This window comes from Heterodontus francisci, chromosome 6, assembly GCF_036365525.1.
Source record: "Heterodontus francisci isolate sHetFra1 chromosome 6, sHetFra1.hap1, whole genome shotgun sequence".
NCBI lineage: Eukaryota > Metazoa > Chordata > Chondrichthyes > Heterodontiformes > Heterodontidae > Heterodontus > Heterodontus francisci.
This window is the reverse complement of record NC_090376.1, coordinates 41596052-41668140: the sequence shown is the minus strand read 5'-3', so window position 1 is coordinate 41668140 and position 72089 is coordinate 41596052. Positions and strand designations below refer to the sequence as shown.

Genomic DNA, 72089 nt, shown 5'->3' with positions numbered 1-72089 from the left:
GTCTTTTATAGACCTCCGAATAGTTCCAGAGATGTAGAGGAAAGGATAGCGAAGATGATTCTCGACAGGGGCGAGAGTAACAGGGTAGTTGTTATGGGGGACTTTAACTTTCCAAATATCGACTGGAAATACTATAGTTCGAGTACTTTAGATGGGTCAGTTTTTGTCCAGTGTGTGCAGGAGGGTTTTCTGACACAGTATGTAGACAGGCCAACCAGGGGCGATGCCACATTGGATTTGGTACTGGGAAATGAACCCGGCCAGGTGTTAGATTTAGATGCAGGTGAGCACTTTGGTGATAGTGATCACAATTCGGTTAGGTTTACCTTAGCGATGGGCAGGGACAGGTATATACCGCAGGGCAAGAATTATAACTGGGGGAAAGGAAATTATGATGCGATTAGGCAAGATTTAGGATGCGTAGGATGGGGAAGGAAACTGCAGGGGATGGGAACAATCGAAATGTGGAGCTTATTCAAGGAGCAGCTACTGTGTGTCCTTGATAAGTATGTACCTGTGAGGCAGGGAGGAAGTTGTCGTGCGAGGGAGCCGTGGTTTACTAAAGAAGTTGAAGCGCTTGTCAAGAGGAAGAAGAAGGCTTATGTTAGGATGAGACGTGAAGGCTCAGTTAGGGCGCTTGAGAGCTACAAGCTAGCCAGGAAGGATCTAAAGGGAGAGCTAAGAAGAGCAAGGAGAGGACACGAGAAGTCATTGGTGGATCGGATCAGGGAAAACCCTAAGGCTTTCTATAGGTATATCAGGAATAAAAGAATGACTAGAGTTAGATTAGGGCCAATCAAGGATAGTAGTGGGAAGTTGTGTGTGGAATCAGAGGAGATAGGGGAAGTGTTAAATGAATATTTTGCGTCAGTATTTACAGTAGAGAAAGAAAATGTTGTTGAGAATACTGAGATTCAGGCTACGAGGCTAGATGGGATTAAGGTTCACAAGGAGGAGGTGTTAGCAATTTTGGAAAGTGTGAAAATAGATAAGTCCCCTGGGCCAGATGGGATTTATCCTAGGATTCTCTGGGAAGCTAGGGAGGAGATTGCAGAGCCTTTGTCCTTGATCTTTATATCGTCATTGTCGACAGGAATAGTGCCGGAAGACTGGAGGATAGCAAATGTTGTCCCCTTGTTTAAGAAGGGGAGTAGAGACAGCCCTGGTAATTAGAGACCTGTGAGCCTTACTTCGGTTGTGGGTAAAATGTTGGAAAAGGTTATAAGAGATAGGATTTATAATCATCTTGAAAAGAATAAGCTCATTAGAGATAGTCAGCACGGTTTTGTGACGGGTAGGTCGTGCCTCACAAACCTTATTGAGTTTTTCGAGAAGGTGACCAAACAGGTGGATGAGGGTAAAGCAGTGGATGTGGTGTATATGGATTTCAGTAAGGCGTTTGATAAGGTTCCCCACGGTAGGCTATTGCAGAAAATACGGAAGTATGGGGTTGAAGGTGATTTAGAGCTTTGGATCAGAAATTGGCTAGCTGAAAGAAGACAGAGGGTGGTGGTTGATGGCAAATGTTCATCCTGGAGTTTAGTTACTAGTGGTGTACCGCAAGGATCTGTCTTGGGGCCACTGCTGTTTGTCATTTTTATAAATGACCTGGAAGAGGGTGTAGAAGGGTGGGTTAGTAAATTTGCAGATGACACTAAGGTCGGTGGAGTTGTGGATAGTGCCGAAGGATGTTGTAGGTTACAGAGGGACATAGATAGGCTGCAGAGCTGGGCTGAGAGATGGCAAATGGAGTTTAATGCGGAAAAGTGTGAGGTGATTCACTTTGGAAGGAGTAACAGGAATGCAGAGTATTGGGCTAATGGGAAAATTCTTGGTAGTGTAGATGAACAGAGAGATCTTGGTGTCCAGGTGCATAAATCCCTGAAGGTTGCTAACCAGTTTAATAGGGCTGTTAAGAAGGCATATGGTGTGTTAGCTTTTATTAGTAGGGGGGTCGAGTTTCGGAGCCACGAGGTCATGCTGCAGCTGTACAAAACTCTGGTGAGACCGCACCTGGAGTATTGCGTGCAGTTCTGGTCACCGCATTATAGGAAGGATGTGGAAGCTATGGAAAGGGTGCAGAGGAGATTTACTAGGATGTTGCCTGGTATGGAGGGAAGGTCTTACGAGGAAAGGCTGAGGGACTTGAGGTTGTTTTCGTTGGAGAGAAGGAGGAGGAGAGGTGACTTAATAGAGACATATAAGATAATCAGAGGGTTAGATAGGGTGGATAGTGAGCGTCTTTTTCCTCGGATGGTGATGGCAAACACGAGGGGACATAGCTTCAAGTTGAGGGGTGATAGATATAGGACAGATGTGAGAGGTAGTTTCTTTACTCAGAGAGTAGTAAGGGCGTGGAACGCCCTGCCTGCAGCAGTAGTAGATTCGCCAACTTTAAGGGCATTTAAGTGGTCATTGGATAGACATATGGATGAAAATGGAATAGTGTAGGTCAGATGGTTTCACAGGTCGGTGCAACATCGAGGGCCGAAGGGCCTGTACTGCGCTGTAATGTTCTAATTCTAATTCTAATTCTTATCTGCATTAAATTGTATTTGCCATTTCACTGAGTCTATCTGTGCCCTCTTGAAAGTCTACTATAATATTTCTCACTATTTACCACATTGCCAAGTTTTGTATTATCTGCAAGCTTCAAAATTGTACTACCTATACCCAAGTCCAGATCATTTACAAATACCAAGAAAAGCAATAGCCCAAATACTGAGCCCAGGAGAATCCTACTGCATACTTCTCTAGTGTCAGAAAAATATCCACTCTTCGCTGCCTCCTATCCCTTAGCTAATTATGCACTCACATGGCCACCATCTCTAAATATCATTTTCTCCTATTTTCTGAATAAGTCCGTTAAGTAGCAATTTATCAAATGTTTTTTGAAAGTCCATACATACAGTATCTACTGCAGGACCATCATCAACCCTCTCTGTTACTTCATCAAAGAACTCAATCAGGCTAATCAGACATGATTTTAACAAATCCGTGCTAGCTGTCCTTCATTAACCCATGTTTCTCCGAGTGAGAATTAACTGTGTCCTTGACAATGGTCTCCAAAAGTCTTCACACCATTAGACTGATTGGCCTGTAGTTACCAGGTTTATTCTTCTCTTTTTTGAACAGGTGTGTAAGACTTACAATCATCGAGCTATATTCCCATAACTATATGCTCCTTTTTCTGTTTTATTTTAAGCTCTATTTCCTTTACCATCCATCAATCTCTAGCTTTGGAATGCCCCATCTTTCCTCCTAATGGGAATATGCTTGGTTTGTACCTGAACTAGGTCTACCTTAAAGACTTGTCGTTGTTCATTTACTGTTTTCCTGGACACTCTTTATCCCCAGTCCACCTGCGCTAGATTTTGTATTGCAAGGGGAATGGAATATAGAAGTAGTGAAATTTTACTGCAGCTGTACAGGGACTTGGTGAGACTGCATCTGGAGTACTGTGTACAGTTTTTCTCTCCTTACTTAAAAAAGATTTTAATCAACTCATTCCTAGGATGAAGGACTTATCTTATGAAGGAAGGTTGAACAGACTGGGCCTTTACCCATTGGAGTTTAGAATGATCAGAGATAATCTTAATGAAACATATAAGATCCTGAGGGGATAATAAAAGCAAAATACTGCAGATGCTGGAAATCTGAAATAAAAACAAGAAATGCTGGATATACTCAGCAGGTCTAGCTGCATCTGTGGAGAGAGAAGCAGAGTTAACGTTTTAAGTAAGTAAAGCGGGGGTGGGGCAAGAGGTAACAAAAGGGAAGGTGTTGATGGGACAAGGTCATAGAGAATAACTGACCAGAAGATCATGGAGCAAAGGCAAATGGTATGCTAATGGCATGGTGAAAGACAAAGTGTTAGTACAGAGAATGTGTTAATTGACAGAAAAATGAACAGCCCTGTCCCCAAGCACAAGCATGAAAAACAAAACAACAACAAAAAAACAGTGGGTAGGCACAGTGGAAACAAACTAAACATACTAAAATAAAATAAACAAATAAAAAAGAAAAAAATAACTAAAAATAAAAATAAAAAGTGGGGCCCGTGACGTTAACTCTGCTTCTCTCTCCACAGATGCTGCCAGACCTGCTGAAGATCCTGAGGGGACTTGATAGGATGGATGTTTCCTCTTGTGGAGGAGACTAGAACTAGGGGACACAATTTAAAAATAAAAAGTATTCCTTTTAAGACAGAGATGAGGAGATATTTTGTCTCTCAGAAGGTCATTAGTCTGTGTAATTCTCTTCCCCAGAAAACAGTGGAGGCTGGGTCATTGAATTTATTCAAGACTGAGTTAGATAGATTTTTGTTAGACAGGGAGTCAAGGGTTATGAGCGGGAGACAGAAAAGTGGAGTTGAGACAACAATCAGATCAGCCATGACCTTATCAAATGGCGGAGCAGGCTGGAAGGGCCAAATGGCCTACTCCTGTTCCTATATTCCTACGTTCCTGTCTCAAATACTAAAATTAGCTCTCTACCAGTTGGGTATTTTTACCTTTGATTCTTCTTCAGCACTTACCATAACTACTTCACACCTAATAATATTATGATCACTATTATCCAGGTGTTCTCCAACTGAAACACATTCCACTTGCTCTATTTCATTCTCCAGAACGAGATCCAGTACAGCTTCCTCCCCCATTGGGCGAGAAATATACTGATTAAGAAAGTTTTCCAGTACATATTTTAGGAATTCTTCACCCTCCTTTACTCTGTTTCCCCCTGCCCCACCTCTCATCCACTCCAATTCATGCTAGGGTAATTCAAGTCCCCTACTGTTACTGCTCTCTTACTTTTACATTTCTCTAAAATTTACCGACAAATTTGCACATCTATCTCCTATCTGCTTCTCACTATTTGGGAGTCTATAGTCAACACCCAGCTTCTTTTCTGCTCTTTAATCAAATAGATTCAGTCTGTCACCCCTCAGTATCTTGCCCCTTTGTAGAACTATAATATTGGGCTGGATTTTAAGGAGCCCTCGACATCACGATCCGTGGCAGGGAGAGGTGGGGAGGGTCCTGAAGATGGCCCCGGTTGAGGCCCGCCACGAACCTCGATGCTGGCAGGGCCCGGCCCAATCCTCCCGGCAGCGGCAAGGCACCATGGTGGCCTTTCTGTCACTGGCTGACGGGACCACAATATTTAAATCAATCAAATTAATTAATTTAAATATACTTAAGCCTCCTCTTGATGGCCCGCCGAAATCTTCAGCCTGGCAGCTGGCACTCATGCGCCTTTGGATCCCCGTCCAGGCAAACGAGGTGCAACACTGGTGGGGAGGGGAGAGGAGGTAAGTTTATCAGTGCAGGAGGGATGGGAAACGGGGTCAAATTAATGTCACGGGTATAGGGGATGGTGGGAAGGGTTGTAGTTTAAAGTTTGTGCAGTTTTGGAGGCGAAGGTCAGATGGTAAAGGTAAATGTTTTGGCAGGGAAAGGGCAAATAATTAATTTTATTGTTATGGGGGGGGGGTCAGAGAGGGGAAAAAGACATGTATTCATCTAATTTAACCTATCTTTAAATATTAAAATAAGCTGGTAAGGCTACAGACCTTTAAAAATGGTGTCAGCACCTGCGCACAGGCAGCTGACGCCATTGCTGGGGATGGGCAGCCCACCCCCTCCATGTGATTGGGGGGGGTGCGGCCTGCCCCGGCTATTTAAATGAGCTGCCGTGCTTGAGATCGCGACGGCCCTTTGGTGTGCGGCCTGAGTGGGCAGGGCTGCCATTTTTGAAGCTCGCCGCCGATCCAGCCCATTATCCTTGATCAATACTGCTAACCCCCAACCCTCCATCCCTATCCCCTGTCTTTCTTCCTTCCCTATCCCTCCTGAATACATTGTAACCAGGAATGTTTAGTTCCCACTCCTGCCTGTGTTCAAGACAGGTCTCCGTTATAGCCTCTATATCATAACCGCATCTGGCAATTTGCACCTGTAGCTTGTCAACCTTATTTGTAACACTCCATGTATTAACATACATGCATCCCATGTATTAACATACATGCTAGTCTGCTTTGCTTTTCCTGCTCCATCGAATTCCTGTTCCTTCCATACTATTCCTTGTTCTGTTGCTATTTGTCCCTCCTAGTTTTCTATGCACATTGTCTCTCCTCTCAACCATTGGTGGCCATGCCTATTAATCTGTTAATTGTGTATCAATTGTTTGATTATATGCAGGTGGAGGGTGTTAATTGGGTTCTTGCTTGAGCACTGAAAAGCAGACACTTACTGAGACTAGTGAAGGGTTTTGGGCGAAGAGCTATATGTTTGTAATCCTTTTTACTCTGTAGGATAACTGAAACTGAGTAAAGATAGGCTCCAGCATTATCCTTCCACAACAAGTTTTCTGGAGTTTAACAATGCCTTCAGCTGCCTAGGCCCTAAATTCTGGAATTCCCTCCCTAAGACTCTCTGCCTCTCTTCCCTCCTTTAAGATACTTCTTAAAATCTGCCTGTTTGACCAAGTTTCTGCCCTAATATCTCCTAATGTGGTATAATGTCAAACTTTGTTTGATAACACTTCTGTGACGTGCCTAGTGGCATTTTACTATGTTAAAGGTGCAAAGTTGTTGTTGCTGCTTTTGTGTTCTGGTGACTCTCCCACTGTCAAATTAGTTTAACCCCTCCCCCACAGCAATAGTTAAACTCACCACAAAGACATTGGTCCAACATTGTTGCAGACTTTCTTTTTTAGAAAGGACTGGATCACGTCAAGCTAACACAGGAAATGAGAGCATCACAAAGCATCTGTAATAATTAAGTGCATATTTGGGGGATGTTTGAATTCTGAATACATTGATCGTCTTCACTTGTACCACTTTCATAGGCAGTGAGTTCCAGGATATTACCACTCCCTGTGTAAAAAGGTTCTTCACATTCCCCCTGCACCTTTTGCCCAAAACCTTAAATTTGTGTCCACTCATCCTTGTACAATCAATTCATGGGAACAGCCTTTCTTTGTCTACCTTATCTAAACCTGTCATAATCTTGTGCACCTCTATCATTTCTCCCCTCAATCTCCTTTGCTCCAGGGATAACAACCCCAACTTCTCCAACCTAACCTTGTAGCTAAAATCCCTCATCCCTGGAACCATTCTTGTAAATCTCCTCTGCACCTCTCAATAAAGCCTGGCTACCCAACCCGAACCCAACTAGACCCGACTACATGTGTTGGGTTCGGATCGAGTCTGGTCGAAATTCCAAGTCCAGCGCTCGGGTCGGGTCGGGTCGGGTCGGGCTGGATGGTGCTGCTTCCGGGAAATCATGGGATCAGGTTTACCCATGATCCTCCACAACTCCAGCTGCAGGAATAGCCTGCTGCCAGAATGGATGAAGGATATTCATGTTGGGTCGGGTCGGGCGTGAAAAAAAATTAAAGGACTCGGGCTCAGGTCGGGTTTGGGTTGGCTGTGGTCGGCTCGGGTTTTAATTTTATACTCAAGCCAGGCTTTACCTCTCAAGGACCCTCACATGCTTTCTAAAGTGTGGTGAACAGAACTGGACACAATACTCTAATTGTGGCCTAACCAGAGCTTTAGAAAGGTTCAGCTTAACGTCCCTGCTTTTATACTCAATGTCTTTATTTATGGAGCCCAAGATCCCATATGCTTTGCTAATTACTCTCTCAACATGTTCTGCCACTTTCAAAGATCTATGCACATGAACTCGCAGGTCCCTCTATCACACTCTTTAGAACTGTGTCATTAAGTCTATGTTTCCTCTCCCTATCCCTGCTGCTAAAATGCATCACCTCACACTTCTCTGTATTAAATTCCATCTGCCACTTGTCTGTCCATTCTGCTCGACTATTTACGTCCTGTTGCAGTGAATTGGTATCATCCTCACTGTTTGCCACACCTCCAAGTTTGGTATCATCGGCAAATTTTTACATTTTACTCTGTATTTCAATATCCTAGTCACTTATATATATTAAAAAAGCAATGTTCCTAGTAGTGACCCTTGGGGAACATCACTGTCTACCATCCTCCAGTCTGCAAATCAACCATTTCCAACGACTCACTGCTTTTTCAACCAAGCTGACACTGACCCTCCTATTCCATGAGCCTCAATTTTGTTAACCAGCCTTTTATGTGGTACTTTGTCAAACGCTTTCTTAAAATCCATATCGACGACATCCATTGAATTCCCTTCATCAACCGTCTCTGTTACTTCATCAAAAAATTCAATTAGATTAGTCAAACATGATCTGCCTTTTACAAATCTGTGCTGGCTCGCCTTAATTAACTCAAATCTTTCCAAGTGCATGTTGATTTTTCTTTCGTGATTATTGTTACTAAAACCTTACCCACCACTGATGTTAAACTGACTGGCCTATAGTTACTAAGGCCGGGATTTCTTTCTCCTCCCAACATCGGGCTCTGGGGTGGGGGGGGGGGGGGGGCTGGTGGGGGCCAGAAGATCAGAGCGGCAGTGGCCCACCACGGAACCCATGCCAGGATTGCTGGGCTCGAACTTCCCGGCGGCGGGGAAGCTCTGTGGCAGCCCCTTTGCCGCTCTGCGACAGGACCCGACTTTACATATTTAAATTACCTGTTAAAAGGAAAACTGGAGCAATCTTACCTGCAGTTCTGTATCTTCAGCGCGACGGGCGGCTCTCACGCGCCTTCACTTTCCCGTCTAGGGAAAGCTGGCACCACCGAGGTGGGGAAGGGGGGAACTCTGCATTTGTAGTATAGTGGGGGGGGGGAGGTGGGGGGAAGGGGTCAACTCTGCACTTGGTGCAGTGAGGAAAAAAGGGTGAACTCTGCATTTGTAGCGCAGTTGGTGGGGGTATGGGGACAACTCTGCAGTTTCTTCGCAGGGCTTCCAGCCCTTTAAAAATGGCGCAAACGCTTGTGCAGAAACAGTTGACGCCGTTCACAGCATCGCCGAGGCCACTCCACCACGTGATTGTGGGGGGTGGGGGGGGGGGGGTGCGGCCACCCTGCATATGATAATGAACTACCAGGCTCAAGATCACGGCGACATGGCGGCGCATGGCCTGTGCGAGCCGGCCGCCATTCTTTATACCTGCAGCCACTCACGGTGGCGGGACCACAAGATTCAGCCCTAGGAATGTCCATACACCCATTCTTGAATTAGCGTGTCATATTTGCTACTCTCCAATCCAACAGGGAAGATAGGAAGATTATAGCAAGACCTTCCATTATCTCCAACCCCACTTCCTTTAGCAACCTGGGATGAAATTGGATGCAATCAGGAATTCTGAGCTTGAGGGGCAGCTGGAGTCACTGTGGAGCATCAGGGAGACGGAGAGTTTCTTGTATCATATGCTCCAGGAGGTGGACATCCCACAGGCAGTAAGAGTTGAGGATAGTAGATAGGTGGCCTTCCTGAAGAGTAGAAAGAGGCAGCAAGTGCAGGATTCTTCGGGGTGTGTGCCACTCTCAAACCAGTACTCAGCATTGGAGACTGCTAGCCAGACCATGGCACCAATGGCTAAGGGACTGCACAGCAGGGAACAGCAAAGAGTAGAAATGCAGTGTTATTGGAGATTTCATTGTTAGAGAGACATTTCTATGACCACCATCATGTGTTCCATATGGATTGTTGCCTCCCTGGTGCCAGGGTAAAGGACATCATGGAAAAGATGCAGATATTCTACATTGAGAAGGGAGTGAGCCAGAAGTTGTGGTACACATCAGTACCAACAACGTAGAGACAGCAGGTATTAAGATTCTATGAGTTTCAGGAGCTAGGGAGGAAGTTAAAAAGTAGGACCATGAAGGTAATAATCTCTGGATTACTCACAGTACCGCATGCTAGTTACAGTAGAAATAGGGAGATAGGGAGGATCAATGCATGGCTTAAAGCATGGTGCAAGAGGGAGGTCTTCAGATTCTTGGGGCATTAGGACCAATTCTGAGACACCTATTCAAAAGGGACGGGTTGTACCTCAACAGGATTGGGACCAATGTCCTCACAGGGAGGTTCACTAGTGTGGTTGGGGAGGGTTTAAACTAAATTGGCAGGGGGATGGGCACCAGCATATAGAAGTAGAAAAGAGGACTAAGATGCACGAAGTGAGAGTGTTGGATGGTACTAGACAGTGAAGTAATAAGTTATTAGATGGGAACAGACTAAGAAGGACTACGAGGAATAAAAGGACAGGTTTGGAATGCATGTATGTAAACGCATAGTGTGGTCAATAAGTTTGGTGAACTACAAGCACAACTAGCTGTGTGGGAATATGATGTAGTGGCAAAAGCAGAAATGTGGCTTAAAAATTATAAGGACTGGGTGCTTAATATTCAAGGTTATAAAGTGTTCAGAAAAGATGGGGAAAGAAAAAAGGGAGATGGTGTGGCAGTACTGATTAAGGAAGAAATTGTAGTGTTGGAAAGGGGAGACGTCCTTGACGGGGCAAAGACAGAATCGATTTGGTTAGAGTTGGGAAGCAAGAAAGGTATGATCACCATACTGGGGGTATTCTATAGGCCTCCAATAGTGAGAAAAAGACAGAGAAGCAAATCTGCAGGGAAATCACAGAGATGTGCAAGAACTATAAAGTGGTAATATTGGGGGACTTTAATTACCCAAATATCAATTTAGATAATGTTAGAGTAAAGGAAAAGGAGGGGGAGGAATTTCTGAACTGCATTCAGGAGAACTTCCTTGACCAGTATGTGGTCCCCCAAGACTCACGAAGGTCGGAATTTTGTTCTTACTGTTGGAGTCCCGACGGCAGGCTGGAAAACCAGGGGCAACTCACCTCGGCTGTCTGCAGGACTTGGAACCACATTTTATGAGGGTCAGGCAACTAATTGGTTGCTGTCAGGGCTGCGGTCCCTTATAAGAATGACTGCCCACACCTCAGAAGCTGCTGACCAATCAGAGGGCCGGCAGCTCAGCAATCTCAGCAGCTACACAGGGATCGATGGCCACTGCTGGGACTGTACCTGGAAGAAGAGAATGCCATGGAAGGACGCCTCCCTCCAAAACAAGTAAATAGGGTCTGGGGGCACCGGGGCTAGTCAGATAGGCCCCAGTGAGGGCACGGTGGGGGTGTTGGTGAGGGCAGGCGATGCCATTGTTGTGGGCAGCCATTGCTACCAGGTGGCCCCTTGTGGGCCAATGAGTGCCTGATAGGAAGGTCCTTCCCCCCCACAGGCATGCTGGGACACCGCTGGGAATTACCTTGTGGTCTCCCCATGTGGCAGAGTGCTCACCCACAGCTGGTAAAATGCCAGTGATGGCAGGAAGAGGGCCTTAATTGGCTGCTTAAGTGGCTCAATTGGCCTCTGGGCAGGAGCGCTGTCTGGCACTTACCCCACCACTGGCAAGATGGCATGGCGGCAGGAAGATGATGGGCACTCCACTACCCCCCACCTCTCCCCACTCCACCACCCCATCCCCCTCCCCCCCCCCCCCCCCCCCCCCCCCACCTTCCCTCCTCATTTTATGGGCCCCCCTGCCTCCCATCCGGTCCCCAGAGGGTTGGTAAAATTCAGCCCAAAGTGTCCTGAAGTTGTCACATGGCCCAGGTCTCTGTTGTAGAGACCATCAAATGATAAGAGAATTTTTAACACAGAATGACTTAGAGGCACTGTTTCAAGGAGATTACTGAAAAGGTAATTTCTCACACAGGCACCTAGATTCATATTCAATAAAAAGGAAGGCTAGTGCCCAACATAGTATACTACAGTCATTTCTAGTCGTAAGTTAATTTGTTCAGCAGATGTTTATAATTACCTTTTGAGTGAGTATTGAGACACAGATCAGAATGATTATACAAGGAAAAAAACAATCCCAGCTATGCTTACATGTTTATATATGTTGCAGTGCACAGATCAGTAAGATGAGTTATCTAGCACTATCTAAAAAGAAGAAAATACTCCAGTATAATAAAAGAAAAATACTGCGGATGCTGGAAATCAGAAATAAAAACAAGAAATGCTGGAAATACTCAGCAGGTCTGGCAGCATCTGTGGAGAGAGAAGCAAAGTTAATGTTTCAGGTCAGCAACTCTTCTTCAGAACTGGCAAATATTAGAAATGTCAAAAGTTATAAGCAAGTAAAGCGGGGGTGGGGCAAGAGATAACAAAGGAGAAGATGTCGATTGGACAAAGTCACAGAATAGCTAACCAGAAGGTCATGGAGCAAAGGCAAACAATATGTTAATGGTGTGTTGAAAGACAAAGCATTAGTACAGATAAGGTGTTAACAGACTGAAAATTGAACAGCAGCAAGTACAAACATGAAAAAAGTGGGTATGCAAACTGAACAAATGAAGATGAAATAAAATAAACACACAAAAAATATATAAAAAATAAAAAATAACTAAAAATAAAAGTAAAATGGGGGGGGGGGCCCGTCATGCTCTGAAATTATCCAGTGCTGGGAACTGAGGAGCCTGAGCAGATTCGGTTAACTTTAGAGCGATAAAGGAAATGATGTGATAAGTTCATCTTATTCATGCTTAAATCACAGATATATGGTTGAGATAAGATATCTTTGCTTCTTACTCATGCTTAAATCACAGATAAGCGTTTGAGATAGGATACCTTTTGTAATTTCTGTATCTAAACCCCGAGTAAAATGTTAATCTGTGCAACATTTATAGCTAACTTCCATGCAGTTTGACTTTTATATCATTAGAAGCAGAAATTGCAAATGCCCATTCTCACAAAATATTTTTAACTTATGTTATGTTAAAAGAGGTCATCAGAAGATCCTTTGGACTTGGTTTGTAAACAACTCTTACTGGAAGTCACCTGTCTTCGGATAAGTACCCAATGGAGACTTTTTGACCTGGGAAAGATGACCTGGGCTCATTAACATATCCGTGACACACTGCCCCCCCCCCCACCCCCCCATGACATGGAGGGGGCGGGATTGATGCCGCTGTGATCGGTTTCTGGTCACATGAGGAGCAGGTGCTGGGGACCTATTTAAAGGGCAGCCAGCCTTGCATTAGTTTCAAATGCTGAGAAAAAAACCTTGCAGCTACAACTGAGAGTAGTTAGACTGTGGAGTAACCAGTGGAGTTAAAGAACCGCAGGAAAATGGCAGAGTGGTGCTCCAGGCTGGCCCCAGAATTCAGTGATGCCTTCCTGCTCATTCCCCTCCAGGCTGTGCGGGCAAAGCGGGAGGTCCTTTACCCCAGCGGTAGTAAGAAGAGGCCCTTCTGCCTGACCAAGGCAACCTGGCTGGAGGTGGCAGAGGAGGTTAGTCGCAGTGGGGCCATCCAGCGTGATTGGGTACAATATCACAAGAGGAAGAACAATCTGCTTCAATCTGCAAAAATAAGTGGCACTTTGTTTCATGGCTCCACTGAACCTGGGTGTCCCCACACAGAGTGGCATATGTGTGCCACTGCCATGCCAAAGGCAGGGAGGTTGGGCAGGGAGGAATGACGTGACATGAATGGATGATTGTATGAATGAACCCACCCTTGTCTGCTGCTCAGAGCATGATACCTACATGACAGGCTCACTCAGTAGTACAGATCGAGCCTTCTCCACCTTTAAGCCCAGCAGCCCTCTTGTGACATGTGTCGTGTTGTTACTTTGTCATGCTTAATATCTGCCCCCTTGCTCCTCCAGGCAAAGAGGGCCCACAATGCTCACGAGGTGAATAGGATTGGTGGAGGAGTGCCAGATCTCCAAACGCTGTCACAGGCTGAGGAGGCTGCCCTGGATCTCACAGCGATACATGTGGACCATTCAGTCGGTGACATTGAGTTCCCGGGTGTAAGATTTGATAAGATAAGGATGTTTTATACCCCCTTCTAAGGTGGGAACAGACTTGGCAGCACAAAGCTTGTTGTGAACGACTTTATTGAGATAAAGGTAAGGACAAGTTTGCTAAGTTTTCAGATAAATCATAGTCACAAACTCTGGCAGTAATTAACAGTCTAACACAGATACTACCCATATCAGAGACTGTACGGCAGAATGCATGACTCTTTCTCTTGCAGCTTTTGGTCTTCAAGTTTTTTGGTCGCTCTCCCTCTCTCTCTCATCTCTTGTTCAAAATTCTCTGCCGTACAGTGTCAAAGACAGGACTTCTTTTATCCTCGCGGCTTTCCAGTTAACCCTCCCCTCTCCCAATCAGTGATTGGTCTTGTATTAAAGGATGCCTTTCTTAACCAACCAAGGATTGTTTTGTGATGGTTGCTAACCTTTCGGATTTGTGCAAGTAGTACCCCTTTTTGTTGGCTACTTTATCTCAATGCTTTTACATTTCGAGGATGCCTTTCTCACTACGAGACAAATCCACGCAGAAGAAGGGCTCTAATAAAGCTAAATGTTAGATTATGATAATAAGTTAGTTGTTAGTTTATAATAGCTGGGTTTTAACAATTAGTACGCTGGTTAGTAACGTTTAGTAACCTAATAATCTTACACAGTCTTGGGTGAACATACAGCTATTTGATATACACAATGATCATTGTGAAAACTTTATTGTTTGAGACGATGCTGTAATAATTGTTACATGCACATGATAAAGAGTGACTGTGTGCTTTTCTCATTGTATCTTGCAGGTCAATGCTCTGACTCAAACCCGGTGGCCAGGACTCCTCCCACACCTCTGAGGAAGAGACATCCTCAGAGGACGCAGCATCCCATGACACAGCCACACCTTCCACCAGCGCAGATACACTCACCTTGGTGGGAATCTGATCAGCCTTAGAGTCTGCTTCACAATCTGGTAGGAGCACTGCACATGCACCTGAGCAGCTGAATGAAGCTGAGAAAGCTGAGGCCTCTGACAGTTGGAGAGCTGTGGGTGTCCAGGCCCATGCTAACCCCCAGGTTAATGATGGCCCTCTGATGTCAACAGTACGGGCATGCTGGAACTGCAGCAGCAGTCGTGGCAATATCCGGTGGAGATGCCTCGGGCCAGGCACAGCCTTGCCCAGACGATGAGGGAGTCCATCCAGGCCATGACAGCTGCTATATCCCAAGCAATTGAGCACATGGCTTCATCCACGGAGACGACAATGGCCCTCTTGGTGAGCCAGATTCCATTAATCCGCGCCAACCTGCAATCCCTTGCCGAGGCCATCAGATCCACGCAGCAGTGGTTAGGCGAGAGGGGGACCAGGGGCATGGAGACTGCCCCTGGCCCTCCCCGGGAGAGCAGAAGGGTTCAGATCAGCCCTGAGATGGAGGAGGCGAGCCTGCGCGCCATATCTAGGGTCCCCCTTCAAGGTGATTTCAATGAGGACACCTCTGCCCTTCTGCCGGTGAGTCAAGCTCCAGCAGCCACGACGTCTGAGGAGAGTTCTGCACTGATGCAGGATTCTCCCAGCCAGCCGGGGCCTTCCCGGCCTTGTGCGCACAGAGGACGACTGCCAAAGTCATCCACAGCCAAAGGGCAATCAGATCAGCAGCCTTCCTCCAGTCAGGCTGCTAGCGCAGAGATGGCACCGTGAAGGAGCACCCGCAAGCGTTTCCAAAAAACACAAATGGGTCTGCACGGGTGACACCTACACTGTAAAAAGGTCAATCACTAAATGTTCTTCACTAACATGTCTGTCATTTTTACTGTGTGAATGAAGAATGCCAGCATGTACCGATCGTGTCTCCTCCCATTACATCATTGGCCTTTCAGAGTTGCCAATGTATGGAATAACATCATTGGCATTCCAGTGTTACTCATGTGCGTCTCCATGGATGCAGTAACATGGACAATGGCTCAGTCTGCTGCTGCCCACAATGGTGGAGACAAAGATGTTGCAGATGCAGACTGCTGCACAACCAGTGAACGAGAGTGCTGTGTGGCTTGCAGAGCCCATGGTGGTCTTTATGGCACGGAGACCCTTTGATCAATAAGGCATTGCCGTGCATCCCATGCTCACTGCTCATCCTGCATGTGGCGCCTGGATGCTCTCTGTCCTCCCATGTGACTTTCCTGCTGTAAGTCCTCAGCATCCTCATCGTCCGAGGATGAGTCCTGCTCATGTCTCTCTTCATCCTGCAAGGCCTCCCCCTATTGAGTGTGTAGTTGTTCAGAGCACAGCAAACAGCAACTATACAAGCTATCCTTTCTGGTTTATACTGCAGGGTACCACCCAATCTGTCCAGGCAGTGGAAGAAGATTTTCAGCTTGCCATCACCTGCTCAATGGTGGCCCTTGTAGCACCGTGGCTGGCTTTGTATCTCTCCTCTGCATCACTGGTGGGGTTTCTCACTGGCATCAGGAGCCATATCTGCAAGGGGTAGCCCTTGTCTCCATGAAGCCACCCCTTGATGTGAGCCAGTTCATTGAACAGCAACAGCAGCTGGGACTGGCATAGGATGAAAGCGTCATGGCAGCTGCCTGGAAAGTGGGCACAGATTTTCAAGAAGCGTTTCTGGTGATCACATACTAGCTGCACATTGAATGAGTGGAAGGCCTTTCTGTTTATGTATGCAGCTGCTTGCCCGGCGGGAGCTTTGATGGCCATATGGGTACAGTCTATGACACCTTGCACCTGTGGGAATCACGCGATGGAGCCGAAACAGTGGCCCTTTGGGCCTGGCTTCTGGAGTCCGTAGGACATAGTCGTTGGCCCTCTGGTACAGGGCATCAGTGATCTCCCTGATGCAGTGGTGCACTGCTGGCTGTGTGACCCCATGAAGGTCTCCGGTGGGCCCCTGAAATGATGCAGAGGTGTAGAAGTTAAGAGCTGCTGTCACTTAGAAGGCCACAGGCATAGGATGCCCACTGAAGCCCATTGGCTACAGTTCATCATTCAGCAGGGCACAGAGATGTATCACTCCCTCTCTCGACATCTGCAATCGCCTCTGACATTGGTGCTTAGACATCTGTAGGTATGTCATGTGGGACCTGTAGTTGCAAGGCGATCTATATTGGTGAGTTCACCTTGGGGGCTGCTGCTGCTCACGACTGGGGGCTTCCACGTGGGCTGCACCTGCCTGTTGACTTTGCCTGCAGCGCATATGGCTCCTCATGACAAGCAGATCAATGAATATAGGGTGAACTATCCCCATCTCCAAGTTGCAATTAAACTTAGTTTGTTCACTTCTTCGAAGGTACCTAGTGGGACAAAGAATGATGTTGACTGGTACATCAGGTGCTTTCATGCATCACCTATGTGGTGTGGCATGGCATTGCCCATCTTAGCTTCCACTAAAAGTGGCACAGCATGACCACATTTAGATTGTAGCAGCTACATCAATTGGCCCACAAACCAGATTACCTTTAAACACCTACCGTTTATTGCACCCTCCCCAAAAACAGGGTTCCTGGAGTCGTTGCAGGAGACCAGAGACCAGAGAATATCCAATTTGTCAGAAGGGGCCATAGAAAGGGGACCTCTACGACAAGACCCTAAGAAGCATAGCACAGGGAGAATGGGAAGAAGTAACAATTGATGTTAATGCCACCGCCACCATATAGTTCAAATGGAAATAGTACCAAAGAGGTTTAATGACCTTACCAGGCCAGCCAAGGCACCTACAGAGTATATCAAGCATGTGTGTCAGTTACTCTATCTTAAAGTATTCCAAGTGTTTACCACGCATTATCAATATGTAGTAGTGTTTTTTTACCCCAGCCTGCAATTGAGAGTGTTTCTTCAATCACAGCTCTTGGAGGCAGGATCCCCATATTTAAACGGACGGGGATCTCGGCTCCTGAAACTTTAATTTAAAAAGACCGGAGGATTGCTCTGGTGGGGCACAAAAAGGCAGAGGTGGGCATCCCCCCCACCATGTCAGCTCGACACCAGGAGCCCCACCTCCAGCACAAAATCCAGCCCATAGATCTCTTTCATTAATTTCTTTCAAATTTCCTAGTTTACTAAACATTTTGGTAAAATCTAAAATCTTTGGCATTTTCTATATTTGTATGAAGTTCGTTATATCCATGTTAAACCCAGCTATCTATTTAACATCAACATCACTACCAATTATTTCTTATTATTTAGTTACCTGTTTTCTCCTTTAATCACATTTTACATGAGATACCTTATCAAGTATCTTCTGAGAAACTTTTTCATCTGTTGAGTTTTCTCTCTATAAACTATAGTGAGCCTTTAGCTGCTTTCAACAACACCCATATATATCATATATATCAACTCCTATTAGACGGGATTCATTGGGATGTTAGTTTAAAAAATTGCATCTATGGATCCTTGCCTGTTTGAAAATCACTGTCGTCAAGTTAAGGTCTGCACTGAATTATTGTATGACAATAGCACATCACCTAATTTTGTCACAAGCTTTGGTGAGCAAATTATATTTTGTCTATGACAGATTCTGCTCTTTCTGTATTTTAGAATCCAAGACCTCGTTTAACAGCCTGCCAAGATGAATTAACTAATTTTGGCCACCTACCATTAATCCCTCTGTCCCTTTCTGTCCCACTCTGCTTTTCTGTTTTACAGAAGTACTATCTGCTCCATCCTATAAAATTCTCCTGATTTGGACATCACTGTCCTTTTGTTGGATGCCCTGTCTTCAGACACATATTACAAGCAGGTGGAGAAGTTGCACAAACATTGACCATGGGTTAAATTGTCTTGTGACAACAGCAGTGTGAGAAATGATCCATCATCCAATCGCTGATTTTTCTGCTGCATCACCTTAATGACCACAATAACAATCATCTCCTTGGGTTTTTTGGTTTATTGGATGCATTTGCATTCCTGACGCAATTTGAATCCACGGAGGTTATCTGATAAGGTCTATCTACCACCCTGTGACATGCTATAGCCAGTTCTACTCTGTCAGCAAAAGTAATTTGCATTGGCATTGCATACTATTTTGCTTGCTAGCTAACTAATACAGTTGTGCTGCTCTCCATTGCATTTTGTATGCTTAGCTATTTTATTTATTGGGAGACATGCACTTTAAATTGGACTATGTTTTAATGGCATTAGATTGGTTATACACGTTAATTGCCCCCATGTCTGTGGCTGAGTCAATAATTTTGTCAAATGTCCATGGGGCAACATTTGGTGCCTATCCCTGCCTGGGCCATTGTGGGTCGCCACAGGGAGGGAGATCTACATCTCCCAACAGAGGCAAGATGTAAGACCATTTTGACCTTAAAAGTAGCTCTCTGTAGAGAGGCACCCAAAAGATACAAGTATTACCAAACAACTTGTCCAGCTAAGAGCTGGGAGGAAAATCCAGCAAGCCAGAAGTAGGCACACTGCAGTTTCGACTTATGCAGCAGTGAATTTGGAAGTGGTCCTCTGTCTTCAAACTGAATTTTCAGCCAAGAGAGAGATCTACAAACATCTCAGGCCTGCAACCAACAAGAACTTGACGTCTGAGAGAATTCAAGAGGTTTACCCTGATCCTGAAACTCTACAACATCTGAAAACCACTTACCCCTTTTCCTCTCTATCTGTATCTTCTTGTGTGCGTGTTTGCGAGTGCATGAGTGGATGTGGTTGTGACGATTTCGGGATAAGGCGTAATGCTCAATAAATAATTGGTCTTCTGTTTGAAACTTACAAGAAAACCTGTCGCTGTCTATTTATTTGACAAATAAAACACAAAGGGGTTAAAACTCTTGCTGCGGTCAGGTGGGAGTTGAACAGTGGGAACCATCCCTCACCATATGGCTGTAACACTTAGTTCAAATTACAATGTGCAGTTTTAGAAAGGATGTGGCTGAGTTACAAAGATGGTAAGGGACTGAAAAAAGGATAGTCTCAAAGAACTGGTACTTCTCAATGGAAAGAAGATTGAAGGGCATACAATTGAGGTAATTAAATTAATAAAGCCAGGGCTATTTGTATTGGCACAGTGCTGTAGAATGAGGGAACATGCTGTTTGATCTGAGGCTTCAGCCAGGACGTAAGGAAACAAAAACAGCTTGTAGTTATATAGCACATTTAATGTAGCAAAGCCTCTCAAAGTGCTGACATTATTGATTGTATGCTTGGTTATGTAGTTTACAGAGTGAACTGATAAGAGGCAAGTAGCTGCAAGATGTCGAATGATCTGCTCAGTTTGACTGCACTTTCGGTGCACTTTAAATGACTCAGCAGTACATGCAAAAACATTTACAATATCCCTGTAATAAGGAGCTAACCGCAGAAAACAAAATTAACTTTAGACGTGTTTTGAAACCATGACAGGCTTCTGCAAACAATTTCTGTTTTTTACTCAATTAGCCTGAGACAGTAGTCAGTCCTGCCCTGGGTAACTGCATAAGATCTTTACAGAAGCCGCAGTTTACTTCTGCATGTTGCTTATTTCCGCATAAAGCCTGCCGTGCTGCTCAAGGCTTTTCTTGTGTTCTTCAATTGTATTTTGTACTTTTCAGTCCTTTATCTGTAACGCAATGTGATAACCAATCAAACTCTGGTGGAGATGTCAAGTATATGGTTGGAAAATTGAATTGAACAGCAAAGCCAACTGATCGGACTAAAACCTCATACAACCTGACTTTATATAGTAATCAGCCTCATCTTGAACTATGATGTGCAGTTCTGGAAAGGATATAGCTGAGCTACTAAGATAATAAGGGGGATGAAAAAACACATGAGAATAGGCTCAAAGAACTAGAACATCTCAAAGGAAAGAAGTCTGAAAGGGATACAATTGAGGTCGTCAAATTAATGAAGCCAGTAAGGCACTGAATTACATGGTTTTATGAATTTCTTTAATTTATCACATCTATTTAAATTCAAACCTTAGGCTGTTTCTCAGAAATACTCCTAAACCATGCCATCAAGCAAGCAAGGTAACGAGGGAAATACATTTTAATTGTCTATTTCAGAGAACCTTTTTTTTACTAACAGGATTTGAAAAAATTTCTTTCATTGGGTGCAAGCGTCACTGGCCAGGCCAGCATTTAATTGCTCGTCCCTAATTGCCCTTGAGAAGGTGGTGGTGAGCTGCCTTCTTGAACCGCTGCAGTCCATCTGGTGTAGGTGCACCCACAGTGCTGTCAGGAAGGAAGTTCCAGAATTTTGACCCAGGGACAGTAAAGCAGCAGCGATACAGATTCAAGTCAGGATGATGTGTGACTTGGAGGGGAACTTGCAGATGGTGGTGTTCCCATGCGTCAGCTGCCCTTGTCCTTCTGGGTGGTAGAGGTCACGGGTTGAAGGAGGCTTGGCGAATTGCTGCAGCGCATCTTGGAGATGGTACACACTGCTGCCACTGTGGATTGGTGGTGGAGGGAGTGAATGTATAAGTTGGTGGGTGGGGTGCCAATCAAACAGGCTGCTTTGTCCTGGATGGTGTCGAGCTTCTTGAGTGTTGTTGGAGCTGCACTCATCCAGGCAAGTGGAGAGTATTCCATCACATTCCTGACTTGTGTCTCGTATAGAATCATAGAATGGTTACAGCACAGATGGAGGCCATTTGGCCCATCATGTCTGTGCTGGCTCTCTGCAGGAGCAATTCACCTAGTCCCACTCCCCACCTTTTCCCCACAGCACTGCAATTTTTTTCATCTGCAGATAATTATCCAATTCTCTTTTGAAGGCCTTGATTGAATCTGCCTCCACCACCCTCTCAGGCAGTGCTTTCCAGATCCCAGCCACGCACTGTGTAAAAAAGTTTTACCTCATGTCGCCATTGCTTCTTTTGCCAATCAGCTAGATGGTGGACAGACTTTGAGGAGTCAGGAGGTGAGTTACCTGCTGCAGGATTCCGAGCCTCTGACCTGCTTTTGTAGCCACAGTATTTATATGGCTGGTCCAGTTAAATTTCTGGTCAATGGTAACCCCCAGATGTTGATGGTATAGGATTCAGCAAAAGGAATACCGTTGAATGTCAAGGGGACATGGTTAGATTCTCTTTTGTTGGAGATGGTCATTGCGTGGCACTTGTGTGGTGTGAATGTTACTTGCCACTTATCTGTCCAAGCCTGACTGTTGTCCAGGTATTGCTACATGTGGTCACAGACTGCTTCAGTATCTGAGGAGTCATGAATGGTGCTGAACATTGTGCAATCATCAGTGAACATCCCCACTTCTGACCTTATGATGTTCATCATTTGTTGTTACTTGCTTCTTGAGCTCATCTTGCTCATAACATCACATAAACTGTAATGTTAATGATGATGCTGATGAAAATTCAAGCCCCGTTTCCGGAGGGTAAACTAATGCAAAATACACTCCAAAACCTGGCAGAAAAACCTGGTTGTCCTAATTTAGACTTTGGTCTCCAGAGAGATTTTTTCCCCCCTGCACTGTTCCTGATTGAAATATGGAACAAATCACACAGTCTGTTAAAACATTTTACCTGCCATATATTTTTTGCTGAGCAGACATAATCATGACAGGGTAAATAAGGAGAAATTGTTTCCAGTGACAGAAGGATTGGTTACCAGAGGGCACTGAGAACCAGAGGAGATTTTTATGCACGGAGTTGTTCTGATTTGCGATGCAGCGTCCAAGGGGCGATGGAAGCAGATTTAATACCTTGAAAGGAGAATTGAGTAAATACTTGAGAAGAAAATAATGCATGGCTATGGGGAAAGAGCAGGGGAATGGGACTAATTGGATAGCTCTTTCGAAGAGCCAGTAGACAAGATGGGCCACATAGCCGCCTTCTGTGCTGTGTTATTCCATGATTACAATGATAAGTATACAAGGGTATTTATCATGGAAGCTGTGCATTCGCTACTCGCCCCTTTATATCAACTTCACTGTTTCGCCATTAACAAGAAACTCCTTTGACACTCCGACTTGTGCTGGCGAGTTGGAGAGTTTAGAAATATGCCCTCCCCTTCGACGATCAACATTCTTCCGTTGCATGCAACGGTGAAGAAAAATCGGAAGTTTGAGCGATAGAGAGATAAGGAATTAGGCAACTTTTTATTCTCAATACTTCCTCAGGCAGGCGCACAGGCACGTTGGCAATGGATGTTGAGGTTTTGGACAAGGTGATCTTTCTGGGTGCTGTCACTGTGCTCAGTGCTCTTCAGAACGGTAAAAAAAAGCTGTCTGTACTTGTAACCAGTGTGCACATGCACACTGAGCTTTATGCACTTGGTCCTCCTTTAGAAAACGAAATGCTGTTTGTTAACATTATGAGAGCTGTTTGTACTCTTCTCTTGCAGTGTTCTTTGCGTACACGGTGCAGAACGAATCCCTCCTCAGGGGTTCGGCAAATACAGCATTCGACCGGGTCAATGTAGCAAAGTAAGTCACCGAATCGATCGCTTTCTACGAATTATTTGTATTAGCAAAGGGGGAAAAATCAAGAAGTTATTAACTTTATTTACAATAATAAGACTGTTTTAAAATCAGATGTGACGTGTCACTAAAATAAGATCGACTCTTCAGATACTTTACAGGAAAGAACTCAGAACAGGCTAGATTGCTCGAAATCAGTGAATGAATTCCCAACAGAAGCATTGCTGCCAGTTGTATTAAAATCAATGCATTCCCATGGCAATAAATTCCAATCGGAATAAAATTAATTGATTCTATTAGAAGGGAAATACTTTCATTGTTCTTGTGAGTTACACTACATCGCGCACGCGGTTTCTTACATTTGAATATAGTTTGCTTGCCAGCCATCCCAATTTACACCTTAAATATTATAAAGCAGAATTTTAATTTCAGTACAGGGGCTTTCTCATTTCTATGATGTGAAGCGGTTTCATTGGGTAACCACGATAATAATTGCAGAACCTCTATTGCTGCTTGCAAAACCTCCTTTATTTAATTTTGAACATTAAATTTTATAACATTAAATTGAGACTTAAATTATTATGATACAGTTAAAGTTTTTTTTAATATTCGGGATGTGAGCATGGTTTGAGAAGGATTGGACAGGCTAGGCTTGTATCCGCTGGAATTTAGAAGAGTAAGAGGCCACTTGACTGAAACATATAAGATCCTGAGGGGTCTTGTCAGGGTGGATGTGGAGAGAATGTTTCCCCTTGTGAGAGAATGTAGAACTAGGGGTTACTGTTTAAAAATAAAGGGTCGTCCATTTAAGACAGAGATGAGGAGAAATTTTTTCTTTCAGAGGGTCGTGAGTCTTTGGAATTCTGTTCCTCAAAAGGCGGTGGAAGCAGAGCCTTTGAATACCTTTAAGGCAGCGCAAGGGGGTGGAAGGTTATTGGGGGTAGGTGGAAATGTGGAGTAATCAGTTCAGCCATGAACTTATTGAATGGTGGAGCAGGCTCGAAGGGCTGAGTGGCCTACTTCTAATTTGTATGTTCGTAGATGGTGGACAGGCATTGGGGATTCAGGACGTAAGTTATTCACCACAGAATCCCAGCCTCTGACCTGCTCTTGTAGCCACAGTATTTATGTGGCTGGTCCAGTTAAGTTTCTCGTCAGTGGTAACCCTAGGATGTTGATAGTGAGGGATTCAGCAATGGGTAATGCCATTGAATGTCAAGGGGAGATGGTTAGATTCTCACTTGTTGGAGATGGTCATTGCCTGGCACTAGTGTGGCATGAACGTTACTTGCCACTTATCAGCCTAAGCCTGAATGTTGTCCAGTCTTGCTGCATATGGAATGGACTGCTTCAGTATCTGAGGAGTCGCAAAGGGTACTGAACACTATCCGATTATCAGTGAACATCCCCACTTCTGACCTTATGATTGGGGGATGGTCATTCATGAGGGTTGGGCCTAGGACACTACCCTGAGGAACTCCTGCAGCAATGTGCTGGGGCTGAGATGTTTGGCCTCCAACAACTACAACCATCTTCCTTTGTGCTAGGTATGACTCTAGCCAGTGGAGAGTTTTCCCCCTGATTCCCATCGACTTCAATTTTGCTAGGGCTCTTTGATGCCACACTCAGTCAAATGCTGCCTTGATGTCAAGAGCAGTCACTCTCACCTTACCTCTTGAATTCAGCTTTTTTGTCCATGTTTGGACCAAGGCTGTAATGAGGTCAGGAGCTGAGTGCCCCTGGCAGAACCCAAACTGAGTATTGATGAGCAGGTTGTTGCTGAGTAAGTGCCACTGTCAGCGGCACCTTCCATCACTTTGCTGATGATCGAGAATAGACTGATGGGGCGGTAATTGGCCAGATTGGATTTGTCCTGCTTTTTATGGACAGGGCTATACCTGCCAATTTTCCACATTGTTAGGTAGGTGTAAGTAAAGCTGGAGTATTACTTCAAAGTAGCAAAGGACAATTCTAAATCTGTAAAAAAAAAAGTAAACTGAAGTTTAAAACTTATTAGAATTTCTTTATTCAAAAGTGCAATGAATGTTTGGAAACTAAGGGCTTGGAATTTCTAGCAAATATATCCAAGGAGATTTGAGCATAATTGATTTACTCTGGTTTTATACTGAAACATCTATAGGCAGGAATATACTCGATCACACACTAGACTTACACGATATATCCATTGTAACTTTGCTGCTCATTTACATAAATCTGCCCTACCCATGCAAAAAATTGAGTTAAAAAATGATATGGAGCCATTTATTAGTTACATTTGGTGTAGAGTAGTCAGTTTCCTGGTAAATGAAACAACATTAAATTCAAAGGCTTTTAAAACCTGTCCTTTAGTGTCATTGCACCTAAAGGAACCAGCTTAATTTTAAGAGCCTCTGAAGATCTGCCAGTGGATGCAATTAGTAGAAAATGACAATGGTGCTTAATTTGATCTGGAGGCATGGCCAGTTTTGCCTGCTTCTAGCACGATGTTTTTTAAACTAGCCCAAAAGATAGTGGAATGTCACTTTGCACTGGATGTAACTTGTGCTTGAAATTCTGCAATCTTTTGCATTGGTTTGGTCAATTTTGGGCGAATTGTACTGTAAATAACAGTGCAACCTAACGAAAACACTAGCCCTCGAAATTCAAAGGTACCAGATAATGTCTAATCTTACTTTTTTAGGCTTTAGCATTTTAGCATTCTTTGTGTCAGGCATCATTTTCTAGCTAAGAAGCTAAGCAGACTGCCTGTTCCTCTAGTTTCAGCATTGCTGTAGCTTTCTGCGATGTGGCCTGACTCAAATGCTGATTGACTCAGTATTTCTGAAAAAGAACCTGACCTCAGAACCTGCATTCTCTTCATAATCAGGGAGAGATCATGCATTTTGGAGGTCTGACACTTTGTCATACAGATTAACTTCCAACTTTACTGCTTAAAGTGAATTTAACACCTCCTTCAGCTCATACATTCATATTGATTCAATCAGCTCAAAAATCAACCAATTTTCTTATCACTAACTGTATTATTCAGTATTTCAAATAACCCTTGACATCTAAATACCACAGATATGGTATTGGACAATGTGATGGAATTTAACCAGACAATTGATTGGCATCTCATGGTTTACCTGATGCCAGTACACTGCCACAGACTAGCAGCACTGAATTGTATTTTTCACTCTGAATTTTGCACAATAATAGACCTATGTCATGAATCTTGGAAGCATCTGGATGATATTTGTCAGAAACAGAACACAAGCAGGAAACTTCAAGAAAGGGATTTCCTCTTTAGCAATACACTGCATAATGTAAAATCGTACTCACATTTTTAAAGTCTTAACTAATGTGATGCCACATCCGGTTTCTTTCTTGTTTCAGTGGGCCACTGTTTAAAGTGGTTGTTTGAAATATGAAATCTGTCCCCCTTTACAATTCATAAATACACAAACTATTTTTGCAGAACTATTCTTTTTTCTTGTAATTTTTTCTCCTTACCTCTTTCTTAATGAAGATGATACAATATAGTGCTGCAGATACCCATAGGCCCTCATGTACCTCACATAAAAAGCTATTGCTCTTGCATTAATCTAGCTGTTGAGTTATTTGTCCGTAGCAGTGGTCACAACCATGGCTAACCCTGTTCCCACCAAATGCCCACTCCTGCACTTGTTGACTTTACAGCATGGGTAACTAGTTAGCAATAAGAAGGTGGCATTTCAGTCAATATTGACAGAACAGCTTAATATCTCAGGTCAATTTTCTTCCCCCTTATGCATCTAGCATTAACTAGACAAAATGCACCTAAAGTGCATTCCTCCTGATATGACCTAAATTTGGCTGGATTCCACGTTCAGGCCACATCCCAGTAATGTGAAATGTACAGCCTCAGTTGAGCTTTAAGCCTCATCTCCTATCCATCACTACCTATTTCCACCTCTGCTAATTTGCTTTCCTTAACCCTTTCTGTATTCCAAACACTGTTCAAGCTCCCAAACTTGCCCTTGTATTTCTCTAGCACTTTAGTCTCCATCTCTAGAGATCTCTCCTATACAAATTCCAACTCATCTAAAACTCTGCTAGGTGCATTCTGTTTCTCACTTAGGTCTCATTTGTCTGTTGCCCCTGTCTTTGCCAACCTTCATTGGTTAATTGTCCCATAACACATTAAAATCAAAGTTCCCATCCTTGTTTACAAATCCTTTCATGCTGCACACTTCTGCCAGTTGTGCAACCCGCCTCCCCCTTCCTAGAGCCATCCATTCTGAAACTCTCTCACAAACAACCTCCCTCTCCGCCTTCAAAAGCCTTATCAAACCTATCTCTTCAACAATGTTTTATCTCCTCCAACTCTTCTGCTACTGTTTCATATCCATTTATCTTGTGTTAACAGTTGTGGATGTTTATGACATCAAAGGCTCTATATAAATGCAAGTTGTTGTTAAACTGTAACTGGCATGGGACCATACCATAGAATTAATGGAAATTTCAGGAAATAAATTTTTATCCAAAATATTAATGTCTAGAGCACATTTATTCCCTCATATTTAACATGAATCTGTTGCTGTAGTCTGAGAGTGTATAATAATCATTTATTCAGTACAGGAGAGAAGAAACAAGGGGGAAGAAATTATAAAGATAATGAAAAGGTCAAATTATTGTTGATGATAAAACCAAACTCATTTCCACAATGCTAGAGTTTTTCCTTTATATGACTGATTTTCCATTTCAGTCGTCATTGTATGTGTATTCCATTTCAATGTCAAAGTTTGCTAGTTTAAGTTTCTTTGAAGTTGAAGCAGGCTTCAAATTTTCATTGCCTTATTTTTAAGTTCCTCATTAACCTTATCATTGTTGTCATTTTTTCTATCTTTGGCTGAGCATTGTATATTTTAAATAAATCCTTCAAATGATGTAACCATTTTTTTATTACTCACTATTCAGACATGGTTGCCTCTGGCAAGGCCTGCATTTATTGCCCACTCCTAGTTGCCCTGAGAAGGAGACAGTGGGCCTTCTTCCTGAATCACTGCAGTCCATGTGTTGGCTCTTTGTAGTGGTTTCATACAACTGAGTTGCTGGCTAGCCCACTTCAGAGAACAGTCAAAATACTGGTGTGGAACTGGAGTCACACATAAAGGCCTGCTCAAGTCAGGAAAAAAAACCCCGACCTGAACCCGACAGAACCACATCGGACCCGAGCCTGACCCGGCCCGAGTCCCTCCATTTTTTCCCGCGCCCGACCCGACCCGACCCGAGCTCGACACGACCCGAGCCTGACCCGAACACCAGAATGTTCACTTTACCTTCCTTCCCATTCCGAATCTGCAGAAAGCCGCAGCATGAGTGCGATGACGTCATAGAGACGCTCACTTGCTCACTGTGCAGACTCAGAGGTTCCCTCCTTGACGTCCCGGACTCCCAGCTCAGGTAGGCTTTTCAACTTTTGACATTTACCAGCAGAGCAAAATGCAATACTTACTGTGTGTGTCCGACCCGGACCTGGCCCAACCCGACCCGAGCCTGAAAGCCGGACCCGGAAGAGCACCCGAACCCGACACATGTCGTCGGGCCGCATTGGGTTCGGGATCGGGTAGCAGATCTTTAGTCACACATAAACCAGACTGAGTATGGGAAGCAGGTTTCCTCCCTAAATCAGTTTTGTATTGTATAAGTGTTTCCTTTTGTCTTCATTCAATTATCATTGCAGTTGTCCTTTTACTTGATATTTCTGTACATCCAGGTTGCTTCCCTAACTTGATAAATGTAACTTTTCAATTCAAACGGCTGCTTTCATCTTAATTTTCCTCCTACTCCTCAAATATTGGAGGAGCATCTCCTTCATTTCATTCGCGATCTGGAGGCCTATGTAAATGAAATACTAATAGCTACTTAAACACACTGATCAGGCAGACAAATAGATGCATGAATCTTTTTTGTTCTCTGTGAAAAGAAACATGCCTTTGTTTAAGATGTTGCAAGTGTCTGGGGAGTCTCTTGTATTAGTGGTGAAATTTTAATGCCATTATTTATTTTAGTTGCCTAAATGAATGTTGTCATCCAATGATAATTCCAACAGAGTAACTGATGTATTGGACACTGCATCTTAGAATGCACTTTGGAAAAAGTGCAGTGCAGATTTACCAGAATGTTACAGGGTTCCAAGGGTTAGATTATGAGGCGAGATTACATAAACTAGGCTTGTATTTCCTGGAATATAGAAGGGTAATTAAGTTTAGGTTTTGAGGATTTTAAAAAGAATTGATAGCGTAGATACAGGTAAACTTTTCCTGCTGCTGGGGGAGTCTAGGACAAGAGAACATAACCTTAAAATCAGAACCAGGCCATTCCAGAGAGAATTAGGAAACACTTCTTCAAGCAAAGGGTGGTAGGAGTGTAGAACTAACTCCCACAAAAAGCAGTAGATGTTAGCTCAATAAATAATTTTAAATCTGAGATCCATAGATTTTTGCTAGACAAGGATATAAAAGGATGTGGAGCCAAGACAGTGGATGGAGTTAAGCTGCAGATCAGTCATTATCTCATTGAATGGTGAAACAGACTTGACAGCTGAATGGCCTACTCTTGTTCCTATGTTCCTACAACATTGCAAGGAAATGCATGTTGCCTTTAATTATATTTTCTATTTTGTTTTTAGCCATAACTGCATTGATGTTTATCCCACATTCCTTGCTTTACTGTGGACTGCTGGACTTTTCTGTAGTCAGGGTAATGTATAATTTATATAATTTACATATGAAGAATCCAGGTTAGTTTGTGAAATGAAAACCATACATTTCCATTACTGTGTTATTTCACTCATGCCTCTGACATGTTTTATAGATAATTCATGTCATTTTGTAGCATTTTCTGTCAAAATTAAAGTAACATTATTGATTATTGTACAATACATAAAGGAGAATTGATGGCTGGCATTGACCTACAAAGTGTTAATTCTAATCAAGGTGTTGTAATGATTTACACTGTGAGAATGATGGACAAGGAGTTTATGAAACTTCAGCAACACCTCAAGATTCAATTATTAGCTTAAACTCACAACATTAAGGCCTGGATTTCCTGCATTATACCTGCGCAATTACCTCCAATATGTGGTGATATAATAGAGGAAAATCAAAGATCTCAGATAGGACAGTGAAGGAAAATCAAGGTAAATAGTGTGGGAAAGCTATTGATATATCCCTGCCCCACTTAAATTTACCTTCAGCAGCCCCACACAGAAGGCCTATGGTTGTCTCTGCTGCATATCAGTCATGGTGGGAGATGGGGCCTGGCAACCTACCTAGCTTTCAGGCTTTCCCCTCATTTTACTGCTAACCCCAGAGGCCGCTAGGACAGGGATGGTAGTAGTCGTAGGAGTAACAGCAAAAGTCCCAGTGGTGACTTTGGCCCCACAATCTTATTGCTTTAGGGCTCAGCTCAATCTGAGGCCTAAAAATGAATCTTCAGATCTTTGCAGCTCTTCCGCCCCCTTGTGCAATATGTGTCACATTGTAGCACCACCTGTATCTTCCTCTTTCTCAGTGGCAAGCTTCCCCTTGGTGGCAGAGATCCCACTGAGAGCCTGACTGTTATATTTGATGATGCCCAGCCCAAGAAACTGAGTTAGAACCACTGAAGGATTGATGCAGCAGGGAGAAGACCTACCCCATTCTCCATCCATTTATCTTTTATAATATATGGTCTGACAAATTAACAGCTTTGAATAACAAGTCTACCAGGTACATTATGAGTCTAGCTCAGCATCTTACTGTTACATAGAAACATAGAAAATAGGAGCAGGAGGAGGCCATTCAGCCCTTTGAGCCTGCTCCGCCATTCGCTATAATCATGGCTGTTCATCCAACTCAGTAATCTGTTCCCGCTTTCTCCCCCATACCCTTTGATCCCTTTAGACCCAAGAGCTATATCTAACTCCTTCTTGAAAACATACAATGTTTTGGCCTCAAGTGCTTTTTGTGGTAGCGAATTCCACAAGCTCACCACTCTCTGGGTGAAGAAATTTCTCCTCATCTTCAGTCCTGAAAGGTTTACCCTGTATCTTTAGTCTATGACCCCTGGCTTTGTAGCTTCAACAATATGGTAGTCTGATCTCATGCAAACTCATCCATCCAGAGGTAGCTGTCTCACCTTCCTCTGGTCACCTCTGCTCAACTCTGGAGATGCCAGTATGATGAATCACTTTGTAGATGTGCTATCCATTCTATCCTGGGCCATTTGCCTCTCTACTGAGTTGGAAAAGATGTGTTTACGCATTTTTCAAGGGTTTCTGTGGCTCTTCTACCAACATTATAGCAAATGATTAAGAAAACCACCATAGAAATTCACCCCGACAACCTTCTTTACATTTAATTCCACAAGGTACAAGCCCTATTCAGAAACTGACCAATCTGAGTGAGATTTCACCTTAGATGTCAACCTTCTTAAAGAGGCACATGTCAAGGAATTATAATGAGACAATTTTAATTATAAGACACAAACAAGACTTTCTTGTAGCTCGTCACACCTTTTGCATTCCTGGCCTTAAATAATAACAAGCCTAGACAGTACCAGATAAAAGTGACATTCCTTTAAATCCCTCTCTATCTTGCTTATCTTGCTGAAACTGCATAACATAAATGTTATCTCTGGGTTTGGTTTGGGGCTTTGACAGCTTAGGTCTACCAGCTCTGGTTGTGAAAAGTCCTTTGTACTCACTCTTGAAGTACCCATAATTCTTAGAATTGGCACTTTCTGTTTTCCCAAAGCTCAGTGGGATTATTGCAAAAACCATTTCAAGTGGGCAGTGTCAAAATTCACTCATATTTTCAAGTTACTGTGGTTATGAGATGACATTTGCTGTTTTGCAGTAAATAACATTGCTCTGTGATTTCTTTTTGTCAGCTCCTGCAGCCTTCGCTGGATTGTTGTATTTGGTGGTGAGGCACAAATACTTCGTGGGTTATTTAGGAGAAAGAAGTCAAAGGTAATGGTTCATTTTTCCACAACCAATTCCTTAAATGTAAGTCTGTAACTTAAGGTATCATTGATATTAGTCACCAGAATGCTTGTCCTTGTATTTAATGTTTCCATTATATTTTTAAAAATGTGCTGGACTTTTGTGTTTATCAGGTGAAGGTTGAGGAATGGAAAATACTGTTTAGTTTTGTTACTCATCGTTAATATCAGGTCAGGTTTATTGAGTAGCCAGTTCCTGAATAAACATCTTTATTTTGCTCCAAATACCCTGCATCACCAGGTAGCCTTCCATAAGAAAGCTTCTAGAGGCTATAATACAGGATTAAACTTTTTCACTCAGCCCAATTGGCAAGCTGCCTCTGAGCACTGGTTCAGCACTTGCAGCTTCCCATTCAGATGTAGATGATAGCTACCTCTCAAAGTGGCTCCTGTCGGGCCTCATACCGGGAACATCAGGCAAGGAACACAATCGTGCTGCCCTCCTTTCTCCCAGGGTTACAGTCAACTCTATAGTGTCTCAACATTGCCCTGCAATGCTGATCTTATTTGGAAACAATTTCCTCTTTCATCCAGCTGCCTAAATGTCTGGTGTTATTTCCACATCGGTAGAGTGAACATTGTGTTTCCTCATTCTTTGACAAATACCAAAACTTCTTCTGCAATCAAGTCACTTTGTTCAAGTGTCAGCAATGGTTGTGTTTTATAGCTAGATTTGGAAAATGTTATCAGATTGTCTCATTCAAGTCGCTGATATGTGAGTTAACAGAAAGTAAGCTTGGGGCATGATGTAAAATTGGCATCTGATCTGATCTCATCAGTGGGGGAGTTAAGATTATCTTTTATTAGAAGGATATTTGGAGAGAGTACAACTCGGATTCACTAGGATACTGCCTGCTTTGAGGAAATATAAATATGAAAAAAGACTTGAAAAATTGGGGCTTTGTTCATTAGAAAAACTCTGATTACAAAATAATGTGATAGAAGTGTTTAGAATTATGAAAGGATGGGACAGGACAATTGGAGCCAAACTTTTTCTCGTAGTTGAGGCATCATGAACCAAGGCCAGCACTTGACCCCGCTGTCCCCACCTGCACCGGAATCAGATAGGTATGCTGGTGAGATCAGTTGTAATGAGTCGATAGTATGCTGGGTTCTGATTGAGGAACTAGGAGTAGGACAACCACATTTAGGAAGTTCCTGCCTTTGGCCCTGATTCCTTATATTAAAGCTTTGTACAACAAGGAAAGGCTGTGCTCACACCAAACCATGCAATAAAATCTGTCTTAGGGCCAGGATCCAACATATCTGGTTCCTGGCAGAGTTTGCGACTGTGCCCCAGATGTGAGTTCTTCAGAATGGCCACAGGGTCTGTATACCTCCACTACAGCCTTAGGGTAATTGCCATTCTTGGAGAAAAATGTGCAGTGTAGTCTAATTTACCATGGTTTTTAATAGCAGTACTGTTAAATCCCATTGATCAACTGGAGATGTATCTTTTGTGAGGGCAAGGCACATGCAGTCTTGTTCTTCCTAAGATGTGACATTGACCTGAGTGAGGAGAAAGAGGATGAATAAAACTCAATAGAGATGATTTTATGAATGTGTGCTTTGTGGCAGTGAGTTTTGTTCCCTGGGGAGCATATCAGGAAATTGTGTGAGCATGCCTGCAATTTCCCAATATGCACTCATTGCAAGCAAGGTTCGCTAACATGAAGAGGGCATTTGTAAAAATGTCTTCTTCAACTGAGCAGAATATTAATCATTGTTAAGGTATGCACTTTAGATCACAGTGGTGCAATGTCAGCACCTCTGCTGCTGCACTGCCTACCCACAAGTTATTTAATACATATGGCCCTACAGGCACTTTTATTTGCGGATTGTGATTTTTACAAATATGTTCAGTGATTTTCTAAAGATACATCTTTAATTCTTTCGCATTTCACTTATTTTTACAGCCTTCCGGGTTTCTTTTTTGGAAAACGTTTAATGGCATTCCTGTTCATCATGGCAACTGCTGGAATTATCAACTATGCAACAAATTACTTCTGTGGAATCAACTTTCTGTATTACATTCAAACAGCCACGAAAGCCTCAGCTGCATTGCTTCTTATTCCCTAAACAGATAGGAGCCATCGTTAACGTTACCATTTAATCTTGAATGGCTCCAATCATTTGCTAACATGTCTAAGAATATCTATCTGTGGCTTTTTAATTAAAAAGTTAAGTAAAAAATCTAATGTCCACATTGATCCCTTTATGATGTACCAATAAAATTCAACTGGAACTTCATTATTTTTCAGAACACTATGTATATATACTGAGGCACAAAATTTGACAAGAGTCAGAGTTATGTTGCATGAGCCAGAGTTTTGCTGCATTTAATTTACAGTTATAGGACTACCGTATAAACAAAACCCCAGGAGTACCTTCAACAGTATGGACAGCCACTTCATGAGAGGGTATTTCATTGCACGGCAAGCGCCAAAACACTTATGATGGCAAATGTAAATTGTGCCCCTAATGTGCTACATGTTGAATCCCACCATTTGTGTTGGTTGTGGGCAAGCTGAATTTCTCAGCAATGCAGTTTTCACATTTATTGTCACTATGGACATTCCATATCCCAACATCATGAAGACTTATGAACAGAAAGTGAAAAATTGCAAACATGACTTCTGATCAGCAGTGTATACATGTGCAATTTCTGCACTGCTGCTATGAGCTTTATTCTTTAATGTAACCAGAACGGCCTGGAATATCCTCCAATATACCTCTCCAAATTGGACATTATAGCAGCAAAAAATACAGAAAAATCAGATGGGTGACCTTCTGCTGCATTCGTGCTGAACCTAAATTTTCCTCCCATTCCTGAGCAGGAAAGACCTCTAGCTGTTGCACCAAATGTAAATGATTGCGGAGACCTGTGGCCCAGAAACCTGAACCATTTCCGTGAATTTCCAGGTCCTTGGTGTTGCTTGGGGTAGAAGGCCTGCTGATGCCCATTTTGGAGGGAAATGGACTTATGTATCCCTTCCTAGGCCCAAAATTCTTAATTGATATCACCCTTCCCATCTTTGTAGAGCTATTGTCTGCTTAAATTCAGTCTCATTTCTGGTGCTGTAGCGGGTACCTCAATGCAGCACCATCTGCACTTTTCTCCCCTGGCAGTGGCAGGGAAACCACCATGAACTCAATATGTACAATGCTTCCACCCAGAATGAGTGGTTGGAGTCACAGTGGTCTTAGGCTAGTAGTGGATGTTGTGCCTGATCCTCCCCCAGTGGTTCTACAGTACAAACTCAATGTTCAATTCCATTAGTGAATTTATAACTTTCATTTTCTGACTGGCTCAGCTGTTAGCACTCTCTTGATCAGAAAGTTATGGGTTCAAGTCCCTCACCAGAACTGGTGCTCTAGACTGACACTGCAATGTAGATGCAGTGCTGCATTGTGGAAAATGCTATCCTTTTAATGAGACGACCTTGTCTGCCAGTTTCATTGGCTCTGGTGTGCAGTAAAATTCCCATCACAATACTTGAAGAGTAGAGAGTTCTTTTCTCAACCAATATCATGAAAATAGATATTAACTGTTCATTAATATCATTGCTGCTAGTGGGACAACTGGTGAGTATAGCTCCATTAGAATTATCACTACACTTCAAAGTAATTCCTTTGACATTTTCCATTCAAAAGAACCTGATATGTCTTGAATAATTTCGTGTCATCATTCAGTAGTAATAGTAACAGCACAACTTAACAAAATCATGAACCATGGGTGACTGTAAATCAGAAAAAAACATATCTGTCTAAACCAAAAAGATCATTTAATGTGTGGACTAGATTTTCCAGTTTTTATGGATACTATTTTTGATTCATCTGAACACAGTTTCACACATAACCAGTTTTTTTTCTTTCACTGTTCTGCCACCAGCTATTCACTTTCCAGTCCTCTCTGACTCTCTGTTCTCCAGCCCTCTCTAATTTTCTGCTTTCTGCTCTTCAGGTATGCCTGACTTTCCACTCTGCGGGCCTCTCCAACAGTGATTTAACATGATACAAGTTTTCATTCCATGAAAACATATTTCTTAGTCACTTGCATGCTAACTCATAACTACCAAACTATCAATCAGCAAAGCTCAATCCAATATACTTGATTTCTTTGTGCACAATGGACATTACATATACCGATCAAAACAGTTCTGCACCGATGGGTTTGCTGTAAGCAATATAAAAATTCTGGCTGGTAGAGGATTACAGGAAAGAATTCAGTTTTGGGGTTCAGGTGACTAATAAATGGTTTAAGTTTCACACATGGGCGACACAGTGGCGCAGTGGTTAGCACCGCAGCCTCACAGCTCCAGCGACCCGGGTTTAGTTCTGGGTACTGCCTGTGCGGAGTTTGCAAGTTCTCCCTGTGTCTGCATGGGTTTCCGCCGGGTGCTCCGGTTTCCTCCCACCTCCAAAAGACTTGCAGATTGATAGGTAAATTGGCCATTGTAAATTGCCCCTAGGTAAGTGGTAGCAGAATGGTGGGGATGTGGTAGAGAATATGGGATTAATGTAGGATAAGTATAAATGGGTGTTTGTTGGTCAGCACAGACTCGGTGGGCCGAAGGGCCTGTTTCAGTGCTGTATCTCTAAATAAATAAATAAAATAAATAAACATGTGTTATATCACCAACAAATAAGAGAGGCTACTAGATCATCCTTCCATCATAACCTGTAATTTCCCCCCATCACAGCATCAAACTGTCCTTTTGAAAAGTTCCAGTGTTTTGGCCTCCACCACCCTATCTGGAAGACCATTGCAGGTATTGACCACTGTTTGTGTGAAGAAGTGCTTCATCTGTAACACAAACAGTTTTTAACTTATTTTATTCATTCTCAAGTTAAGAGCACACTGGCCAAGCCAGAATTTATTGCCCATCCCTAGTTTCCCAGAGAAGGTAATGGGCCTTCTTGAACCATTAAAGGTTTGATACAACCGAATGGCTTACCAGGCCACCTCTTGGTCTGCTGTTGCTGGTGAAATTATGATCAGAACAAAACTGACCTGACTTCCAATTTCACTTTCTCAGGGAACTGTCATAGGTTGAACAAGACTGTTTACAAACTCTGGATTCTATTCATCCTGAATTAAGCTTCTGACCCCTGCCTGCCTCCAACCTACCTCAGTCCTCTGCCACTGGAACCCTCATCCATAGCTTTTCATTGATTGCCAGAATTAACTATTGCAATGTTTTCCTGGCTGGCATCACATCCTTCATAAACTTCAACTCATTCAAAAAGTAACTGCTAATTAATACTATGCCCTGCTCCCTCATCATTCCTGTCCTTACTGACCTACATTGGTTTCTGGTCCCCTTCACCTAACCTTTACAATTTGCATTTTGGGCTGAATTTTACACCAACCCCACCCCACCCCCCCACCTCCCAAAGAGCGGGAAGGTGGCAGGGTGGGAAGGGGCGTAAAATGGATCGGCAGGCTCGGGGGGGAGGCCTTCTCGATCCGCTCCCACCTCCGCCGCCACTTTATGCAGGGTGGTGGCAGCGAAAAACGGCTGGCCCACCGCAGGCCAATCAAGCGTCTCCACCTGCCACCACAGGGATTTTACCATTGGTCAGTCGGGCAGCCCAGGCCCGAGAAAAGCCGCCTGACAAAAGTAGGTGGCTTTCTGACGGCCTGGGGAGGGGCCCTCATGATCAAGCACCCTGTGCCCGATGGAGGGCTGCCCCCGATGCCCCAACCACCCCCAACACCCAACACGCCCCCCGTCCTCCCAAATGATCATCCTTGCTTCGCCGGGGCCTGACCAATAACCCCCAGCAAGGTCCTAAAACTTACCTTCATTCCGGGGCTGTCCTTCATCTTCCTTTCGATGGCTGGGTTGCAGTCCCAGCAGTGGCCACTGCTCCTGGGGGTGCTGCTGGGACTAAGAGCTTCTGGCCTGCTCATTAGTCAGCAGCTCCATGTGGCGGGACTTCCTACCTCAGTGAGGTAAAGTCCCACCTCAGACCAATTAAAGGCCTGGGGACCATAAAATGCGGGCCAGATCCCCAGGCCAGGTGGAGACGGGCTCGCTAATAACTTTTCAGACAGTGGACGGCTCCCATCCACCGAGGGTAAAATTCAGCCCCTTGTGTTTAAAACCCTCCATTGTCTTGTCCCTCCCCATCACTGTAATATTCTCAGCATTATAACCCCACTCCTGAACTTTCTGTTTCTCTGATTTTAACGTCTTGTTTATCCCCCTATTCTTTTGCCCCTTAGGTGCTGGGCCTTCAAGCACCGAAGCTGCACACTCTGGAATTACCTCCCTAAACCTCTCTATCTCCCTTTCCTTATTTAAAGTCCTTAAACCCCACCCCCCCCCCCCATTTTGATCAACCATTTGACCAGCCCTCCTAATATTTCCTTCTTGGTCTCTGCATCCAATTTTTTCCTAATACCTCTGCCTTCTGATACTTTTCTGCATCAAAGACACAAATACAAGCTGATGTTGACATGATTGAAGTTTTTAAATGATGTTGGAAATGGATACAATCCGATTAGCACTTTTTATTTGAAATGGAGCAGGGCGGTAGGATAAGAGGTTACGTTAATAAAATCTGTAGGCAAAGAATTAAGTTTCATGATAGTGTTATGAACAAGTAAGAGGTCTAGGGTTCCCTTTCAGCCTTCACCTGATCTTACTGTAACAGGGTTTAATTTTAAACACACCATTGTTTTTCGCTCCCCCTTGGTGAAACCTTGTTCATCACTTTCTAATTATAAGGCAAAGAAACCAGCAGAAACAGGCTTTCTTAGGTTTAAAGAAGAAAAGTTGAAATTTATTAAACTTAAACTCTAATTTGGTTAACGCCTACGGATACACGCCGCGTCCCACACTAGCATGCATACACGATACACACATACAAACAGAGACAGAAAGGAGCAGAAGAAAAACAAAGTGGAACAGTTTGAGTCAATATCTGAAAGTTGTTGTTACTGTGCTTCGAGCTCGCTGTAGAGTCCTTTATCGTAGGTAAATCTTGCTTTTCATTGGGGCCCAGTATTCTTCTTAAACCTTGTTCGCTGTAGGAGACTTTTCTCTCTTGGGGTTCATGTGTCTTCAGTGGATTCAGTTCCAAGAGAAAGAGATGGGAGCAGACAGGAGAGGCTGCGGCGAGCCAGCCAGGAGAGATCTTTTCAATCCAGGAGCAAACAGCTTTCTGCCCAAACTGTACAAATTTTAAAAAACTCAGGTTGCCCAGCAGGTTAGTCATGTGACTAGCTGGTTTGGCCATGTCCGTTTGTGTATTCAGTCATATTAGCAGTCAATCTGGAATGCGAGCTCCCCCAACTTCAATGTCTGGTGGTCAAAAGTCCATTGTGGGTTGAATCTCAGGGAATGGCTGCTTTGTCCTTCCAAACACCGTCTGTTAATATGTAAATGTCTTTTCCAGCCACGGCTGATCTGTTCAATAAGTCCTCCCCTCACTCCAATAACAGTTTAAAATCAATGTTTATTAATGACAAAATTAATGTGCCTCATTCTTGGCAGGTGGGGGCCTAGCATGACAATAGCAAGGAAGTATTCGCTTCGCAGAAAGTCATCGCAGAAATAGTCATGTGCAAGCAGCCTGGTGAATGTCCTGTAGTTCATCACTCCTGCCTTGGGGTACCAGGTTTGGAATTTTTACCCTTTATCGTGTGACTACTCATCACACCACTAAAGAAATAAGTTGCTACTTTACTACAGAGTACCTGAGTGAGGTGTCATTAGTGAACTATTCATTCGAATTTGAATCTTCAAAGAATGCTTTGGATTTTTTTTTTACAAGTAGATACAGTTTCCCAGTCCTTTTTTTGACACTAATAGCATTCTTTATGGATTAATGATAAAAATCTGAAGGTGTGTTTTGCCCTCACAAGATACAATAAAAGTCTGGCCAGACATTTACATCAATTCTGCAAATTTATAACCTAATCTTTCAAGGAACTCTATGCCCTGCTTAAACCTGCTAAATTTTAATCACTGCATTGCAACTCAACCCATCTTCTAGACCATGTTCTTGAATTAAGGTAGCCATCTGTCATCAATTCAAGTTGAATCACATCAAGCTATAGCGGGCCTCAGTCTCCAAAGCCAAGACCACGCAGTCCTCTAGGATCATCCTGGACAGTATAGGTAACCCCTAGTTCCTTTACTCTGTTATCATTTGTTTCCCTAAACCACCTTTTCCCTTCCTCTTCCACCCTCACCTTTATCAACAAGTTCAAGAAAATCATGGATTTCTTTGTCACCAAGTTAGAGACCAACCATTTAGCCACCTCTGTTGCACACCTCACTCTTCTCCTTGGCCATCCTGCCTAGTCTCCTCCAAAGGACCCCCGACCTAACCTGACCTTTTTCTAGTTTCTATTCCATTTCCCTTAATGATCTCTTCAAGCTCATCTAACTTCTCCATAAAACCCATATCCTGCTCCCTTGAGCCCCCAACCCATGAAACTCCTAACCATCCAAAAACCCTTCCCATCCCCACTCCCCATGCTAGCTGACATTCCAAGTGGTTTCCACTCATCAGCCACTGGCCCTTACATTTTCAAAACAACTGTCATCACTCATCTTCTCAAAATCCCAGTTTCAACCATTCTGTCCTTGCAAACTACCACCCTGCCTTCAACATCCCTTTCCTCTCCTTGAACAAAGAGAATCATAGAGTGGTTACAGCACAGAAGGAGGCCATTCAGCCCGTCATGTCCGTACCAGTTCTCTGTAAGAGCAACTCAGCTAGTCTCACTCCCCCACCTTTTCCCCATAACCCTGCAAATTTTTTCTCTTCAGATAATTATCGAATTCCCTTTTTAAAACCACAATTGAATCTACGACCACCACACTCTCAAGCAGTGCATTCCAGATCCTAAACACTCGCTGCTTAATAAAGTTTTTCCTCACGTCGCCTCTGGTTCTTTTGCCACTCACCTCAAATCTGACAAGCCTACTATCAGATGCATTTTGGAAGTCTCTGTACACCACATCAACTGTATTACCCTCATCAACCCTCAATTTCGTTAGACAGGATTTGCCCTTAAGAAATTCATGTTGGCTTTCCTTAATTAATCCACATTTGTCCAAGTGATTGTTAATTTTGGTCCGCATTATTGTTTCTAAAATTTTTCCCACCACATGGGTTAAACTGACTGGCTAGTAGTTGCTAAGTTTATGCTGACATCCTTTTTTGAACAAGGGTGTGACATTTACAATTTTCCAGTCCTCTAGCACTATCAGTTGCGGGGCGACGTTGGTGCGGCCACCCCTTCGCTTGGTGGCAGGTCTTTCAACGAAATATTTAAATGCACATAAATAAGATGCAAATGAACTTACCTGCTGGCGGCGGCTGTCCCACGCCGATTTTACGGCCGCCGATTTCAACTCGAGCGCCTTTGGAACTCCATATGGAGGCGAGAACCTGGTGGTGGGGGTGGGGGGGGGGGTGGTGAAATAAAATTTTCAGGGCGGGAGGGGTGGGGGAGCAGGGAAAACAATTTTTATTAGTTGTGGGGATGGTGGGAAGGGGTTGAAGGGAAAATGTGAGAAGGTTGGAGGGGAATGTTCAGGTCAAGAATAAAATCAGTTCCATTAATATAGGGCAACGAAAAGACCATTGTGGGGGTTGGGAAAGGGTCTCCTTCTCCTAAGTATTTATTTTAATATAATTATTTCTTATACACCTTTAAAAATGTAAAATTTTTGCTAAGGGCTTGAAGCCCTTTAAAAATGGCGTGGTGGTGCCAGACGCCATTGCCGGGGGCGCGGTGGTCACCCCCTCTACGTCATCGGGGGCAGCTGCTCAACCCCCTCTATTTAAATGTGTAATATCGCGGGGCTCGGTGGTGGCACTTCGTGTTGGAAGGCCGCCGAGTTCAAAGTGCACCACCGTGGAGCGTGGTGTGCTAATAAAATTCAGCCCATGATCTACGTGTCCACCTCATTCCCCAGAATCAGATCCAGCAATGCTTCCCTCCCCTTTGGCTGAAAACAGACTGATGTAGAAAATCCTCCTGAATACACTTTAGAAACTCTACCCCTCTGCCCTTTACACTAATACTATCCCAGTGTGTATCAGATAATTAAGGTCTCCCATTATCACTATTTTGTTCCTCTATATCTTTCTCAATAGTTGGTGGCCTATAGAATACACCCAGTAGTATAATGGGAGTCCTATTGTTTCCCAGTTCTAACAAATATATCCTGTCCTTGACCTCTCTAGAACATCCTCTCTCTTCAGCACTAATATGGGCCTTAATCAATACTGCCACCCTTCTTCCTTTCTTTCCTTGCCTATTTTTCCTGAACACCTTGTATCCAGGAATATTTAATACCCAGACCTGCCCTTTGTTAAGCCAGATCTCCGTTATTGACATAGCATCATATTCCCACGTGGCTACCTGCTCCTGCAGCTCACCAACCTTATTTACCACACTCCGTGTGTTCACATACTTGCACTGTAGATCTTATTGCATTCCTTCTTATCCTGACCCCACTTGGTACCTTACTATTTCTTATTCTAGTGCTATCTGTCTCTCCCAATTCTTTGTGCACATTGTTTTTCCTCTCTAATGTTACCTCTTGGTTCCTATCCCCCTGCAAAGTTAGTTTAAAGCCTCCCCAATAGCACTAGCAAACTGCCCCGAAAGGACATTAGTCTCTGCTCTGTTCTGGTGTAACCCATCCAGCCTGTACAGGTCACATGTCTTCTAGAACTGGTCCCAATGTCTCCCTCCTGCACCATCTCTCCGGTCACACATTCATCTTCTCTATCCTCCTATTTCTGCACTCGCTACTGCGAGGCAAAGGGAGTAATCGGAGATTACTACCTTTGAGGTCCTGCTTGCTAGTTTCTTTCCGAGCTCACTAAACTCTCTCTCTTCCCACCTATGTTATTGGAGTTGATATGGAGCATAAATGCTAGCTGCTCACCCTCACCCCTCAGTGTGCTCTGCAGCTTCTCAGTGACATCCTTGACCCTGGTGCTAGGGAGGCAATATATCATCTTGGATTCACGACTGCAGCCGCAGAAACGTTTATCTGTTCTACTAATTATCGAATTGCTATCTCTATTGCATTTCCAATCTTCCTCCTGCCCCCCCTGAGCCAGCTGCAGTGCTGTGGTCTAGACTCTGGCTGCACTCCCCAGAGGAACCATCAGTCTCACCAGTACTCAGAATGTCCTGGAGTTTCCACATGTTACAGGATGTGCTATCCCTGAGACTGAGGATCCCTTCCATGCCTCTATTTATCAGACTAACTAAACTTAACAGAATTTGACAGTGTTGGTAGGAGTGACCACCTCACAATGCTTGTGGACACAAAATCCCATCTTCATATTTAGGACACCCTCCATCGTGTTGTGTGGCATTACCACCGTGCTAATGGGATCGATTTCGAACAGATCTAGCAATGCAAAACTGGGCATCAATGAGGCACTGTGGGCCATCAACAGCAGCAGAAATGTACTGCACCACAATCTGTAACCTCATGACCTGGCATATCCCCCGCTCTACCATTACCATCAAGCCACGGGACCAACCCTGGTTCAATGAAGAGGGCATGCCAGGAGCAGCACCAGGCATACCTCAAAATGAGGTGTTAACCTGGTGAAGCTACAACCCAGGACACTTGCATGCCAAACAGCGTAAGCAGCATGCGATAGACAGAGCTAAGCAATCCCAATAACCAACGGATCAGATCTGAGCTCTGCAGTCCTGCCACATCCAGTCATGAATGGTGGTGGACAATTAAACAACTAACTGGAGGAGGTGGCTCCACAAGTATCCCAATCCTCAATGATGGGGGAGCCCAGCACATCGGTGCAAAAGATAAGACTGAAGCATTTGCAACAATCTTCAGCCAGAAGTGCCGTGTTGTTGATCCATCTTAGCCTCCTCCTGCAGACCACAACATCACAGATGTCAGTCTTCAGCCAATTCGATTCACTCCGCGTGATATCAAGAAATGACTGAAGGCACTGGATATGGTAAAGGCTATGGGCCCCGACAACATTCCGGCAATAGTACTGAAGACCTGTGCTCCAGAACTTGCCGCGCCCCTAGCCGAGCTGTTTCAGCTACAACACTGGCACCTACCCCGCAATGTGGAAAATTGTCCAGGTATGTCCTGTACACAAAAAGCAGGACAAGTCCAATCTGGCCAATTACCGCTCTATCAGTCTACTTTCAATCATCAGTAAAGTGATGAAAGGGGTCGACGACAATGCTATTAAGTGGTACTTGCTTAGCAATAACCTGTTCAGTGACGCTCAGTTTGGGTTACGCCAGAATCACTCAGCTCCTGACCTTATTACAGCCTTGGGTGAAACATCGACAAAAGAGCTGAACTCAAGAGGTGGGGTGAGAATGACTGCCCTTGACATCAAGGCAGCATTTGCTTGAGTGTGACATCAAGGATCACAAGCAAAATCGAACTCAAAGGGAATCAGGGGGAAAACACTCTGCTGGTTGGAGTCGTACCTACCGCAAAGGAAGAGGGTTGTGACTGTTGGAGGTCAATCATCTCAGCTCCAGGACATCACTGCAGGTGTTCCTCAGGGCAGTGTCCTAGGCTGCTTTATCAATGACCTTCCTTCAATCATAAGGTCAGAAGTGGGGATGGTCGCTGATGATTGCACAATGTTCAGCATCATTCGCGACTCCTCAGGTACTGAAGCAGTCCGTGTAGAAATGCAGCAAGACTTGGACAATATCCAGGCTTGGGCTGATAAGTGGTAAGTAACATTTGCGCCACACAAGTGCCAGGCAATGACCATCTCCAACAAGAGAGAATTTAACCATTTTCCCTTGACATTCATTGGCATTACCATCGCTGAATCCCCCTACTATCAACATCCTGGGAGCAACCATTGACAAGAAACTGAACTAGAGTAGTCATATAAATACTGTGACTACAAGAGCAGGTCAGAGGCTTGGAAACCTGCGGCAAGTAACTCACCTTCTGACTCCCCAAAGCCCGTCCACCATCTACAAGGCACAGGTCAGGAGTGTGATGGAATACTCGCCACATGCCTGGATGGATGCAGATCCAACAACACTCAAGAAGCTCAACACCATCCAGGACAAAGCAGTCCGCTTGATTGGTACCCAATCCACAAACATTCACTCCCTCCATCACCGACACACAGTGGCAGCAATGCGTACCATCTACAAAATGCACTGCAGCAACGCACCAAGGCTCCTTAGACAGCACCTTCCAAACCCACGACTTCGACCTACTAGACGAACAAGGGCATCAGATGCATGGGAACACCACCACCTGCAAGTTCCCCTCCAAGCCGCACACCATCCTGACTTGGAACTATATCGCCGTTCCTTCATTGTCGCTGGGTCAAAATCCTGGAACACCCTTCCTAACAGCACTGTGGGTGTACCTACCCCACATGGACTGCAGCGGTTTGAGAAGGCAGCTCATCACCACCTTCTCAAGGGCATTTAGGGATGGGCGATAAATGCTGACCTAGCCAGCGACGCCCACACCCATTAGCAAATTATAAAAAAGAAATAAACTAAAGCCTTATGAAAGACATTAAAAAATTTACCTGTGCTGACGATACTTTTAGAATTTTTACCTTGCTCCCTGACACTCATGCTCATTTCGCTCTGCTGATCTGTTCCCAATCTCCTTCAGTGACATGCTCTTCACCTTGGGGCTCTCCAAACAACCAATCACCTATCTGCTTTCCTGTACTCCAGCTGTGGCCTAACTAGCGTTTTACACAGCTCCATCATAACCTCCCTGCTTTTATATTCTATGCCTCGGCTAATAAACGCAAGTATCCCATATGCTTTCCTAACCACCTTATCTACCTGTGCTGCTGCCTTCAGTGATCTATGGACAAGTACCCCAAGGTCCCGCCGACCCTCTCTACTTCCTAGGGTCCTACCATCCATTGTATATTCCCGTGCCTTGTTGGTCCTCCCAAAATGCATCACCTCACACTTCTCAGGATTAAATTCCATTTGCCACAGCTCCATCCATCTTACCAGCCCATCTATATCGTCCTGTAATCTCAGGCTTTCCTCCTCACTATTTACGACACCACCAATTTTCGAGTCATCTATGAACTTACTGATCATACCTCCTATATTCACGTCTAAATCATTAATGTACACTACAAACAGCAAGGGTCCCAGCACCGATCCCTGCGGTACACCACTGCTCACAGGATTCCACTTGCAAAAACTATTATGATATATTATTCAGGAATCACTTTTTTACACAAAGGATAGTAGAAATCTAGTACTTGTCCCCCACCCCTCCAAATGCTGTGGATGCTGGGCCAATTGAATTAAGATTGAGATCACTAGAATTTTATTATGTAAGGGTATCAAGGGATATTGCACAAAGGCAGGAACTGGAGTTAAGACACGAATCAGCCATAATCTAATTGAATGGCAAAACAGGACTTGAGGAGCTAAATGGCCTATTCTGGTTGCTATCTTCTCTCTTGAATGACACGCAATTTCCCCCACCTAAACATTGCAAAGACTAAAGCTATTGCCTTCAGTCCCTGCTACAAACTTCATCCCCTGTAACTGACTCCATCTCCATTCCTGGCTACTATCTCAAACCGAACCATACTGTTTGCAATCTCACCATCCTATTGGACCCCAAGCTTCTAACCCCATTCTCCTTCCATCACAAAGACCACATCCAACACATTGCGTTCAACCTCTGTTAACATCAGCTCAGCCAGAACTCTGCTACCTGTATTCTGTTCACACCAAATCCTGCTTTACTCTCATTCCTGACCTCACAGATGTGCATTGGCTCCTGGTTTCCTCAAAATCTCAAATTTAAAATTCTCATTCTTGTTGCTAAGGCCTGGCTACTGGCGATGGCTGGCTGTGGGTTGCCCTGGCTTGTTTCAATGACTCCAGTGGGATCTGCTTGCTGACTGATCATGGGAATTTATTTTGTTTGCGTTGGTGCTAATGTGTTGCATAATACAATTGGCGATAGAAAAAGTATGACCATACAAGCTTGCATTTATATAGTGTCTTTAATGTAAAAATAATGCTTGAAGGTGCTTCACAAATAGCTCTAAAAAAAAGCAGACACTGAGCTACAAACATGGGGTGAGTGGGGGGGCGGGGGGTGGGTGTGGAGTGCGTGGTGGGGAGAACCAAAATTCAAGTTGAAGAAATGAGTTTTGACTTAGGTTTTTAAAGTAGAATGAGTGGTAGAGGTTGAGAGGTTTAGGGAAGAAGGTCCCAAGAGTAGTGCTGGAAAGTTGAGGCTGGTGATCGGGAGAACAACCCCTCTACACCCCAGTAAATTGCAGGTGCAACTGCTTTTCACAAAATTATGTATTTTAATGATTCAAACCTAAGGGACGGAGAAGATTGGATGTGTTAGTAAATATTTAAAAGTGTAGCAGATTAAAGCATAAAGGAATAAAACAAGAATTAGAAATGGACATTCCACTGTCTAGCCCAATACAAAATATCAGGGCCGTGAAATTGAAGAAGGCCCAAAAACAAGTGCAATGTGTAATTAACCCACACCCGTGGTTTTCAATGCAGGCAGCATGCAAACTTGGTGCTGCCTGCTGATGTGCATGATGACTGCATGCAGCGCTGCTGAATGGTTGTACGTCTCAGCAAGCGGTCCAAATTTGTGTGAAGCTAACATCACTTAAAGCTAGCTTGCACTACTTAAAGCAAGCCTGCACTTTTAAAGGGAGTTGAGGGGGGTGGGGGGGGTGGGGGTGCATCCCAGCTGAAGCAGGTGCTGGAACTGGTTACAGAGGAGAGTGTGAATAAGAAGCACGTTGGATTATGGTGCAACATGGCAGAGAGCATGCTCCAAGGTTTTCTGACGCTGTCCTGGACAGCTCAGTATAGGAGGTGGAGAGGAGGAGAAAGGCCCTCTCTCTTCAGGGGGCCACGAGGTCTTCCAGCCAAACTGTGTGAAGGTAATGGAAGCAGATAGATATAGTGATCAATGTTTGGAGTCTAGCCCCGAGGATCTGGATGCAGTGCTGCAAGAAGTTCAATGACCTCATACGAATGGTCAAGGTCAGTGAATTTATCTTCAAATGCCATATCCTACCACTAGTTTTACACACTGCTCTATGCTTCACACCAGAATCACTCACCTACCAACAATGTCTATCACTCATGACTCATACTTAGTGTTCAAATGCTTCACCACATCCTCATACACTTAGCACTGCTACAAGCATCACATCCACATCTCACAGCTTGCACACACTGCTAGTGATTCAACCATGACAAACGCATCACCCAAACACATTGTACCACACTCACTGACACATTTCCCTCTTCCTTGCAGGACTAAGTGGCACATAACCAGAGGCAGCGGCCCCTACTGGCAAGGACAGGCACAGCTGCATGTCCAAACCCCGATCCAGGAGATGTTGCTCCCCATCATTGGAGTGGTCACCACTATGGCTAAGGACAGAAGCGGAGCTGAAACCATCGAAGATGACAGTATTCTAATACCTGATCCTCCTTCTCATATCCCACTTGCCTCTCATCCAACACTCTCTTCTGATTTTCATGTTAAAGTCCTTGGTTTTGGAGACAGCAGAGGGATTATTAGGTACAATGGTCCATTCACAGTGAAGAGGGCAAAAGCACAATGTAAATGGCAATGTAATCACAATGAACTCTTACTGACTTTGTTCAATAGACAACAGAGAATATTGGCAGAATATGGCACAATGCTTGCATGTGTGAAACCAAGAAAGGAACTGTGTGGTTAACTGTTACTAATAACACAGACTATTGATGGATGTTCTCAGATACCAGTGGAACACAGAGCTAAGAAATATTGCTTGAAATAGTAAATAACAAAAAATTATTGACATTTTAATTCTTAGACTGCTGACACTAGAGAACTAACTTGTCTCCTTGTACTGGATGGTTTTCTCAGTTTTCAGCTCGCACACTGTCATGTTGAAACAGCTGTGCATTATTGTAATAAAGCTCCTCAAATGTCAAGACATTTGGGATGTCAGCTGCTGACAGGCATTTCCCAGAGATCAGATATGAGAGTATGTGCCCATATGTTGAGTTTTCAGTGCTTACTCTCATTTTCTTGCAGAGGCAAACACTGCTGCTGAAGCTTAAGGGCTACAACTGGTGGGGAGCCCTGTTCAAAAGGTCATGGTATATTCATAGAGAATGGTGGTTATACATTCCCATATTTTATGGTGAGCTGTGCTGCTGAAGGAGTGCACCTTAGTCTGTCGAGTGAAGGCTCAAACTGGTGCTTGTTCATTTTCTAATGACCACCAAATAACTATTTTAAATATGAGGCTAGTGGTCATTAGAAAACGGAGAAGTTTACATGACAGGTTCTGGGCTTCACCTTGGAGAAACAGGTGTCCACCTTGGACAGATTGGTGGGATTGAACAGACAGGGACTTTGAAAGAGTCTTTTTCACAGTGCAGTGGAAGTGGAGAGCCTCAGTCCATGGGAGTGGCATTGACTGTATGGGAGCAGTGTGTATTGCCCTCACTCAGGATGTCAGCACATATACTCCTTCAACACCCTCTCAACCAAAATCCGTCATAGTGCCAGCAAGTCAGCTGAGCAACAATGTCTGGGCAGCAGCCGATGTACAGCATTCTGCAGCTGGGTCCTCACTGGCTTGAGCACCCAGAAGCCACAAACCATGCGCAGCTCAGTTTCCTAACAGCCTGCTACCATCTTTACTGAGGCCACTGGGGAACACCTCATAGGAGTAGTTAAATATCTTTTAAGAAAGGCACCATGGGTTGATGCTGAAAGATAAATTAATTCAAGGCAATTATTATATCGGGAATTAAGTTCATCACCTTTATCACATTTGGCACATTTTATTTACAGTGTACTTTTATGGCAGCTTCTGAATCAACATTGTCAATGTATCATTGATAGAGAAGGTGGCTGACTTCAGTGTTTTTAACACAGGTTTAAGGGAGTGGTGAAGGATGTAACAGGGACTGCTAATGCAGAGGGACTTTGTGTATGATTTCAGGGAAGGAAAATTAGTTGGTCATCTGTGCAATTAATACATCCCTTACATCTGTTGCTGAAAGGTGGCCTTTCTTCTTCTGCTTCTTCCTTGCCTTCACTCTGGTCTTTCTCATCTGGTGAGAGCTGTTACTCTGCCTCTCCAAATGCAGCAAAGTTGTGCAGGCTGAAGCTCAGCACTATGATGCAGGAGCTCCTTTGTGGGGCAAAAGAACATAAGAAATAGGAGTAGGAGTAGGCTATTCAGCCCCTCAAGCCTGCCCTGCCATTCAATAAGATCATGGCTGATCTGTCCCAGGCCTCAACTCCACTTTCGGGCCTGCTCCGCATAACCCTCGACTCCCCGTGATTTCAAAAATCTATCTACCTCCTCCTTAAATACATTCAGTGACCTAACCTCCACAACTCTCTGAGGTAGAGAATTCCAGAGATTCACCACTCTCTGAGAGAAGAAATTCCTTTGCATCTCAGTTTTAAATGTGTGCCTCCTTATTCTGTAAATATGTCCCCTAGTTCGAGATTCCCCCACCAGTGGAAACATATTCTCAACATCTAGCCTGTCAAGCCCCCTTAGAATCTTATATGTTTCAATAAGATCACCTCTCATTCTTCTAAACTCCAATGAATAAAGGCCTAACCTGTTTAGCCATTCTTGATAAGACAACCCGTTCATCCCAGGAATCAGCCTAGTCAACCTTTTCTGAACTGCGTTCAATGCTAGTATATCCTTCCTTAATTACGGGGACCAAAACTGTACGCAGTACTCCAGGTGTGGCCTCACCAACACCCTGTACAGTTGTAAGAAGACTTCCCTATTTTTAAACTCTAAGCCCCTAGCAATAAAGGCCAAAATTCCATTTGCCTTCCTAATTACTTGCTGCACCTGCATGCTAACTTTTTGTGTTTCATGTCCAAGAACACCCAGATCCCTCTGTACTGCAGTATTTTGTAGTCTTTCTCCATCTAAATAATAATCTGCCTTTTTATTCTTCCTACCAAAGTGGATGACCTCACACTTTCCCACATTGAACACCATCTGCCAAGTTTTTGCCCACCCACTTAAGCTATCTATATCCCTTTGCAGATTCTTTGTGTCCTCATAACAACGTCTTCCCACCTATTTTTGTATCGTCAGCAAATTTGGATAAACTACACTCTGTCCCTTCCTCCAAGTCATTAATATAGATAAATAGTTGAAGCCCGAGCACCGATACTTGTGGCACCCCACTAGTTACAGCTTTCCAAACTGAAAAAGACTAATTAATCCCGACTCTCTGCCTTCTGTGTGTTAACCAATCCTCAATCCATGCTAACACATTACCACCAATACCCTGAGCTCTTATTTTGTGCAATAACCTTTCATGTGACACCTTATCGAAAGCCTTCTGAAAATTCAAATACACTACTTCTACCGGTTCCCCTTTATCCACTCTGCTTGTTATATCCTCAAAGAACTCTAACAAATATGTTGTACATGATTTCCCTTTCGTAAAACCATGTTGACTCTGTTTGATTGCATTATGTTTTTCTAAATGTCCGGCTATTTCTTCCTTAATAATGGACTCTAGCATTTTCCCAATGACAGATGTTAAGCTAACTGGTCTGTAGTTTCCTGCTTTCTGTCTCCCTCCTTTCTTGAATAGGGGTGTCACATTAACGGTTTTCCAATCCGCTGGTACCCTACCTGAATCCAGTGAGTTTTGGTATATTACGACCAATGCTTCCACTATCTCTGCAGCCACTTCTTTTAAAACCCTTGGATGCAGGCCATCAGGTCCTGGTGACTTGTCTGCCTTTAGTCCCATCAGTTTGTCAAGCACCTTTTCCCTCGTGATAGAGATTGTTACAAGTTCTTCCCTCCCATTTACACCTTGCTCATCTATTATTGTTGGGATGTTTATAGTGTCCTCCACCATGAAGACCGATACAAAATATTGGTTTAAATTATCTGCCATTTCCCTGTTATTAATTCCCCAGTCTCATCCTCTAAGGGTTCCCTACCTACTTTAGCTACTCTTCTTTTTTATCTACCCATAGAAGCTCTTACTGTTTATTTATATTTCTTGCCAATTTACTCTCAAAATCAATTTTCTCCCTCTTTATTAGTTTTTTAGTCATCTACTGCTGGTTTTTAAAAAATTCCCAATCCTCTGGCCTACCACTAGTTTTCGCCGCTTTATATGCCTTTGTTTTTGATTTGATACTCTCCTTAACTTCCTTTGTTATCCATGTGGTTCATCGTTCTCATCGAGTCCTTCCTTTTGACCGGAATAAATGTTTGCTGAGTGTTATGAAATATCTGCTTAAAAGTCTGCCTCTGCTCATCTACTGACTTTCCCTTTAGCCTATTTTCCCAGCCCGCTTTAGACAACTCTTTCTTCATACCTCTGTAATTGCCCTTATTTAATTTGAGGACACTGGTTTGAGACCCGAGTTGCTCACCCTCAACCTGAATTTAAAATTCTACCATGTTATAATCGCTTCCCCCTAGAGGATCCTTAACTATGAGATCTCTTATTAATCCTACCTCATTACACATGACCAAATCTAAAATTGCCTGTTCCCGGGTAGGTTCTGCAACGTATTGTTCTAAGAAACAATCCCTGATGCACTCTACAAATTTGTCTCCCATATTACCCTTGCCAATTTGATTTGTCCAGTCTATATGCAGATTACAATCACCCATGATAATTGTAGTGCCCTTCTTACACGCCTCCATTATTTCCTGATTAATACTTTGTCCTACACAGAGGTAACTCCTCGGGGGCCTATAGACCACTCCCACCCATGATTTCTTTCCCTTGCTATTTCTTATTTCCACCCAAACTGATTCTACATCATGATCGATTACACCTATATCATTACTCATAACAGCACTGATCCCTTCCTTTAATAACAAAGCTACCCCACCTCCTTTTCCTTTCTGCCTATTCTTCCGGAACGTCGAATATCCTTGAACATTGCGCTTCCAGTCCTGGTCATCCTGCAATCACGTCTTTGTGACAGCTATCAAATCATATTCCTTTATTTCTATTTGTGCTGTCAGCTCATCTATCTTGTTACAAATGCTACGTGCATTCAGATAAAGAGCCTTAAGCTTTGCCTTTTTTCCATTTTTACCTACTCTGGTTCTAATTTCTGCTGTACTATTATGCTTGTATTCTTTGTCCCTTCCTGTCACTCTCTGATTAATGTATGCCCCTTCACTACCCTGCACCTCTGCTCTCTCATGACTTTTCGACTTTTTAAACTTCCCTTCAATTGAACCTTCCCCCCCCACTATTTAGTTTAAAGCCTTATCTACAACCCTAGTTATACGATTCGCCAGGACACTGGTCCCAGCATGGTTCAAGTGAAGCCCATCCCAACGGAACAGCTCTCTCTTTCCCCAGTACTGGTGCCAGTGTCCCATGAATCAGAACTCATTTCTCCCACACCAATCTTTGAGCCACGCATTTACCTCTCTAATCTTATTTACCCTATGCCAATTTGCACATGGCTCAGGTAGTAATCTGAAGATTATTACCTTTGTAGTTCTGCTTTTTAATTTAGCCCCGAGCTGCTCATAGTCCCTCAGCAGAACCTCTTTCCTAGTCCTAACTATGTCGTTAGTACCTACGTGGACCACGACAATTGGATCCTTCCCCTCCTGCTCCAAGTTCCTCTCTAGCCCAGAAGAGATGTCCTTAACCTTGGCACCAGGTAGGCAACACAGTCTTCGGGACTCTCTATCTTTGTTGCAGAGAACAGTATTTATTCCCCTAACTATGCTATCCCCTATTACTACAACATTTCTCGTTTCTCCCCCACTTGCATGGTGCTCTGATTCGCAATTCAGTCCTCTGAAACTGGAGCCCTGATATTAACAGGGACGGGTTGCGTAAATGGGGAGGGAGGAGTTTTGGGCCCCACAAGATGTGGTGTTTTAACTTCCACAGTGTATTTTATTTTTAAAACAGGATCCCCAAAGCCTGGGAAAACTGACTTGCAGAGTTAAACCTGGAAGACAGATTAAATCTGAGGCATGGAACCTCATTATAACATTAAAATGGCCACCTCTTGGGAGCAACTTGGTCACCCGCCCCCTGTCCTACCTCTGTTAGTGGGCATGTTGGAGGTGGGTTGGGGTCAGTTTTGAGATATTTCAAAATTTTTACATCTCACCTGACCCCAATCTACCTGTTATTGGGGGTTTAAAATACCCGATAGGAATCAGCCTCATAGTCCTTCTCAGCATTCCTTTCAGTGCTTGGACGTTTTCCTTATAACTTGATGACCAATTCTGAACTCAATATTCATTGTGCTGTTCATCATACAGCTTCAGCATTCTAGTGTCAGATATATATTTTACCAATTTAACAATATAGCTCAGCATTCTCTCTGTTTTGCTAATTGCAATCACTAGACATCTGAACACCAGTCAGTATTGAGCCTCTTATTACTCGAGAACTTGGAGCTTTTCTTTCCTCACTAGTTTGACACAATTCAGGAGGTATGTCCCCCATTTTTCTTCCAATGTGTGCAACCTTAAATTTATGTGTATTTAATTTCGTCCGGCATAGATGTCCGTCTTGTAAATGTGTGCGTCTGTCTGCAATTTCTTAGCTGCTTTGTCTGATTCCAACTAACCCCCAAGCTTAGTGTCATCTACAGATTTAGCTATCTGAGTCTGCATTGCTGATTCCAAATAATTTTGCTGGGTCAGGAACAGTAGAGGTCATAACAATCCCTGGTGCAATCCACTAGGTACATTTTCCTGTTCTGACATTTATTCTCTAATTAGTACCCCAGCATCCTCCTTTTCAGCCAATTCCTAAACCAGCAGTAAAGTTTACCTAGGAAATCCAGTGCCTTCAGTTTGTGTGGCAGCCTTTCTTGTGGCTTCACCAAAGGCTTTCTGGAAATCTAAGTATACTAATTACAATATTTTCATCTTCTTTCCTGAAAATAGCTGGTGCGGTGGCTTGTTTCCAATCCAGTGGGACTTCCCTTATATTCACCGAGTCTCTTGTTATGACTGTTAACGTTTGATAAATGTTGTCTCAGTTTTCACATAAATAGCGTGATAACTTAAATTGTTGATCTTGCTGTCAATTAAAATTTGCCAGAGCCCAAATATTCTAGGTAGTGTATAACTGAAATTAATCTTATGAACATTTTAATATCACCGAAAAATAATTGTGCAGTTTTTTTGTGTTTGGTGTGTGTTGCCAAATCAAAACAATAAATAGTATTATAGAGACACCCAATGACAAGAATAGGGAACTGCACAACAGGGTGGCCAACAGGACAGTGCACTTTTCTTCATAATTACTGCCATGGCACTCTCAATGCTGAAAACCACAGGTTGTGGAAGGCAATCTAAGGCTGAATAAGGTTGCAGAGCTAAGATAGAGCAAGGCCAGACAGGAAGCTGAAGATGAAGATTTAAAATTGTAGGATAGGGAGTCAACACACTCCAGCAATAACTTTCTTCTAACCTATGCACGATTCACTCCAGAAGACAGGGGAATGGGTGAGCAAAACTTAATGCAGGACAATGAATGGCCGACTGAGTTTTTGACGCAAACAGAAAATGCTGCAAATACTAAGCAGGTCAGGCAGCATCAGAACTGAAGACACATCATCAACCTGAAACGTTAAGTCTGTTTCTCTCTTCACAGATGCTGTCTGCCCTGCTGAGTACTTCCAGCATTTTCTCTTTTTATCTTAGAATTCCAGCAACTGCAGTACTTTGCTTTTGTGGGAATTCTTGACAAGTTGGAGTTTGTGGTGGATGGAAGATAGGAGGTCAGCAAGGAGAACATTGGAGGATCACATCTGCAGGTGACAAAAGCATTGGGCATGAGTTTCACTGGTGCAGGAGTTGAAGTAGAATGGAGGTGGGCAATGACGCATAGGTGAAAAAAGGTGCTCTCTGGTAATAAAATAGCAAGTGGGTTTGAAGCTCAGCTCTGGGTCAAACAATGGTTTTACATGAAATAAAAGCAGAAAGTGCTGGAAATACTCAACAGGTCTGGTAGCATTAGTGGAGAAAGAAACAGAGTTAACATTTCAGGTCTGTGACCTTTCATCAGAGCACATAGTTTACATGGTCTGGATCAGCCTGAGTGAGTGGCCAGGGAAGGGAATGGTAACAATAATTAAAGGAGGTTAAAGCTCAAAAACAATGGTTTCAGACTTCCTGATGTTCAATTGAGGCAAGTTTTAACTCATCCAAGAGTTCACCCACGACAGATGTGCTCACAGGTAGAGGGTGGTAATGGAGAGGTAGAGATGGTATCATCAGTGTAAATATGGAAATGATGCCATGCCTGTGAACAACATTACAAAGAGGCAGTGTGTAGATATGGAAGAGGGGGCCCCAAACAAATCCTTGGGCCACTCTAGAATGAATGGTGTATGTGTTGGACGAAAATCATATGCTGCTTCTGCTCATACAGGTAGGAGTGTACTTGGCAAAGGCAGACCCATAGAGCTGGACAAAGGAACCGAGAGACCACGACGCACTTGAGGACTGCAGAGAGGAAAAGGAAGTTGGAGTGGCTGTCGGATATGATTCTGGCTTGAGATGGATTTTTTTTTAGGAGGAGCTTGATGGCAGTTTTGAAATGGAGCAGGATGATGCCTGAGGAAAACGAGTAATTGATGATGAGGTGGCTCATTGACGCCACGCCTTAAGTGGAATTTTCTACTCGAATGTCTTTTCCCTGCTCTTTCCTTATATCCTATAGAAGTAGCACACCAATCAAATGTTCCATGAACTGTGTGTAAACAACAAGTGTATTCTCAAAGGGGAAGCATGCTCAACTGAATTGCTACATAGTTTATTGAGTTAGAAAGGGAGGTAACTGCATTGTGTCATTCCTGTTCATGTTTTACACTTTAGAACAGCAAGTTTCGGAACGGATATTTTTAGGAGAAGGCCTTTATGTTGAGTCACTTTATTACCATGAACAGTAGGCTGAGACCAAAAGCTTGGATTCTTCTCCATTGGCAAGCTTGTGGTATAGTTTTTACTCAAATGTTATCTCTCAACTCACTTTGCCTGCCATAAGTCTTGAAGGACACTTCACCTCAGGGTTCATGGAACCTTCATTTCTCACCATCATTGCATGTATGATTTCATAGGGGGGCAAATCTTCATGACCCTCATTGGCCAGTGGTATTGCACTCAGTCCCTCAAAAGAGAAAAATGGAGTACAAACATTCTAACAGAGGTTCAAGTGGGTCAACCATCATTGAAAACCCTGAGTGCAGGATGAGGAGGCATTAGACCTAATAGGCAGATGTAGAGGAAAGACTGTAGGAGAGGGCAAGGTTGGAGGTGAAGTGGCAAGAGAAGTTTGATAAAAGCTGGCTAAGGCTCATCATACATCTTTGCAGCTTCATCTGCTTTCTCACAAACTACAGAACTTCCCAAAGACTGACAGCTAACAGTGCAGCAATGGACCTTTTGAAGAGAACACTTTCACTGGACTTGAATGATCTGATGGGGACTATTCAGTCTTTAATATTAATGGCCAGTTGCACCTCAGAAACTGTCAGCTGAATTATATGAGCCCATCGCAGGTCCCAGTGGCGGCACTGGAAACAGGTGCCGTCGCCGCCTGTTGTGTGGCTGGCCAACCGTGATGACGCAGTGGCTGGCCAATTGATATAACTGAGGTGCGGGGCCCATCCTATTGCAGGACGGGGGTGCCCTACAAGGCACTGATGGTGGTGTCAGCTGACAAAAATGCAGGTGCTGGCACCAGCTTTAAAGCACTGCCAGCCTGCTTATACTGCTGCTTTTCACTGATGTAGTTTATCTAGAGTGCTGCTGGTCTCACCTCACCCCCCGCAACCCCACCCCCACCACTGCTGCTGTGACTCCTGGACCTCCCTCTACTGCTGCTCCGACTCCTGGACCTTCCTCTGTTGCTACAGTCACTCCTGGATCTCCCTCTACTGCTGCTATTATTCCTGGACATCTCGCTACTGCTGCTCTGATTCTGGGGCCCCCCTCTGCTGCTGTTGGTCCCCCTCCCCCCATCCCTGCTGCTGCTGCTGGACCTCCCTCTGCTCCTACACCAAGACTGCAGACCGAACAGACGGAGCGGGAGCCAGATGGGACCATTTTAAAAATTCATTCATGGGATGTGGGCGTCGCATTCTTTCTTTATTTATTTATTTAGAGATACAGCACTGAAACAGGCCCTTCGGCCCACCGAGTCTGTGCCAACCATCAACCACCCATTTATACTAATCCTACACTAATTCCATATTCCTACCACATCCCCACCTGTCCCTATATTTCCCTACCACCTACCTATACTAGGAGCAATTTATAATGGCCAATTTACCTATCAACCTGCAAGTCTTTGGCATGTGGAAGGAAACCGGAACACCCGGAGGAAACCCACGCAGACACAGGGAGAACTTGCAAACTCCATACAGGCAGTACCCAGAATTGAACCTGGGTCGCTGGAGCTGTGAGGCTGCAGTGCTAACCACTGCGCCACTGTGCGTCAACGCTGCCTTGGAGCTCTTCCGCCGGTGACAAAATCCAAAACTGAAGTCACGACTGTGGACTGCAACAGATGCCATTCAAAGAGTGGCAACAAACCCATTTCTTTAATGCCCTCCAATGCCTTCAAATCTTCAGAACTTCAGATATGGGCACAGCATGATGAGGGTTTGGGGGACGGCAGGTGGCAGGGGTGGGCAGGTGGTGGTGGGTCGGGGGAAACAGGTAGGTGTGGAGTGGCTTTATTTGATTCAACCTTTATTTATTGAAAGTTCTGGCTATCCATTGGTGTATCTTTGCTCTGGAAACTGGCAATGCTCACCACTTCCTTCTTCTTCTTGAAGGCTGTCTCCATGCTGTGGGGCTGCCAACATTGAATCTCTTGATTTAAAGTCCCTGGTGAGTGTCTACATATATGGAATTAATACTTTCAGCAATGCCTGACTCGAAGTGGCTCTAAACTGGCCTCTTCCATGTCTTTAAACTTCTCCTTTTCATAACATCAAAATAAAGGTATTCTCATTCAGGAATATATATATTTTTTTATTCATTCAGGGATATGGGCGTCGCTGGCTAAGCCAGCATTTATTGCCCATCCCTAATTGCCCTTGAGAAGGTGATGGTGAGCTGCCTTCTTGAACTGCTGCAGTCCATGTGGGGTAGGTACACCCACAGTGCTGTTAGGAAGGGAGTTCCAGGATTTTGACCCAGTGACAGTGAAGGAACGGCGATATAGTTCCAAGTCAGGATGGTGTGTGACTTGGAGGGAACTTGCAGGTGGTGGTGTTCCCATGCATTTGCTGCCCTTGTCCTTCTAGTTGGTAGAGGTCGCGGGTTTGGAAGGTGCTGTCTAAGGAGCCTTGGTGCATTGCTGCAGTGCATCTTGTAGATGGTACACAAAGCTGCAACTGTGCGTCAGTGGTGGAGCGAGTGAATGTTTGTAGATGGGGTGCCAATCAAGCGGGCTGCTTTGTCCTGGATGGTGTCGAGCTTCTTGAGTGTTGTTGGAGCTGCACCCATCCAAGCAAGTGCAGAGTATTCCATCACACTCCTGACTTGTGCCTTGTAGATGGTGGACAGGCTTTGGGGAGTCAGGAGGTGAGTTACTCGCCTCAGGATTCCTAGCCTCTGACCTGCTCTTGTAGCCACGGTATTTATATGGCTACTCCAGTTCAATTTCTGGTCAATGGTAGCCCCTAGGATGTTGATAGTGGGGGATTCAGCGATGGTAATGTTGTTGAATGTCAAAGGCAGATGGTTAAATTCTCTCTTGTTGGAGATGATCATTGCCTGGCACTTGTGTGGCGCGAATGTTATTTGCCACTAATCAGCCCAAGCCTGGATATTGTCCAGGTCTTGCTACATTTCTACACGGACTGCTTCAGTATCTGAGGAGTCACGAATGGTGCTGAACATTGTGCAATCATCAGCGAACATCCCCACTTCTGACCTTGTGATTGAAGGTAGATCATTGATGAAGCAGCTGAAGATGGTTGGGCCTAGGACACTACCCTGAGGAACTCCTGCAGTGATGTCCTGGAGCTCAGATGATTGACCTTCAACAACCAACCATCTTCCTTTGCGCTAGGTATGACTCCAGCCAGCGGAGTGTTTTCCCCCTGATTCCCATTGACCTCAGTTTTGCAAGGGCTCCTTGATGCCATACCCGGTCAAATGCTGCCTTGATGTCAAGGGCAGTCACTCTCACCTCACCTCTTGAGTTCAGCTCTTTTGTCCATGTTTGAACCAAGGCTGTAATGAGGTCAGGAGAGTGGCCCTGGCGGAACCCAAACTGAGCGCCACTGAGCAGGTTATTGCTAAGCAAGTGCTGCTTGATGGCACTGTTGATGACACCTTCCATCACTTCACTGATGATTGAGAGGAGGCTGATGGGGTGGCAATTGGCAGGGTTGGACTTGTCCTGCTTTTTGTGTACAGGACATACCTGGGCAATTTTCCACATTGCAGGGTAGATGCCAGTGTTGTAGCTGTACTGGAATAGCTTGGCGAGGGGCGCGGCAAGTTCTGGAGCACAGGTCTTCAGTACTATTGCCGGAATATTGTCAGGGCCCATAGCCTTTGCAGTATCCAGTGCCTTCAGTCGTTTCTTGATATCACGTGGAGTGAATCGAATTGGCTAAAGTCTGGCATCTGTGATGCTGGGGACTTCAGGAGGAGGCCGAGATGGATCATCAACTCGGCACTTCTGGCTGAAGATTGTTGCAAATGCTTCAGCCTTATCTTTCTCACTGATGAGCTGGGCTCCTCCATCATTGAGGGTGGGGATATTTGTGGAGCCACGTCCTCCAGTTAGTTGTTTAATTGTCCACCACCATTCACGGCTGGATGTGGCAGGACTGCAGAGCTTAGATCTGATCCGTTGCTTATGGGATCGCTTAGCTCTGTCTATTGCATGCTGCTTACACAGTTTGGCCCGCAGATAGTCCTGTGTTGTAGCTTCACCAGGTTGACACCTCATTTTGAGGTATGCCTGGTGCTGCTTCTGGCATGTCCTCCTGCACTCTTCATTGAACCAGGGTTGGTCTCCTGGCTTGCTGGTAATGGCAGAGTGGGGGATATGCCGGGCCATGAGGTTACAAATTGTGGTTGAGTACAATTCTGCTGCTGTTGATGGCCCACAGCGCCTCATGGATGCCCAGTTTTGCATTGCTAGATCTGTTCGAAATCTATCCTATTTAGCACGGTAGTAGTGCCACACAACACGATGGACGGTATCCTCAATGTGAAAGCGGGACTTCGTCTCCAAAAGGCCTGTGCGGTGGTCACTCCTACCAATAGTCATGGACAGAAGCATCTGCGGCAGGCAGATTGGTGAGGACGAGGTCAAATATTTTTTTCCTTCGTGTTGGTTCCCTCACCACCTGCCGCAGACCCAGTCTAGCAGCTATGTCCTTTAGGACTCAGCCAGCTCGGTCAGTAGTGGTGCTACCGAGCCACTCTTGGTGATGGACATTGAAGTCCCCCACCCAGAGTACATTTTGTGCCCTTGCCACCCTCAGTGCTTCCTCCAAGTGGTGTTCAACATGGAGGAGTACTGAGTCATCAGCTGAGGGAGGGCGGTAGGTGGTAATCAGTATGAGGTTACCTTGCCCATATTTGACCTGATGCCATGAGATTTCATGGGGTCCAGAGTCGATGTTGAGGACTCCCAGGGCAACTCCCTCCCTACTGTATACCACTGTGCCACCACCTCTGGTGGGTCTGCCCTGCCAGTGGGACAGGACATACCCGGATATGGTGATGGCAGTGTCTGGGACATTGTCTGTAAGGTATGATTCAGTGAGTATGACGATGTCAGGCTGTTGCTTGACTAGTCTGTGGGACAGCTCTCCCAACTTTGGCACAAGCCCCCAGATGTTAGTAAGGAGGACTTTGCAGGGTTGACAGGGCTGGGTTTGCCGTTGTTGTTTCCGGTGCCTAGGTCGATGCCGGGTGGTCCGTCCGGTTTCATTCCTTTCTATTGACTTCGTAGCGGTTAGGTACAACTGAGTGGCTTGCTAGGCCATTTCAGAAAAGGCATGTAAGAGTTAACCACATTGCTGTGGGTCTGGAGTCACATGTAGGCCAGACCAGGTAAGGACAGCAGATTTCCTTTCCTAAAGGACATTAGTGAACCAGATGGGTTTTTACAACAATCGACAATATATAAAGTGGAAGGCTATACAAAGAACAAAGAACAGTACAGCACAGGAACAGGCCATTCGGCCCTCCAAGCCTGCGCTGATCTTGATGCCTGTCTAAACTAAAACCTTCTGCACTTCCGGAGAACGTATCCCTCCATTCCCATCCTATTCATGTATTTGTCAAGATGCCTCTTAAACGTCGCTATCGTACCAGCTTCCACCACCTTCCCCGGCAGCAAGTTCCAGGCACTCACCACCCTCTGTGTAAAGAACTTGCCTCGCACATCCCCCCTAAACTTTGCCCCTCGCACCTTAAACCTATGTCCCTTAGTAACTGACTCTTCCACCCTGGGAAAAAACTTCTGACTATCCACTCTGTCCATGCCACTCATAACTTTGTAAACCTCTATCACGTCGCCCATCCACCTCCGTCGTTCCAGTGAAAACAATCCGAGTTTATCCAACCTCTCCTCATAGCTAATGCCCTCCAGACCAGGCAACATCCTGGTAAACCTCTTTTGTACCCTCTCCAAAGCCTCCACGTCCTTCTGGTAGTGTGGCGACCAGAATTGCACGCAATATTCTAAGTGTGGCCTAACTAAAGTTCTGTACAGCTGCAGCATGACTTGCCTATTTTTATACTCTATGCCCCGACCGATGAAGGCAAGCATGCCGTATGCCTTCTTGACTACCTTATCCAGCTGTGTTGCCACTTTCAGTGACCTGTGGACCTGTACGCCCAGATCTCTCTGCCTGTCAATACTCCTAAGGGTTCTGCCATTTACTGTATACTTCCCACCTGTATTAGATCTTCCAAAATGCATTCCCTCACATTTGTCCGGATTAAACTCCATCTGCCATTTCTCTGCCCAAGTCTCCAACCGATCTATATCCTGCTTTATCCTCTGACAATCCTCATCACTATCTGCAACTCCACCAACCTTTGTGTCGTCTGCAAATTTACTAATCAGACCAGCTACATTTTCATCCAAATCATTTATATATAATACAAACAGCAAAGGTCCCAACACTGATCCCTGCGGAACACCACTAGTCACAGCCCTCCATTCAGAAAAGCACCCTTCCACTGCTACCCTCTGTCTTCTATGACCGAGCCAGTTCTGTATCCATCTTGCCAGCTCACCTCTGATCCTTTTGTACCAGTCTGCCATGAGGGACCTTGTCAAAGGCTTTACTGAAGTCCATATAGACAACATCCACTGCCCTTCCTTCATCAACCATCTTCGTCACTTCCTCAAAAAACTCAATCAAATTAGTGAGACACGACCTCCCCTTCACAAAACCATGCTGTCTCTCGCTAATAAGTTCATTTGTTTCCAAATGGGAGTAAATTCAGTCCCGAAGAATCCTCTCCAATAATTTCCCTCCCACTAACGTAAGGCTCACCGGCCTATTATCCTTGCTACCCTTCTTAAACAAAGGAACGACATTGGCTATTCTCCAGTCCTCTGGGACCTCACCTGCAGCCAATGAGGATACAAAGATTTCTGTCAAGGCCCCAGCAATTTCTTCCCTTGCCTCCCTCAGTATTCTGGGGTAGATCCCATCAGGCCCTGGGGACTTAATGCTTTGCAAGACGCCCAACACCTCCTTTTTGATAACGACATGACCCAGACTATCTACACTCCCTTCACTAGACTCATCATCCGCCAAGTCCTTCTCTTTGGTGAATACAGATGCAAAGTACTCATTTAGCACCTCGCCCATTTCCTCTGGCTCCACACATGGATTCCCTCCTCTGTCCTTGCGTGGGCCAACCCTTTCCCTAGTTACCCTCTTGCTCTTTATATACATCTAAGAAGCCTTGGGATTCTCCTTAATCCTGTTTGCCAATGACTTTTCATGACCCCTTTTAGCCCTCCTGAATCCTTGCTTAAGTTCCTTCCTACTTTCTTTATATTCCTCAAGGGCTTCGTCTGTTCCCAGCCTTCCAGCCCTTACGAATGCTTCCTTTTTCTTTTTTAATAGGTTCACAATATCCCTCGTTATCCAAGGTCCCGAAACTTGCCAAACTTATCCTTCTTCCTCACAGGAACATGCCGGTCCTGGATTCTAATCAACTGACGTTTGAAAGATTCCCACATGTCAGATGTTGATTTAGCCTCAAACAGCCGCCCCCAATCTAAATTCTTCAGTTCCTGCCTAATATTGTTATAATTAGCCTTCCTCCAATTTAGCACCTTTACCCGAGGACTACTCTTATCCTTATCCACAAGTACCTTAAAACTTATGGAATTATGGTCACTGTTCCCGAAATGCTTCCCGACTGAGACTTCGACCGCTTGGCCGGGCTCATTCCCCAATACCATGTCCAGTACGGCCCCTTTCCTAGTTGGACTATCTGCATACTGTTTCAAGAAGCTCTCCTGGATGCTCTTACAAATTCTGCCCCATCTAAGCCCCTAGCACTAAGTGAGTCCCAGTCAATATAGGGGAAGTTAAAATCACCCACCACTACAACCCTGTTACCTTTACATCTTTCCAAAATCTGTCTACATATCTGCTCCTCTACCTCCCGCTGGCTGTTGGGAGGCCTGTAGTAAACCCCCAACATCGTGACTGCACCCTTCCTATTCCTGAGCTCCACCCATATTGCCTCGCTGCATGACCCCTCCGAGGTGTCCTCCCACAGTACAGCTGTGATATTCTCCTTAACCAGCAATGCAACTCCCCCAACCCTTTTACATCCCCCTCTATCCCGCCTGAAGCTTCTAAATCCCTGAACATTTAGCTGCCAATCCTGTCCTTCCCTCAACCAAGTCTCTGTAATAGCAACAACATCATAGTTCCAAGTACTAATCCAAGCTCTAAATTCATCTGCCTTACCTGTTATACTTCTCACATTGAAACAAATGCACTTCAGACCACCAGTCCCGCTGTGCTCAGCAACATCTCCCTGCCTGCTCTTCCACTTAGTCATACTAGCCTTATTTACTAGTTCCCCCTCAGTTATTTCACCTGCTGTCCTACTGCTCTGGTTCCCAACCCCCGCCACACTAGTTTAAACCCTGAGTGACGCTAGTAAACCTTGCAGCCAGGATATTTGTGCCCCTCCAGTTTAGATGCAACCCGTCCTTCTTGTACAGGTCCCACCTGATCCAGATATCTGAAACCCTCCCTCCTACACCAGCTGTTCAGCCACGTGTTTATCTTCCTATTTCTAGCCTCACTGGCACGTGGCACATGGAGTAATCCCAAGATTACAACCCTAGAGGTCCTGTCTTTTAACTTTCTACCCAACTCCCAAAACTCCCCCTGCAGGACCTCGTCACTCTTCCTGCCTATGTCATTGGTACCGATGTGTACCACAACCTCTGGCTGTTCACCCTCCCCCTTCAGAATGCCCCCTGTCCATTCAGAGACATCCTTGACCCTGGCACCATTGAGGCAACATACCATCCTGGAGTCTCTTTCACGTCCACAGAAGCGCCTATCTGTGCCCCTGACTATAGAGTCCCCTATAACTATTGCTCTTCTGTGCTTTGTCCCTCCCTGCTGAACAACAGTGCCAGCCGTGGTGCCACTGCTCTGGCTGCTGCTGTTTTCCCCTGATAGGCCAACCCCCCCAACAGTATCCAAAACGGTATACTTGTTAGAGAGGGGGATAGCCACAGGGGATTCCTGCACTGACTGCCTGCCCCTTCTAGCGGACACCCATCTATCTGCCTGCACCTTGGGTGTAACCACTTCTCTGAAACTTTTGTCTATCATGCAAATACGTTGCGCAAAGCTGAGTAAGATTAGCAGCATAAGTCCTAATTTAACCCTTCAAGTTCTAAATAAAGTTCACTAAGCAGGCTATGAAACACCAACCATCAGCAGTGGCATAAAAAATGTGCAGTCAACCTCAGGGGTATCTTGCAGCACTAGCTCTTACTGCCACTGATATAGCGGTGGTGATTGTTTGGGGCAGAAATAGAGGGAAAGGAGGCAGAGAGATTAAGCAGACCCTGGTGGATTTTACAGAGGAGAATTTTTCTTGTGGTGGACTTAAAGCAGTTGCCTTTAAGAAAATATTCTTCTCTGTTAACTGCTCCAAAATTGGGCAGTAACTAGAGGATCCAAGTGAAAGTTGCTGGAGTAGAATTTCATTGTGTCATATTAAAGGAGCCGTCCCCCAATCTATCTCTAATCAGCATGGTAACATGGACGACTGAAAAGCACAGGTAAATGTCCAGAGATCTGCTTTTTCCCATTGGGTAATTCTGAAGCAATTCAGTAGAACATCCCTCCTCTTTCATGACATTATAAAACCAGTATTTCAGGCTATAGATCACAATTCAGGATATTTACACTGATATTAAGAGCCCCTGTGTTGTGTGCACAATGGTGAACAGGAAAATGAGCTAATATGCAGCTTTAAAAATACAACTTCTTTAAAAGGGATTTGTTTCTGCAAACAATAAAAATGTGCCACCGTAGTGAGATGATTAATGTTGTGCCTACAGGACAGTATTGCCTTGGATATAACATTACTGATGCTATATATTCATATTCTTTGATTATGGAAGTCTGATCCAACAAGAAATGTTTCTAATTAAAAAGAGCAGAATTAACCTGACACACCCACTGATAGCGCACCCAAGGATTCATTTAAATATTGTGCTGGTTCATCTTTGGACGCCCTGGATGCCTTTCTGCTTGCATGTGCAAATGCTTTCAATAAAGTGTGAAACTGCACAAACATTATTAAGAAGAAGGAAATGACATGCTGTGAAATCAAAGCAGAAAAGGTAAACAGTACAAGTCAATCGAGTCCATGGCACAATTCACATGATGTCAGTAATATTTTATATTGTTTGTTTTGTCTCTCATTCTCAGCCACCCAGTGCAACTGGGTCTGCAAGAATATACTCAAAAGACAGGCACAGACAAAGTAATAGAAAAAAGAACTCAAAAGTAACTGAGAATCAACAGCCAAAAAAAAATGCAGAACAAAATTTAGGAACAGATGGGATGGAAATTGCATAGTGCAGGCCTACTGGCACGAATTGGCTGCAAGGAACAATACCTGTGCCAGAAGAGCCATGCCCAAGGCCTGATCTAAATTTCACTTCGATCGGCGAGCTGCAGATGCCTGCTGCTTGTTCCCAGGTGAAGTGGACATCAGTTTTAGATTGATGCGATGGGAGGGCGGAGGCGATTGGGAGAGGGAGTGTAATGATTGGTGGTGGGGGAGAGATGATGGGGAGAGACCAAGAGGAGAGGACTGAGCAAGGGCTGGCAATGCTCTTTGGAACTGTGGTGAAGTTGAGTGTAGCACTCCTAGGAAGGGCTTTGTTTTGAACTTTATTTGAACACTTACCTCTCATTGGCGGTGGTGGGGAGGGGGTGGAGTGGAGGGTGGGGGGGTGGTGTCGCTGAAGAATCCTGGGTCCAAAAGTAAGGGGTCCTAATTTACATAGTCAAGTTCCAGGAAGAATAAAAAAATGGGCCCTATGAATTTAGCTATGGGAAGATGTGCTGCTAAGCTGGTTTTACACCCATTTTATGCCTGAAAAATATTACCAATTTTTTATACCTATCAGTTTAAATACAGGAAAATGCTCAAATTCTTCTTTCTATTCAATAAATGAAATCTATTTCTCAGCCAGTCATTAGTCACTTAATTCATACCAAAAAACACTATCCGTGCATAAAATTGAAGTGCTTGCATGAACTGTAAGAAATCTGAATCAGACTTTCGATGGATCGACAGGAGAGGATTATCCATTTTTAGGTGTAGTTTCCCTTGACGACCAGCATGGGCTTGGGGCCAGCAAATGGTCCCGACATGCGGTTCCCAATGCCCATGGCAAAATTCAGCCCATTAACTTTAATGGAAAGAAAAATCAGATGTAATGTAAAACAAGCTGTGATTCACTATCAGGCATAGACTAATTTCACCAGAGAAATGCTCAGAGCAGCTAATAAACAGGTATAGCTAGATTTAACTTATGTCACTAGCTAACTTTTATGAACTCTTCAGGGTAAATATTTCGGAAACGTATAGCATCATGGGCTTAGACCTTCTCCTCCCCACTTAACTTTAGTGTCCCCTCAACATCTTGTTCTAAAGCATGGTGGCAAACGGAAGATTGAGATAGTGGTGGCCCAAGTTAAGGATTGGCTTAGCTTTTGGGATCCCCAGGACAAGCAACAAGATGCTCAGCTTCTGAAGTGCCTGTTTCACTGGGCATACATATTTCCCTCCCTCTCCCCATCCAATGTTGGTCTGTTTTTCTTGTGATCATTCCAGGGTGGGCTCAGTTCCTTACACTCATTCTTCACCCCTAAAGTTGTTCACCTTATGACCAATCTCAGTCCATGCCGTTGAGGACACAGTGGCTTAGGAAACCTGGAAGCCAGTCTTGGTGCAAGTCGGCCTTATGATGCATCACCTCAATCAGTAGAAACTCCAGACTCAACTTCTTAAAATGAATCATTCAAGGGGGCTTACGGCTGGAAAAACTGAGCTTCTTTCCTCTGCCACATTTTTCCTTTGCTGTACATCACTCTGGCATGGTTTGGAGGCCCCACCCTTTAAGCAGCCTGTTTAAATATGTATCATAATAGTGTAGATTTTCACCTTGCAGCCCGGGTGTAAAACTGGCTTTGTGGATCAGCCGCCCGTGATGGAAACCACATGATTTATATTTCTACAATGGAAATGAAAATAGGGTGGTTCCTACAATGGGCAGCCAAACCACAATGTTAGTTTTATACCCAGAAGTCAAGTTGAACATCTAGCCTCATGTCTTTTCAGCTGTTTAAATCTTATACACATTAGTAAGTGCAACATTGAGTTGATGGAAATTGTGAAACCTAACGAATGGAATTTTAAAATACATTATGATACATGAACTGCCTGAAGGACTTGAATTTAGGCTGCTGCATATACACCTGGAGGGTACAGTGAGCTGAATACACAAGGAAAGTCATTTTATTTACAAGTCTCAGTAAAGCCAGTTTAACTAAAAATTAAATCTCAGCCCTGCCCAAAAATCATGCAAATCAAAGACGCACCCATGGTTACTGAGATGTTTACCTGACAGAGTGTGTGGTTTGGATATCTGCATTGTAAAACATTTCCCATTTGGTTCTTTTTTAAAATCAATTTCATGTAAGTGCAGTGCCAGTGGTGACCTTCATTGTGAGAACTGTTGTTTATTGTAGTGTTGAACAACTGTACTGTCAGACTGCCTGTCTGTCTTCCAGTTGTGGATGAGTCTTAACTTCTTCCAATATAGCACTTTTAATATGGCAAAAATGTCCCAAGGCACATCACATGAGCCCATTATCAGACAGAACTTGACATCAAACCACATAAAGATGTTAGGACAGGTGACAGAAAGCTTGCTAAAAGGGGTAGTTTTAAGGAGCAAATTATAGGAGGAAAAAGAGTTCAAGGGACGGAGGTGTTTGGGAGGGAATTCCAGAGATTAGGGCCCAGTGAACTGACGACACAATATCAATGGTGTGGAATGAAAAATTGGGGATGTGCAAAAGGTCAGAATTGGAGAAACAAGATATCTTGGAGGATTGTAGGCTGGAGGAGGTTACAGAGATAGGGAGGGGCGAGTCCATGGTGGAATTAAAACACAAGGATGAGAAATTTAAAATCACTAAGCATTAAGAAGCTAAACATTAGGAAGACCAAAGCTATCACTTTCAAACTCAGCCACTAAATGCAACCCTCTTTTGGTAATTTTCTCAGGTTTAATCTTGGTGTCCTGAGCTGAGCTTCACACTCAACCTCCGAACCACAACCACAAGCACAAATTGCTGCAATAATATTTACCTTCATCTCTGAAACCCTTAGACATGCCTTTGTTACCTCTAGATTGAATTACTCCAACAACCTGCTTGCTGACCTGCCATCCTTCTTCTTCCATAAATTCCACCCGGTCTGACTTACTCATCATCGAATCAGAGAATCATAGAATAGTACACTACAGAAGGAAGCCTTTCACCCCATCGATTTTGTGCTGGCCCTTTCGAAGAGCTTAGTCCCACTCTCCTGCTCTTTCCCCATATCCCTGCAATTTGTTTCTCCTTCAAGTATTTATCCAATTTCCTTTTGAAGGCTGCTATTGAATCTATATCCATCATTTAGGACGGCACAGTGGCGCAGTGGTTAGCACCGCAGCCTCACAACTCCAGCGAACTGGGTTCAATTCTGGGTACTGCCTGTGTGGAGTTTGCAAGTTCTCCCTGTGTCTGCGTGGGTTTCCTCCGGGTGCTCCGGTTTCCTCCCACAGCCAAAAGACTTGCAGGTTGATAGGTAAATTGGCCATTATAAATTGCTCCTAGTGTAGGTAGGTGGTAGGGGAATATAGGGGCAGGTGAGGATGTGGTAGGAATATGGGATTACTGTAGGATTAGTATAAATGGGTGGTTAACGGTCGGCACAGACTCGGTGGGCTGAAGGGCCTGTTTCAGTGCTGTATCTCTAAATCAAATCAAATCAAAAACCCTAACAGTCAGTGTATTCCAAATCCTAACCTCTTGTTGTGTAAAAATGTTTTCCCTCATGTTGTATCTGGTTCTTTTGCCAATCACCTTAAATCTGTGTTCTCTGCTTATCCACCCTTTGGTCACTGGAAATAGTTTCTCCTTAGTTACTCTATCGAAACCCTTCATGATTTTAAACACCTCTATCAAATCTCTTCTTAGCCATCTCTGCTCTAAGGAGAACAACCCCAGGCGCCATCTTTCCACACAGCAGTCCTCACCTTTCAGCTGCCAGGTTTCCCACCTGTCAACGTTACAGCTGGAACAGGAAAGAATCTGAGGCACACAACCTCATGAAAATAGTTAAACAAAGGACCCGCCTCCTGGGAGCAGGTTGGTCACCCATCCACCATTTAGCCATTATTAAGAGCAGAAGTGGGCGGGTTCAAGGCGGGTTGTGTTCAGAATTGAAATTCTTTTACATTTTTACTTCCCACTTGACCCAAATCCACCCATTTAAATTCCACCCATGTTTCAGGAAGACAAAAGGGGAGTTTGCATTTGCACCACACCAGTGCTGGGCAATGACCATCTCAAACAAGAGAGAATCTAACCACCTTCCCTTGATGTTCAATGGCATTACCATCGCCGAATCCCCCACTATCAACATCCTGGGGATTAGCATTGACTAGAAACTGAACTGGACCAGCCACATAAATACCGTGGCTACTAGAGAAGGTCAGAGGCTGGGAAATCTGTGGCGAGTAACTCACCTCCTGACACCCAAATGCCAGTCCACCATCTACAAGGCACAAGTCAGGAGTGTGAGGGAATACTCTCCACTTGCCTGGATGGGTGCAGCTCCAACAACACTCAAGAAGCTCGTCACCATCCAGGACAAAGCAGCCCGCTTGACTGGCACCCCAACCACCACCTTCAGCATTCACTCCTTCCAACACTGATACACAGTGACAGCAGTGTGTACCATATACAAGATGCACTGCAGCAACTCACCAAGACTCCTTCGACAGCACCTTCTAAACCCGTGACCTCTACCACCTAGAAGGACAAGGGCAGCAGATGCATGGGAACACCACCACCTGCAAGTTCCCCTCCAAGCCACACACCACCTTGACTTGGAACTTTATTGCCATTCCTTCATTATTGCTGGGTCAAAATCCAGGAACTCCCTTCCTAACAGCACTGTTGGTGTACTTACACCAAATGGACGACTGTTCAAGAAGGCAGCTCACCACCAGCTTCTCAAGGGCAATTAGGGATGGGCGATAAATGCTGGCCTAGCCAGCGATGCCCATAAATGAATATTAAAAAAATTATATAGTTTTTTATTCAAAACATTCTCTA

At 44.3% G+C, this 72089-nt stretch overlaps 1 protein-coding gene across 1 annotated transcript; it reads left to right on the top strand.

Annotated features, from left to right (window-relative positions):
• Nucleotides 1-22784: 22784 nt before the first annotated feature.
• Nucleotides 22785-34362, top strand: alox5ap (arachidonate 5-lipoxygenase-activating protein). Its single transcript, XM_068033526.1, has 5 exons — nucleotides 22785-22896; nucleotides 23028-23109; nucleotides 29756-29826; nucleotides 31999-32080; nucleotides 34029-34362. Exons 1-5 carry the CDS (start codon nucleotides 22827-22829, stop codon nucleotides 34189-34191), a joined length of 468 nt encoding a protein of 155 aa, XP_067889627.1. The 5' UTR covers nucleotides 22785-22826; the 3' UTR covers nucleotides 34192-34362.
• The last annotated feature ends 37727 nt before the right edge of the window (nucleotides 34363-72089 follow it).

Excerpts from the sequence above, each read along its gene's own strand:
- alox5ap (XM_068033526.1), top strand. The coding sequence starts at position 22,827 with ATGGATGTTGAGGTTTTGGACAAGGTGATCTTTCTGGGTGCTGTCACT. Across the intron at positions 23,110-29,755 it reads GACCGGGTCAATGTAGCAAA|CCATAACTGCATTGATGTTT; the intron begins GTAAGTCACCGA and ends TTTTGTTTTTAG. Across the intron at positions 29,827-31,998 it reads TGGACTTTTCTGTAGTCAGG|CTCCTGCAGCCTTCGCTGGA; the intron begins GTAATGTATAAT and ends TCTTTTTGTCAG.